Below are 72,089 nucleotides of genomic sequence, written 5' to 3'. Positions count from 1 at the left end.
GGTTGTCACACCTAGAGTGTTCACACCAAGTTGGCAATAAACCTAATGACCAGATGCACGTATCCCCAATGTCACATGGTATTTTGGTGTATTTCTAAGAAATACTCCATAGCCACAAACATATATAAACATGGAAATTATGTAATAATCTTGAAGAGAACAAGACAAGCAAGAAGGGAGGAGCTCCTAAGCTTGAGCTCAATAGTAGATTATATTATGAAAAGTGACCTTGCATACCCTCATAAGTCATATACTTGTGGGCTTTGTTTGATCGTGTCGATAATTATGGGGTGCCCAAATTATGTTCTCTTTACATATATAAATCTTATATGGCCGGCTTCATTACAAAGGTGGGCCTTTAGCTATATACAATGTGAAATATCTAATAGGGTAGGGACTATAAAAAGTGTATAGAAAAGGAGTAACAAAGCCCTTGCCTAGTCTAGCGTCCATCCTCTCAGAAGTGTTACTGTATGTTAATCCCATTTTAGATTAACAAATATGCTCCTTGCATGAGGACATTAATAAATGTTATGTAAAGGCACTATAAAGATTGTACATTATGAGATACTGGCTAGCCAAGGCTTTAGTTAGTTTTGGGCACCCAAGTATGAATAAGGACTAGTTGCATAAAAGGACCAGTTGCATAAAAGGAATTTTCTCATAATGGAAACAACAATCCCCTTTTGTGCTATAATCAAAGCTCTTGCTTTGTCTTGTGTGTGTGTGTGTGTGTGTGTGTGTGTGTGTGTGTGTGTGTGTGAGAGAGAGAGAGAGAGAGAGAGAGAGAGAGAGAGAGAGAGAAAGAGAGAGTTTACTCTAGTGCATGTTCCTCTTCCATGCATGTGTGTGGGAGAGTGAGAGGAAGATTGCCTTGCATTGTGGTGTGAGTGACTCCGTGGTGACAGTGTGGAGGTTAAGATTGGAAGAGTGGAGCTTCCAAAAGCGAGCTTGGAGAGCCTCAAGGGACGTGAGCTCGAAGCATTGGTAAGTACCCAAAGATAGTTGTTGTATATTGCTTCTTTTGACTGTGGATGTGTGGAGTTCCCTCTTGGGAGATCCGGTAGCCCATAACATTTTTGGCACCGCTGCCGCCGCCGCAGAAACAACCATTTGTCTTCCATTCTCTTACAGCTCTAAATCCCATTATCAAAGATTCACTATTGCCTTTGCATTTTGAAGGTGCGTTGTGAAAAACTATGTAGATAAGGTTTGTGTGGAAGAGAAGAAATTAGAGTAGTTGAGGAAAATTGTGTATTTGGAAGTGTGGGTGAGGAGTACTTGGTATTGCCTAGAGGAAAGCTACATTGGGATTTCCTTTCAATTTTGTTGTTTTCGTCACCAATTTCGCTACTGTGAGCTAGTAGTGGTGATACACTTTGTTCTATTTTTTCCAAAAAATCACAAAAATTATACAAACAAGGAGCCATTGGTTGTGTTGGTGACTTGCATTGCATTCCAATTGCTAGGCACAACCTTTTTGGATCTTGAGGGCAAAGAAATCACACTCTAATTCAATGAAAACATCATCCTATTAACTCGAGTGTTAAACACATGAAAGTGTAGGAATGTGTTTCACGGCGTGAAACACAGTTCACGACATGAAACACTATCCATCAACATGCCAAAAATTTTGGGATTACCTTACTAAAGTTAAGGCGTCCTATCCTTGCACATCTGACACAAAGAAATAGAAAATCTTATCTCGTAAAAGCACAGTGAAACTGTTCACACTGTGAACCATATTCTAGTTCACGACGTGAAACACAGACTGCTACTTCACGACGTGAAACGCAGACTGCTACTTCACGATGTGAATTGTAGTCTGCTATCTCACGGAGACCTGCTCATTCACGGATTAAGGATTGTCATACTAGAGTTAAGAGAGGACCATATTTGCACTATAGGAGTCTCCACGACTCGGATTGATGCAATTCTAAACTAAAATTTTGAAGCGTGAAACACAATTCACGACATGAAACATAGACTGCTACTTCACGCCGTGAACTGTAGTCTCCTATTTCACTGAGATCTGCCAATTCACGAGACGACGAGAAGAGTCAGTTTGATAGAAAAACAAGCGTAATGGCTAGAGTAGTGATTTAGCATGTTGAATCATATTCTCATGCACTTGAGGTCAAGGAAACTCATTGGAGATGACCTTGCCCCCAACGATAATTCATCAAATCATCCAGGTTCTTCCTACCAAAGAAGTGTTGGTTCAGGCCACTCGGTGTGAGAGCACTCAATTGAGTGTTATAGCTTGGAAAAATTTGACCAACATAGAAATCAATAGTGAAAAAGCCATGGAAGAAGGGCTAAGATTCTTTGGCTTTGGAGAAGAAAAACTAGCTTCTCTTGTGCGAAGTCCAATGGAATCTTTGATATGGCCAGGGGATTTTTTGGTCTCCAACATGCACAGAAGATAAAGTGCAATATGTTCACCTTATTATCCACAAGCAGATGGCCAAGTTGAGAGCACTAAAACAAGATTTTATGTGCTATCTTGACCAAGACCCTAGAAGACAGTCAAACAGATTGGGAACATAAGCTCACTGCAGCAATATAGGCCTATCGTACATCGTATAAGGTGGCGACGTGATACACTCCCTTTCCTCTACCTTATGGCATTGATGCGGTAATGCCTATGGAATTCTTAGTTCCGATCCTGCATATCGCGGTACAAGAAAGGCTTACAGAAAACGCGTTAGCCGAGAGGCTGATTGACTTAGAAAACTTGATAAAACCTGACTAATTTCACCGCATGGGCTTATGGTCGAGAAATTGTGGAGAAAACATTGGTTTGACCATAACCTAAAACACAAAGAATTGGAAACGAGGGACCTTGTCCTCATGTATGGGGTTGGAAGCATCAAGAAAAAGAAATTGAAATACAAAGGGTTCGGACCTTTTAGAGTGTCTAAAATCACCCCTCAAGGGTTAGTCCAAATTGAAACCATCGATCGGCCGGGTAGAAATGGAGGGATACATCAATGCAAGTAAGCGCAAAAAATATCATAAACCCCTGACCCAAGAAATGCTTGAACAAGAGAATATCTAAAACACAAGAAAGAGCTAGTCAAGGAAACAATCAGACAAGTTCAAGAGGAAGCTAAGGCAAGGAAAGCTAAAGCAAAATAGAGACTCCAAAAGGGAGAACACTACATATAAACATGGCTTCACTCACCCTGCTTGAAGAGGATGACCTAGATACGCCTTAGTGTAAATGTCTCTACAAAGGGTAGTCACGCAAAAATCATATACGGGATAAAGTCATAACTTGATTTCCTATGAAACATGGGTAGCTCTAAACAAACCCCACCTAGAACCAACTAGTGCACAAGTTCGTAGTGTGCATTTATCAGTTACACAAATAATGGGATTTTTTAATGTTAACATCTCCATCAGAGATAATCCCTTGGTTGGAAAGGTATTTGGTATGCCTGTAGGAACCGTAGAAGAGGAGATGATTCTTGGATAATCCTAGATTTGCGCACAAGTGTCACATCCAATGGGAAAGTTGGGCAGTACAACTTAACGATGGCAATGACACCATCAGCATCCCATTATGGAGTCCCTTGAATAAGGGAAAGCAAGCGGTTACATGTTATATGGAGCGACCCATGCCAAGAAAAATAGAAAAATCAATAGATTAGGCGTCCACCTCAACCTAACATCGCCATTCAAGAGGACCACAGAAAAGGCAGCGAATCTATCCAATCAGACAATAGTGGGTTCCCAAATCCCAACTTCAAGTCCAAGGATACTATGATAGTGACAAAACCTCGTGGGTATCAGAGCAATGACACAAAGCCAAATGAAAGAGCCAAAGGGATCAAACTAGGGAGAGGAAGCTGCAACCCAAGCACGCCCAAGCACCAATTGGCATTCAAAAGAGATGGGAAAGAAAAGACTTACTAACAGCACAGGGCTACTATCAAGGAAATGCAAAAGTATGGCTACCAAAAACTAACACAAGATCCAATGCGGCATTTACCTCCAAAGGAACAGAGGAGAGCCATAGGCATAAGTAGAATAAAGGCCGAGATAGATCAAGTGTCAAGGCAGCACCAAAATGGGTTTGGAAGAAGAAAACTGATCAACCAAGTAAACAAAGGAGTGTGACACCTCCAATGTCACCTACCAAAGAGATCGAGTTGAGCTAAGTTATGGACCAGGGTAATGCAGATGTACACCCACATGTACATGAAACAAAACAAGTTCACCAGGATTCAATAGATGTACTCCTCCACTAGATGGAAGGAAAAATCAGAAGATCTCACTCAGAACTACATCGGCTACACAACACATACCCACCTGCTCCCAAGTGCAAACTTGGTTTCTGTGGCAATAAAAGAAAGGAGGGTGACAAAGAGTACCTAGCTCCAAGCAATAAATCCAAATGGGTATAAGGTAAAGGGGTATGCATTTCATGCTATGAAAACATGCTCATACATTTCACATGTACAATTTTGATATTCTAAATACATATCGTGTGGCCTTGGAATGTTTGACCATATAGGATTCCATAAGGTATCAACATTTGCATGCATAAGGGAACATAGTTGTTTCACGTCGTGAGCTGCTTCAAGCTGTTTCACGTCGTCAAACACTTCGGGCTATTTCACGTCGTGAACTGCCTCATTACAGCTCATGCCATGAAACGATAAAAAACCTTCCACAAATTGTCTGCAGACATGTGGCATGCCCAATAAAGATGGTCGTCAGTGCTAACAGCTATAACATAAATACCACGTATTTCCTCTTTTGTGCATCATTTTTTGAGTCGTCTTCTTCGCCCCCTGCTCGTTTGCGATCATCATGTGCACTCCGTCCGCCCAGCTTTTCGCCTACTGCTCGTTTGCGATCATCACTCCATTGCACCACAATTGTCTTAGGTAGGAGCTCGATGCTTTGTGATTACTTCAATCATCTATGATTTGAGTTTCTACTAGAAATGCTTGTTCTAAAAGAACATGTAATTGCATCTACTTCAGTCCTTTCTCTTTTTTTATATACTTTTATCTTCCCATGTGCTTCATTTCTTCCACTCACACTAACAAAAATGTGGGATTTCCACACGTGAAATAGTATTCTGCTATTTCACGATGTAGAAAAACCTCGGCTACACTTTCACGCAAAACAAACTGATGTTCTACATCCTCCTCCTCCTGATAAATCACTCACGCACAATAGAGCAAATCACTAACATGCATCACAAATTGTAAGCTGTGAAAGATACCCTGCTAGATCACAAAATTGCTATTTCATGGGTTAACCTTTCATGTCTTAACCTTTCACGGGTTACCCTAACACGTCTTAACCTTTTCGGGTTACCCTTTCACATCTTAACCTTTCATGGGTTAACCTTCATGTCAACCTTTCATGTCTTAACCTTTCATGGGTTAACCTTTCAACGGGATAACCTTTCACGTCTTCACCTTTCAATCACACGAGTTAACCTTTCACGTCGTAAACTACAGTCTGTTGTTTCACGAAACAAACTAATTCACGTAGTTACCCTGCTAATTCACCACATCATTGTTGTTATTGCTCACCTTACTAACACTCTTCCCCTCATACGTCACCTATTAACGCACCACTCACGCACGAGCTCCTACCAGTTAAAACTGACTGATGCTCTATTGATAATGTTATAGATGGCATCCTCAGAAAACTCCGACGACTCGATGTTTGAAGGGAACTCAACCGTGACTCAAGCCAGTGCTACAGGATCTCCGATCGCAAGAAGCGAGCACCATGAGGTACCATGCTGACATATCTTGGACCTTATGCATAGGATTTAAAGGGGACAATGCTCTAGGTAGACTTCCAAACAAATCAAGGAATATCCTCTTCCAATACCACAGCCCCTGAGTGCCTCCAGATTCTAGAGTACACATATATGCAATATAAGCTGGAAAAGGTGGGGCTAGGCAAGATGGCAGAGGTAGTACCCTGCACATTCAACCAATCACTCTGTGCTGAATTCCTCAAAACAGACAACAGGAATACAAAAAGGGAACAATAACAAAGCCAGATGGATCTACATAACAGGTACTCATCACCAAGGGGATGATACTAGAGGCATTGCAATTGCCACCCCCCCTCAATCCAATCACATGTTCATCTCATAGATCAAATGCCAATGGAAGACATGCTAAAGAAGATTGCATATAATTCAAATGGGGCTAAATATGAAAACATCATGGAAGAAGCGGATGAACGAGCCTGTCGCACCATGTCGATGATCTTATGCAGGTAAAGCTAGTGCACAGGTACAACAGAGTACCTCTTCACAGAATTGCCAAGGTACATGAGGAGAAAGAGGAGGATTGGGCATGTTTATCCATAGGGAGATGGAAAACTACCTCAAGTACCACTAGTTAAAGGTGTGCAACCCTTACCTTCTCACCAAAATACTTAGCCATGCAGGCAACATTCCACTAACCCAAGGAACTCAGGAACAGGAAGCATCACAAGCCCAGACACAACAAGAGGTCATGGCGGATCCGACACACCTCCTCACAGCAGATTTGCAGGAAGGACAAGTTATTACAGGACCTTTTCTCCAAAATTGGGCTTTTACAAAATTGAACCTTAGTCTAATGCTTTTAAAGCATCTCATCAAAAATAATTCTTGCCCAACATATGTACAATGGAACAAACCATACAAAATTAAATATTTAGCACATGTGCTTAACTAGATAATCTCGTCCAATGTCCACCTTGGCTATCTCGAACTCATGATCTATACTCAACATAGCCCACAATGTTAGATCAAATTACTTTGGAATCACTCACAAAAATAATTCTAACAAATAGAAATCATTCATAGCACATGAATCTTGCATCACACAATTATTTGGATTCACTCCCATGATAAAAAATTCTGAAAAATCTCACTCCTGTGATAGTCCTCCCATTTGAGAAGACAACCGTCTCCTCGGTTGTAACTATCAACACACACGAGTGATTAAACATATTAATTGTTCGCACATTAGATTCACTCACAATGTTTTCATACACGTCACACGTATTCACAAAGGATACCACACGTCTCACACGTGTCACAGCTGGTTGGACTCACTCACAACCAACTAGGGTCACCCTCATCAAGAATTATTTCAAAAGAGTTGATCGGACTCACTCACAATCAAATTCACAGAATTTTTACACGCATCACACGTGTCTTAGAGTTGATCAGACTCACTCACAATCAAACTCTCACACATTGGATTCACTCACAATGTTTTCGTACGCGTCACATGTATTCACATGACCTTTTCTCCAAGTACAAGATTTCAACAAATTTTACAAATTACTTTAAATAAGTTCACTACAAGTTAATACATCAACCTTAGAAGAAGAATTAAATGGAAAACTTAAATGAAAAAATATTTATGAACACAAGACAAAAGCATTGGGTCTAATCTGCCTCCCCATATGTAAGACCTGTAGTCTCACACATATGAGTATTTCAATTATTTATTAAGGTATGAAGTAATTTGATACAATCATACATCTTCTCATTAGAGGATAAAAGAGAACATAGAAAGAAAAGAGAGAGCTTCATCCAAGGAGCCTACAATTCTTACAAACCATGTTTAATCTCTCTCTCACTCTTACAAACCATGTTTAATCTCTCTCTCTCTCACTCTTACAAACCATGTTTAATCTCTCTCTCTCTCACTCACTCACTCACTCATGACATAATTAAACCATATAAGGAAAATAATAAGAGAACTAATACGCCCGATAGACGTTTGCCTATCTCAGTCTGTCTTGGCTCCCTGTATACAAGTACAAACCATGGTTTGCAATTCTTACAAACCATGTTTAATCTCTCTCTCTCTCTCACTCGCTCATGAAATAATTAAACCATATAAGGAAAACAATAAGAGAACTAATACGCCCGATAGACATTTGCCTATCTCAGCCTGTCTTGGCTCCCTGTATACAAGTACAAGCCTGCAACTTGCAGCCATTGTATCTCTCTGGTTTTTTGTTAGAATATAATCGAGTTGGCACTTAACATTACGGGAATAGTCCTGATCTACAACTCCACCTGAGCCATTTTGCTAAATTCAATCGTATACAAAAACCAACCTACTTTTTAAGGATCTTTATCATAAATATGCTATTTTTATCATAAATTTATTTTTTATATTTCTCTAATTGTTTAGAGATATTCATATACTCTCATCTCTAACTATAATTTTTATTGAATAAATACAATTAAATTCTCAAGAAAGTTCACTCACATAACAGTCCTCCCGGTTAAGAAAGCAAATGTCCTTAGTTGTGTAGCTTACAAAACCTGGCCTAGATATTTGACAAAAGAAAAGTCCAACAAACTAGTATAGTTGTACACATGGTACATTAGATCATACATTACCAATAAAATGTGTTTGGCAAGTCCTACCAAAACCATCAATAACAAAGTATGCATGTTGTTAAATATATTTCTTTTCTTCTTCAAAAAAATAATAACATTTGATAAGAAACATACCCGTCATACCAAAAGCCCGATATTGTTGTTACGATATCAACCATCTCGATCCATTGTCTTATATTCATGCCATATTCACCCTGGCTAATAAGCAACACATGCTCACACTCTCTCCAACTATACTAGTTATCCACACCATCACACAATGTTAGCAGCTCACATGTACTAACACCGACAGCAATCATGAGTACTAACCCATACTCAAGTCCAGTTTTCTCTAAGCCATGGGTATCCCCAATGACCCTAGAGTGTGATCAAACACATCAGATCAGTGCCTCTTTCTCGAGAAAACAACTGTCATCTAGTGTGTGGCTGAGAAAACCCTTCTCGGTAATTACTCAAAACCCTTCTTGGTAATTACTCCAACCATATCACCACCATCACATCCCATCCATTTTGACTTATGAGCACAAAGCCCGTCAATCTCACCAACCTACAAAAACACTAAAAGTTAGCAACACATGCTAAAAGTCCACGATAACACATAAGTATAAATCCAATACTTAGTTCCAGCTATCCCTAATTTCATATGTCCTACACATGGAATATTCGGAATCACCCAAGTGCCATGTTACGAACATAGTGGTAATTAGGTGTCCTCAATTAACCACATGAAGATGGATGGACAAACCGTGACATCCCTCCTTCCTAGGATAGCAACAACTGTCCTCGGTTGTTGCATCATATCAACTGGCCCGTGTTTGAAAGTAAGATTGGGTAAGGTTGGGATAGGTGGAACAAAACCGTTCAGGTATCCATTTAAGAATTAACAAGTAGAGTATAACTATTCTCCATTGTTGTGGTGTGATTGAAATTATTTGTCCAAAACAACTTAACACTCCAAGAGATGTGAATCGTTATGGTTTCTATGAATAAGCAATATAAAATTCTTGAACATAATTCGTTATGGTTTCTATGAATAAGCAATATAAAATTCTTGAACATAATTCGTGAGAAACTTAACATCATAACAATGAAAGATAAATTGATTATGGATACAAGATAATAGATACTAACCTTGAGTGTTGAAAAGTTATCTGAGAGGATGTGAGATTATAAATAAACAATAGATAGAAATGACTTTTCAATACATTGAAAGTTTAAATACAAATATAAATATGAATGACTAGCAACAATTCTAACAATGAAAACTTGAATTTAACTATTTAATAATAACTCATTCTTATGAATGAAAAATAACAAAGTTCAAGACATAAAAGAAAGATAGGTCAAATTAAGCCGAACAAAATAAACTTGTACAAAATGTAAGGCATAATTTCAATGAGGCTTGTATAAATACCTTTATAAGATATTTATAGCATGTCAAAGGAGATTATGATGGAAAGATTAATTCCTATTTGAAGTTGAAATAAACTTGAATAATAAATATAAAACTTGGCAATCATAAGATTGAGTTAAGAGTAGGAAGGTAGCACCTTACATAGATTCGATGCAATGATGTTCTGCAAAATAGCAAAAGCACTATAGCCCAATTATTAATAGATTAGTCCTCCATAACCCACATCTTTGATTTTCTTTCCCTAAGCATGTGAAAAGATCTTGCACTTGGCCTGTAGCTCTGAGCTCGAGACAACCAAGGTGGACATTGGACAAGATTATCTAGCTAGCTAAATATTTAATTTTGTATGGTTTGGCCCATTGTACATATGTTGGGCAAGAATTATTTTTGATGAGATGCTTTAAAAGCATTGGACTAAGGTTCAATTTTGTAAAAGCCAAATTTTGGAAACAGCTATGCTATTTATGGCTCCAAGGGCTAAATTTATTAATATGATTTAAATACTGCGTGTGGGAGTGGAGCCACACACGTCGGGGGGGAGATTGCACCCAGTCTTGTGTTCTTTGATTCTTATGTTCTTTTGATTTATGCTCTTGATTTATGCTATGATGTTATGGTTAATTTCTTTTATTATTTAATTTATGGAATAATCTAATCTCCATATACCATGGTCCTGTAACAGTGGTATCAGAGCATGGCAAATTCAAGAATTGAATTTGGGTCATGGAGAGTTGAAGAAAAATCAAGAAATTGATTTTTTCTCAAAGGCTATTGGCTTGGAGCAAATTTGAAGGCTTTTCAACAAATTCAAAAATACTTGCACGAGAAGAGTAGAATCTGTTAGCAAGAGTACAAGACTTTGGACAAGGACACAATTTATCCGAAAATCCAAGAGGTAAAGAAGAGAAGATATGGAAAACCTTTGGACAAAAGAAGCTATGATTATGTGAATTTTGTAAACTATTAGATCAAAATTTGGATCAAGGGCTAGGAAGAAAGCCACCCTTTTAAGGAACACCGCCCTTCTTCTTCCAAAACCACCTTTCTCAACTCAAATCATTTCCCTAATCCAATCATATGGATGAAATCAGCAAGAGAAGGAACATTAGAACCCACAACCGGATTGCTAAACCAGTAAGAGTGTCTGAATTCCATAATCAAGGGTGGGAGGTGATGAATTTTTCTTATTTTCTTTCAAATAATAAAAGTGCTAAACTATAAGAAGAAGCAAAAGCCATATATATATATATATATTTATTTATTTAATTCCAATTGATTTTACTTTCTTCCTCTCTCTCTAATTGAAGGTGAGGGCAACTTCATCCTCCTCTCCCTCCACTCGGCGGCTTCTTTTCCCCTCTCACCTCTCCAAATTCAGTGGCGGCAGTTCGTGTTGGCTGGGTGGCCGATTGTTGCAGGCTGAGAAATGCTTGCAAAGGCTTTTATTATAAACCTTTAATAAGATTTTTTTTAATAATCTTTGTGTAATATAAGCTTTTATATATATATATATATATATATATATATATATATATATATATATATATATATATATATATATAGTGACATATCAACCATAATCTCCCCAACCATGCCCTAGCATAAGTGTAAATGTTGATCACCCAAGCGAGTCATCAATGTTCATAACAATAGTTGATCTTGATATTTTAACACTCCCCCTCGAGCTCAACTCCATGGCACACTATACTCCAAGAAAGCTCCTAAACCTATGAAGCTTCTCTATACCAAGTGCCTTCATGAAGATATCAAACATCTGATCCTATGTGCTAGCATATACTAGATCTAAATCATGTCCTAGAACCTTCTCCCTTACAAAGTTATAATGCATCTCAATGTGCTTCGTTCTAGCATGGTATACTAGGTTACTAGTATTAGCCAACTATGTTGTCACAATAAATGACAACGGCCCTATCCATGGGCTCACCCATATCACCAAGTAGCTTCTCAAACTAAACTACCTCACAAGCTACCACCATAGTAGAACCCCTATACTCAACAAGACAACTATCGCCTATTTCTTACTACTCCAGCTCACATCAGCACACCCAAAAGAAAACATAAAGTTGCTAGTAGATCTCTTGTCTCCAACACTATTATCCCAATTAACATATGTGTATCCATGTAGCTGTACCTCTATACTAGCCTCATGGAAAAGTCCAATCAATTGTGGACTTTATGTACCTGAGAATCTGTCTAGCCACATCAAAGTGTGGCTTCCTGGGGGCCTATATAAAGTGGCTCACAAGTCCAACAACATAGCTTAAGTTTAGCCTAGTAATGGTCGTGTAGATCAAGCTGCCCACTATGCACCTATACGTAGTGGGGGTCTATATAAAACTGGCTCACAAGTCCAACAACATAGCTTAAGTTTAGCCTAGTAATGGTCATATAGATCAAGCTGCCTACTATGCACCTATACGTAGTGGGGTCTAAAATCTCACATGCATCAAGCTTTGTGTTCTGCTCCAATGGCACTAAAATAGGCTTATAGCATGTCATACCATACTTAGACAACATGTCTAAGCCACACTGCCTTTGTAACAACAAAATGCCATGAGCTGATCTCCCCACCTCTATACCCAAAAAATACCGTAGCTCACCCAAATCCTTTAACATAGCATGATTCCTCTATCTTTTTTGTATAAAGTGAAAAATCTACATTGGATATTTGAAATCCAATGGTAACTCCTTGATCTTGTTTAACCATGCTTTGTGTACCTACTTCAAGCTGCCATACAAGGCTTTGCATAACCTACACACAAAATCTGTGTATGCATCACTGTCATACCTAGTGTCATGTATACTTCTTCTTGTAAATCACCATGTAAGAAATCATTATTTACATCCATCTCATGTAGTGACCAACCCTTTGTTGCAACCATAGCAATGACATCTCTTACGGTTATCATTCTTGTAAGCGAGTCGAATGTCTCCTTAGTCAATGCCATAGGAATGTGCATACCCTTGGCAACTAATCTTGCCTTATACATGCTCACACTAATCCATCTAAGTTATGGTTGACCTTAAACACCCACTTATATCTAATTGCCTTCTTTTCCTTGGCAAAGACACTAACTCCCATGGTGCATTTGCATCCAATGCTGCCATCTTCCCATTTTTTATTTTCAAGTTCTTGCTCAAAACAAGTAGGCTCCAACTCTTATATTTCTTTAACAATGTAGGTATAATGATGGGTTGTATATCCATCCTATCTCAACCTATCAATAGGGTATCTAACCGTGGTATAGCTGTTGCGTACACCTAGATCACCTGCTAGATGTTCTCAATATAACCTTGGTTCTCCTTGCACCAAGAGTAACCATTGATGGAATTCCAAGATCCTTATCAAGACTCTGCTCGGAGCCACTAGAATCACCATCCTACATATAAGTGACCTGCTAACAGATCATGCACAAAATTTTGATCTACCTTTTCCTTCCATTTGCATTATACATGTGTATCTACATATGTCTTCAACCTGCCTGACCATGGACTAACACTAGATCCACCATGGTCTACTGAGCACCTGTGACTACTACCCTACATGTCACGGAAGCATGATTACTTCTTACATTTGCATCTTATATTGCCTTCATTTGGCACATACCAGCTACTCTAAAGCATAACCAATGAAGATGTATTTCTCTACCTTTGGATTCAACTTTTTTCTCACTTCATTGGGAACATGCACATATGCAATACACCCAAACACTTTCAAGTGAGACACATCTGGTTTTATGCTTGTGAACTTTTGTTCAAGTGTCATACCATTAATAATTACAGTGGGAGTTCTGTTCATAATGTAAACAACAATGCTATTATAGCCCAAAAATAATATGGGATATTCTTTTCAGACATCATGCCACTTGCCACTGCTCCAATGTGCCTAACTTTTTCTTTTTACAACACCATTTTGTTTCGGAGTGCACCTGCATGTGAACTATCTCTTGATTCCCTTCTTTCTCAAGAAATCACTGAACTCATTGTTTGCAGAAATACTCTCCCCCACTATCTGATCTCACGCATTTTATTTACATGCCTTTTTCCTTCTTGACCAAGGCTTTAAATCTTTGAAAATGAGTAAAAACCTATGAACTCACACTTTCCTAGTGTGATTATCAATGAATATAACATAATACCTATAATCTGCAATTATTGTAGTCTTGGTCGGTCCCCCCATACATCCGAATGTATAACATCCAATGGCCTTACACTAACATCCTTTTCATGCGGCTTCATTCTCCTTGCCTTTATTGCATGCAAAGTGATAATCCCAATTCAGGCATATGACTATTCAGTAGTCCCCAAAATCACATATGGATCAATTGATTCCCTTTTTCTCCTCACATTCTTGCGCTTTGCTACGACACCTCTTTGTGTCTTTGTTGTTGTAATCCCGGCCTCTTTAACATTTGCATCAATGACGTCAACTAACTTTTTCTTTAACAAAGTGGTTACATCCCTAACATGAAATGGTCACAAAGATGGTCTAGTCCCAATGTATTTACCAATAAGGTATGCATTGTAATGAGCGTGCCATGGCCAAGTCATCAGCAGATGATGCATCATAATTTGCTAAGAGCACCCCCCGTAGAAGCATTGTAGTGATCACTCTACAAAAATACAAGTCACCACAGATGCCTCATACAAGGAAACATGCTAAAGAGCCCCCATAGAGTCACGCATGGAAGAATATTTATTTTCTTGAAAGATTTATAGTTTCCACAAATGGATCACCAACACTTTGTTAAAGGATACATTTACCCCATGGAACCATGCAAGCCAAGTCTCCAAAGCTAAAGGCTCATTTTTGTGTGCATGTCCTGAGTGCCACCAATATGCCAAAGAAGATTTCAAGGCATCTCTATGAAATTTTATTGCAATATCCTGTTGGTGAATCCCCTTAGGCATAAAAAAGAAAGTTGCACACCCCTTTTTCATACCTATGGAGACCCTCATAAAGATGGGTACTTGGACATATTTTTTGAATAATCCTATAAGGAATTCATGGTCTTGAAAGCAAGACATTAAGTAAATAAATACATAGGTTTTTTTTTTTGAAATAATGTGAGAGAGACCACAAGGATAGATTTTCAAACTCATTTCCATCTTTTCAAAACCCCTTGAAGCATCCTTTAATAAGGGTCTCCATGTTCATGACTAAATTGTATGTAATAATTTTTTCCAATGCCTTTTCAATTAATGAGGGTCATGACTAACTTGTATATAATAATGTTTTTTGTAATGTTGTGATGAAGTTATTTTCTAAGAACCCTCATGTATGTTTTAGATTTTGTGCATGGGTCCCTTGCAAAGAAGAAAATTGCAAGAGGAAAAGTGTTAGTGAGAAGTTAATAAAGAGACTCATCTCCCTAATGTTGAATTTGTTGGAGATTGAAAGACCCATCATCTTATTGGGGGCAGAGCGATAATATAAATGCTATGGGTATTGTTAAAGGAGGAAGTGTTATCTGTAGGTGAAAGAGTTCAAAGTGTCCAAGGATCCCACTTTACAGATTGTTTCTATTTTCTAGGGTGAGGGAACTCAGAGAGAATGTTACCTCTTTAAAAGAAGCTATTCTTAGTATATGAAGGAAGTGTTTATTGTGTCCACCTGCACATATGATAGGAAAGAGATACCAATTTCCCAAGAAGTGGGGTCAAAGTGGTGTTGGACACAAGTTGAAAGAGACTTTAAAGAGGGAATTGGAAAGAATCTTGAGTTTGAATTTATGAAGAGAAAAACATATTATGTTTAGGAAGGGAACCAAAGGAGGACAGTGGCACAGATAACAGTGATCTCAAAAGGATATAAAGTGATAAAAGAGATGCACATAAAGGTGGTATGCATCTTGATAGATCCAAGAAGAGCAAGTGAAATATCTTCACTTTCTAGATTGCAAATAATGAATTGAGTAAGTGGCACTAATTTTGAGAAAGGGTTTTTTGTGTGGTGTCATGTTCTTGGGTGTTGTGTTCTTGGTTGTTCAAAATTGTGTTTCCTTTTGGATATGTGTATTCTTTTGGTATGATTGAGTTTCCTTTTGGTATATGTGTAGCCGTAACAACCATGGTGTCAACTTATCCAACTTAAAGGGTGTCATTGTGAATGCACCAAATATTTACAAGTGTGATTCAATTTGATATTTAAAAAAGATGCCTCCAGATGATGCAAAGACTTTGGAGTCAACGAGGATGAAAATATAGTCAAAGTCATCTACGACTTCGTATCCAAGAGATGGCCTTGCAAAGTTGGTGTAGGTGGTTTTCATATAGCAATGGGGATTATGTATTGATATATACAAAAATGAGTTACCCAATGGGATTGTTTGCTTGTTACCCTTAATGACGTTAGTTAGCATTACATTAACAATAGACCGCATGACTAAACTTTGATTTTCTATACATAAGAGAAGAGTAAGTTTAAAGTAGGCATTGCCATTTGTAAGTATATGTTTTGTGGTTTAGTTTTTTTGTGGTCCAATTGTGTTTATGTAATTTACATGGTTTTGTGTCTTGATTTCTTTTAGATCTTGAACATCATTAGTCAAACAAAATTGTTTTCCCTTTCATTTGAGGGAGAAGGCTCCTTTGTGAGATTTTTTGTGATTCAATTTATTGTTTATGTATTGTTTAGATCTTGAACTTCATTAATCGAACAAAGTTGTTTTCCCTTTCATTTGAGGGAGAAGGCTCCTCTAAGTGATTGGAGAAATTGAAGTTGATTACAATTCATTCAGTGCGCCCATTAAAAAGAATATCATTTGGTTGAATTTTCTTGTTGGGCTCTAAACCAAATGTATGGCATACCACAAGGGAATGGTGAATTCAGAATGTAAGTTGCTTCACACTGTTTATGATATACACTTAAATTTTTCGTTTTTAATAGTCAAGAATGTGAGGAGAAAAATGTTTTTATGTAGGTGGCTTTCAAGGCTTGAGATACAAGTTGTTTAACACAAGTTGTTCGTGATATTATACACTTATATTTTTGGCTCATAATTATGTAGTCAAGATTGCAGGTCTCTTTTGCTTTTGAAGCAAGAGGGAGTAATTGAAGAGAGATGGCCTTCCATTGTTGCAAAGCATGGATAAAGATCACAAACAAGAAAAGCTTGCATGTATCCTAATGTCATGAAGAGGGAGCAATTGATGAGTTGCCATTCCATTGCAAGGCATGGATAGAGATCACAAACAAGCAAGCTTGCATGTATCCTAATCCCATGGAAAAGCTTTCTTCTTATGAGCTAGTAAATTGTCCTTACTAGGTTAACATGCCCAAGGGACAAGTTCTTGTGAGAAAGAGAGAGGGGGATAGATATGCAACATGTCTAGCCGCCAATGATCATGTGACCCATGTGGATACAAGTGAGGATGGAGGTGGAGGTAGTGGCTTGAATGGCTAGTTTATATTTGCTTTGCATTAACAAGTTGGTAATCTTGATGGCTGTGTTCAAATAACCATTATTATGCCAAGTGTCAACATTACTATAGAGATTGAATCTATGGTAGATTGTCGAGCATTTTGGTTACTTTGTGGTGGGTGACTACATTTCCATGGACTGTGACTTCACAATTTGGCAAGAAGAATGGAGACTTTGCAAAGATACATGAGTTCTTTCTTGCCTATGCGTTTTAGTGTAAGCATTACTTATGCCCCATGTTATTGGCCATGGTGTTATCATACTTGCTAGAGTACAGTGGACTATGGTTATGCAAGAGGGACAAAAGCTGGGTATGCTAAATATCTATGCACCTAATCTGCGAGGAGAGGGTGGCCCTCAAGTGGGCGACAGATTATGTGCTACTGGACTTGCCCATGGGTGTGTGTAGTCTTGTTTGTATTGTGGGATTGGTGTGCACTACATTTGTTTATGTAGGTGGTACACGCATCGAAAAAGATATTTCTGCTGATAGTTAAACCAGCATAAGTGTGTGGTATATGCTTGAGCACGTGCATGCAATGTTGCTACTTGTTTGAACTATTAGGTTTCGTCCCAAGGAGCCAAGGATGCCCAAAACTATGTAACCCCAAGACTTGTGGAGTGCTTGCTTTGTTTGTTGACATGTTTATGTATTTGGCTTTGAGTAAGGGAAAATCCACTAGACTTGTGTAGGTGTCATGGGGGGCATTTTCATAGGAAAGGTCTCCTAACTCTACATAAGTCTCTTGTATGCTTTGTAGTGTAGGATAAAAACTTTTATTTATCAAAAGAAAATATCATGTAAACTTTTTTTCCACCCCATAAAAAGCATCAAATATTAATATACAAGCTCATCAAGCACACCATCAACATCCATGCGAACACACACTATCATACAGTCAGATTGCTATTGGATTGTACTAATTGCTCCATCCAAGAAGCTACTTTCTAGTGGCCTAAGGATTGTCAAGTTTGTAAGCCAATTTTCTCGGTATATTTGGCCTTCGTCCCGACAGCTATGTTGGAGAACTCTCAGGAGTATTGGAGCATGTTGGAAATCGTTGGATTCTAGAGACCCGTATCGGCCCATTGGTTCTAGGTAATTAGAACCCCCTCTTGATTGAATGCACTATAATCACCATGGCTTTTTGAAACTTCTTAGGCCTCTAAAGGCATCTATAACGATCGGGGACACAAAACAAAAGATATACACTTCAAATATAAAAATAAGGTATAAACTCAATAGGAAGCCACAAAAATATAAAGACACACTGAGTCGGAACGGTTGGCCCACTTCTCTATTCAGTAGAAGCTTTACAAAAACTCAAGGTGAGGGTGCACATAGAACCAGATTTTTCACTACTATACTGTGCAACCTTCCACAAATCATAAACAAGATTCAAATCAAGCGCTCTCTCTCTCTCTCTAAGGACAAAACAATCCCAATAGCTGTCCAAAAATTTGTCCCAAAATCAGCCCGTTGCACGACCAAGACAAAGAGAGGAAACACAACTGCTACTGTCACACGTGTCGGAGCACGATTACTGTACGACTGTGTATGACTGCAGCACGGCCAACAATCAGCCAAATAGGAGGCAGCCAGAACTGAGAGGGGGAAAGAACACCAATCTCGTTGCCCTTTTCAGCATAGAGGGCAGCCTGCAGAAAGAGAGGATTATGCTGCTATTGTGCTGTGCACAGCCAGTCGAAAGAGGGAGGAAAGAAAACAACTGTTGTAGTCGACTAGCTCAAGAAAAAAGAAGCTGCTGCAAAAAGGATAACAGCTCCACGATTAGTGCAAAAGAGAAAAGCAACAGCCACAGAGAAAAAAATCCAAAAGCTACCGACCCTGTAATTGTACGCATACAAGAGAGAGAGAGGGAGGGAGAGTCAATGAATTGCAGTTTGCCTGAGAGCTTGAGCGCTTATCTTCATAAAGAACAAAACCTCTTCATGCACATGCTGATTTTTTTCTTTTCCTTTACTTAAGGGCACTTTGCCTTTAAGTGAGAGGTTGTTGGGGTAAAGGCATAATCCCACCCTATAGTGTGTACAAGCCCATAAGTTATAGTACATAGTACACTTAGTACTTTTAATGTACTAAGTGCACTATGTGCATTTTCACAATTCAATCCCCTCCTCTTACGATGGGGCTTATTAGAATAGGCTTCCTACTTTTCCCTTTTTGCCAAAAGTGGCCCTAGCTGCTTAAAATTTCTTCTTTGCACACTTTTCCCAACTTGTTGCGGAAGCTTGGCCCTAGGTGCCTCCTTTTGACCAAGGATCGATGCCTAGTTAATGACCTGTCCGGCCAAGCTTTAATAACGTGTGGAGACATTGACTTATAATCATTTTTTTTTAAGTCACAAATCCCATGATACTCATGTTGTGTGGCCATCTTTCATGCCGATCCTTGCTACTGAATGCGTCAGCTTCCTTCTGTAGAAAACCCCTCTTCTCACCTTGATTCTATTCTGAGTGTCAGCTTGCCCCAAAACACTGATCAAAACTCGTGCAAAGACCAAATGGTGGCAATATCTATATTTTACTATTCCTTGAAATTGTTCATGCTTGTATTTCTTTCCATTCCATTTCACCAATAACAAGACGACCATAGGAAGAATAGGAGAATGCCTTGGACCCTTTTCCTAGCACAAGAAGCGAAGGTGAAAAAATTTAGACTATATTCAATGAATAATCACAACACTCATCTCCATGAGGAAATTTAACGTCTCTAGGAACCTTTTTTCTTATGGAAGGATCCCCAAAAGAAATGGCCAACATCATGCCAAATTCGAAATCATCTCCATGTTCACCATGAAGAAATTGAGGATCTCTAGGTACTCTTTGCTAGTAATGGCCTGATGTGTTGTGCGTCTAGTAACCCTTTGCACCAAAAAAAAGCTTTGTTTTTAATATTCTTTTCATGAAAGAAGTGTGCAATTTTTTTGTGAAAGTGACATTTTTAAAAGCTTGACTTAAACAAGCACTTCTTAAAGAAAGTGGTATTTGTAACCGTAATTTTAAGAAAGAAGTGTCGTTTTGGAGCTCTAACAACTACACACCAAGCAAGTGTTTGGCCTAGAAAATGGTTAGCCCCCAACCAAATCTATTATAAGACAACCACATGCACGCACCTAATTGCACCTCCTCAAACTAATATACCACTGGAGGACCTTTGTTATCTACCTATAGGCCTATGAGGAGGACTACATAACGAACCAGGTCTTGAGCACCAACCCTACTCACAAGTGTAGGTCTTATACAGCTCGATAAAGGAAGAAGCTGAGCCACCCTCTTATTCCAATCATTTCCACCATGTCAACAAATGTCACACTTGCAAAACCACCCACTCATTCAACATGGTCACCTTGCTTTCAGCCCATATTATCCAGCCCTAGTCTCTTCCTCCACCTTCTCTTACCACTCTTACAGCATCCAACCTTTGCTGCTGGCTGGCTGGCTTGCAATTGCATGTGCCTTGTTCTTAACACCAAAAACCACCCCTATATTCCCTCTCCCTTTACTGTCACTTCCTACATTCATTCCACACCTCAATCCACATTAACCCATCAATCCAATCTCTACAAACAAGATGGTCTCTTTTTGCTTTGAGGGAATCAGGTCTGATTATCAACTTTCCTTGATCTAGTTATCAAAATCTTCGTTCCACATCAACCAGGTTAAAAGTACAATTACTCTACTTTTCATACTGACAGAACTTCCTAAGTTTCGGCCCTTACTTGGCTTAGTTAATTGCAACTTTTTCTCGACTCAATTCCATTAAATCTAAGTTTTCGTTCACTTTTAGATCCTCGATCCTTTCAAGCATTCCAGATTCCTTTCCCAGGGAATCTGTCTAGTGTTTGCAATTTAATACAGTGATGCAACCTACCAGGTTGACAAACATTTCCAGCTACACTGCACTTATGCCACTCCTATATTCCCTCTACCTTTACTGTCACAGTCTAGTGTTTGCAATTTAATACATTGATGCAACCTACCAGGTTGACAAACATTTGCAGCTACACTGCACTTATGGTGAAATGGGTAGAGCAAGATGGACACACTACTCCCACCGTTCCAGGTGTGCCATTCTAATAGCCCTTGACATAAAAAGAAATAGGTCGGGCACGGCACTCAAGCCCTTTGTCAAAATGGATATCGGAGTGGCCCTCACCTTGGAGGCATGAAAAGTGGATTCTACTGAAAACTTTATGATTTTCTTTTCACCAGGAGGAGGAATTTCCACATGCGTACCCTAAGCCATGAAGACCACTCGCACTCAAAAGCACCAGCAAAATCAGGTGTTAAGTACGCATAACATATGAAAGCAGCTGCAGAAAAAAACCATATACTGACATAGAATAGTTTCATGATGACACTGCAACACTGCTAAAATAATTTACGATTAACTTTTGAAGGCACTGAATGCAGGGGAGGGACAGAGTGCCAACTACAAGAACAATCGAACAGACCCCAAAGTTTTAATAACCAAAATCATAACCATAACACGAGGTGTAAAAGTGTAGTTATAGCCCTTTCATTGTGTGAGATCAAATTTTTGTACCCATCTATAGAAACACTCCATCCAAACCACAATCTAATAATCCCAGGCTCCTGCTCATACAGCTGCTCTACACCAAGATGCCACAATCTAATAATCCCAGGCTCCTGCTCATACAGCTGCTCTACACCAAGATGCCACACCAAACCTATCCATCCGGCATAGACAATAGCTAGCTCAACATGTTCTTTTAGTAAAAAAAACACATTTTTTATAATAAAAAACTGAAAGGGAAATTTTTCTCGGAGTCTCACTATATAGATTCAGAGAAAAAGGCAAGGCAAAAATTGCTGCAACAGCAACATTTCTTTCAAAGCTCTTAATAGCAGGAAAGCTACACCAACTTAATGAAAAGTGAGGACATGAGCTTAAGAAGCTTCTGCATCATCAGCACCTTCCATTGCGGCTTCTGGCATCTCCTCTTGACCATCACCTTTTTTACCTGCATGAATCAGGTACAAAATACCTCAAGACTGACTAGATTGAAAGATTTAAAGAGGGCTATGGCAAGGAGTAACAGCTACACATTAGGAAGCTGTAGTGGCTTAAAAACAGTAAAAGCCCAAAATCAATGGCAGCTAGCAAGCAGACTGGTAATTACCTTTCTTCTTTTTTCCTCCACCTTTTTTCTTTGCCTTAGTCCCCAGAGCCAACCACGCCTTGATTTCAGGGTCCTCCAGTACCTTCCCAGGGTTGATCTCCTGTAAAGGATGGCCAGTGACTCTGTCTGAACCATTCGGCATTAGCAGCACCGTGAACTTCAAGTGAGCCACGTAATCACCTGGACACAACACAGGTCCACCAATTTTAGCAAAAATGTAGAACAAATTATCAGCTCCTTGTATTGAGAGAGTGCAATTTCTAGACCTGGCTTTTCATGAAGAACAGGATAGGGCTCGAGAAGCTCATGATTTACACACTCAACCAGCCCCAGTCGGGCACGCTTCTCTTCTAAAGCTCTGCCATAAATAAGCATTGACAAAACATCTTCTGGCTTTACTTAAAGAAATACAGCGACATACACTGAAAAATGTGTCCTTCAAGAAGAGACTTTTCATTAGGTGGCACCTGGCTGTAAATGGCATGATAGGAAACTTTTGATTGATTTCACTGAATATGAATCTGGATGATTTCATCTTGAGATGGTAGTTCTTATCAACAGCTCGCTTATAGATTGTTGTTTGCTTTTCATCAAGCAGTTTTGGCTGTGCTCCATTCGTGAGGCCCCAGAGAACAACAAAAGTATATCAGTAGAATGGCGTGTGTGCAGGCATCCGAGTCCGTGCATGTGGGTGTGGGTGTGGGTGTGGGTGTGGGTGTGGGTGCACGCACTTGCGCACATGCACGTGCATCTGCATGCACATTGCACACACATGCGTGCGTGCGAGAGAGAGAGAGAGAGAGAGAGAGAGAGACATATAAAGGTTACATATATATGTACATGTTCAGGTATATAGGCATATAAATATAGTTATACATACCGACAACATATATATATATATATATATATATATATAAAGGTTACATATATATGTACATGTTCAGGTATATAGGCATATAAATATAGTTGTACATACCGACAACATAAATGTTTGCCCTTAGCGTTTACTCAGCTATTAAACAGTTATGACTAGATTCCCCGCAGTATCAGTGGCTGATGAGCTAGACACAGATATAAAACTTAGCAAAGCTAAATAAGGCCATAGATTTCTTACCTTACCCTCACCACTGCTCATGACAATGTCTATGGCATAGACTTCATTCTCCTCAAATTCAGCATCATCAACTCTTGTTTCCGGATTGCTCACACTAAGTATCACTTTATTCGCATCGATCACAAATTGCTTCATTTGATGACTCAGGACTCCCTCTGCAACCTTGCAATCGTAGGCGGCAGCAACCTTATGGAGAGCTTCTGTCACATCCTTGTTCTGCACATATATCACTTTCAATAAGAAAATTGGGTTAAAACTCAGTGCCACATATGGTTATATTTAATGAGGGGTGAGATAGGAATACTTGAAGCAGTCCCTTAACTCCCAACCAGCTCCTGCAAGACTGATCACATTTACAAACCAACATAGAAATGGTGCCTGCAGCTCACCTCCAGGTAATGAGACTAGACCAACACCACGACCATACTGTACGCCTAAAATCCAGTGTCCCATACTGCCAAAGCCACCCATATACATGTGTGACTAGAGCCATGGCCAAGGCATCACTTGGTTCTTGATCCCTAGGGAATCAATCAATAACTGATTTACTAGATTCTCATTGATGAGTTTGGATGGACTCTGACAGGCACCCATGGGACCAGATGCCCATGCCTCAGTCCAATGATGAATGTACAAGCTTATGAGAGTGGGAGGTTGTCCAATACAACTTACTACATTATTTATCATGTTGGTAAATGGAAATGTCTTGTAATGTATGCATTGTGTTGAATGGTGTAGCCAAGAGGATCCGGGGACGCTTGGAACTAAACCTGTGGATACGTGTGTTTACATTGCCTGAATGCTACTTCAATTTGTCCATGTGAAAATATGGTAAATACGCTTTAATCTTTCCTGGAAAGATGAGCTTGTTTAGTGTGTGAACTTTAAGGTACAGGTTCAATGTCCCATGATGTGCATGTGGATACTCTTGCTCAAGAGAGGCTCAATTTTCTTGCTGAATTTAACAATTATTTTGCCGATGCATTGCCAAGGGAGCTACATCCTCAAAGACCCAAGGATATGTTGGGGTTGAGGAGAGCTTGCCTGTACACCACCACACACACACACAGCTTGAACCACACCTGTGTCAAAATCCCATAGGATCTCCTCGTAGAACGCTCCTGGTACAAGACTCGAAACCTGCAAACAAAACAAACAAACAAAAAGGGGGTGCAAGCCTGACTAACCTCCCAACCATGACAGCCATGGGTAAGCCCACACGACCTGGCTGTCCCCACCAAGCCCAAACTGAGCTAACTAGATGGACGTACCGACCAATCTCTACCTCGCAACGTCCCATACCGCCACGAAGCTACCCTCGCGGGCCTTGAGACTGCTGCCGGCCTCGGCTGCATAAAGCAGGTGCACGTCTGCACTAGATCCACGCTCCATACCATAGAGCTCTCACAAATCACGCGAGACTCTATATAACTAATGACTAACCTTGGCCACCCTTTTATAGGCTCTTGGCCGGTCATCGAGCGTCCACACTTGGGTGCCCGCCCGTTAGTCTATCCCTAACTCAACTCGCCAATCAGCTTGCCTAGCTCCAAGCTTCCCCAAACCTCAAAGCTAGTCTTGTGTGCGTGTAGCACACGGTAGATACACACTTGCACATGACATACTCCCCTTCCTCTAAGAGCTCATTCCTGAGCTCACTAAAAAGCCAGGGTAATCAATCTGAAGAGTAGTTAATGTCTCCCATATAGCGTCCTCCTCAACATGATCCTTCCACTTAATCTTGTATTCCGTGATAAGCGTATTACGCAATCTTCTTTCACGAAATCCAAGAATCTTTTCAAGTTCGTGTGGAACAAATGTCATGTCCTCAACATCTATGATTTCTTGAGGAGTAACTAACTGGTCTGTTCCACCCAGTACTTCCTTAAGTCTACTGACATGAAATACAGGATGAACTTTCACATGAGAAGGCAAATCCAATTCATATGCAACTGAACCAATCCGTCGTGTAATACGAAATGGTCCACAGTATCTAGGGGATAATTTTGGAGATCGACCTGTCCGTAAAGTCTCGAAATCTTTCGGAACTCGCAAATACACCATCGTTCCTTCAGAGAACTCTCTAGGTGAACGATGTCTATTAGAATAAAATCTGTCTCGGTCTTGAGCACTTCTAATAGATTCCTTTGCAACTTGTAACATTTCTTGCATATCTTGCAAAAAATTACGTGCTGCATCATGCTAAAGTCCTGAGAATCCCACTGTAACAGGTGATCTAGGTTGGAAACCATACATAAGCATGAAAGGACTAAAACCTGTACTCGTATGCTTAGTACTGTTATATGCAAATTCTAACATAGGAAGATAATCCTCCCATGAACTCTGTCTTTTGGATACATATGCTCGAAGCATATCCTCCAAAATTTGATTCACTCTTTTTGACTGGCCATCAGATTAAGGATGATTTGAGGAACTCAAATTCAAAGTTGTTTTCAACTTCTCAAAAACAAGTTTCCAAAAATCACTCGTAAACTTAGAGTCCCTATCACTGACTATAACTTGCGGTAACCCGTACAGTCTAAACAATTGCTCGATAAACTGTCGTGCTAATTGCGTAGCTGTAATGGTCTTCTGGGTCGGTAAAAATCTAGCCATTTTTGTCAAGCGATCTACCACAACCCAAATAAAATCGTGGCCTTGATGTGTTCTTGGCAATCCGGTAACATGGAAATACTTTTCCATTTATTACCTGGGATTTGCAAAGGATGCAACAACCCAGCCTCTCTAAAGCGTTCAGCTTTATTTGCTTGACAAACTTGACACTTGAGAACATAATCTTCTACATACCCTTTTGTACTATGTACTATAACTTATGGGCTTGTACACACTATAAGGGTGGGCATTATGCCTTTACCCCAACAACCTCCCACTTAAAGGCAAAGTGCCCTTAAGTAAAGGAAAAGAAAAAACAGCATGTACATGATAATATACAAGGCCATATCAAGGCTGAAAATGGCCTCATCCAATGCCCATCAAGTGTCTGCAATGAGCAAACCGCTCCGGAGGCAAACTCTTTGTCAACAGATCAGCAGGGTTGTCATCCGTGTGAATCTTAACAAGCTGAATTTGCTTGTTCTCTATCACCTCTCTGATGAAGTGATACTTCACATCCACATGCTTCGTCTTTGCATGAAAGACAGGGTTCTTTGCCAACTGGATGGCACTCTGACTGTCACAATGCAACAATGGAATATCCCCTGTATAACCCAAATCAACCACTAACCGAGATAGCCATAATGCCTCCTTGCAAGCCTCTGTGGCTGCAATATACTCGGCCTCTGTAGTAGATAAGGCTGTGCACTTCTGCATCCTGGATATCCATGACACAGCACCTCCTGTGAATGTAAACACATAACCGGTAGTAGACTTCCGGTTATCTGGATGACCGGCATAATCCGAATCCGTGTAACCATGCACTAATGCATCCTGTTTGCCAAAGCAAATGCACAAATCCTGTGTGCCCTTCAGGTATCTCATGACACCTTTCACTGCTTCCCAATGCTTCTTGCCAGGGTTGGCCATGTATCTAGAAACCACTCCCACTGCAAATGCAATGTCCGACCTAGTAGCAACCATGGCATACATGAGACTGCCACAAGCTGAAGCATACGGAATCTTGGCCATATCAGCCCTGTCACTATCTGACTGTGGGCTGTCCATAGCACTGAGTTTCACATATGGAGGCAAAGGAGTTCTAGTCTTCTTCCCCCCGTCCATATTGAACCTCTGCAAGACTTTGCCAATGTATTCCTTCTGAGACAAATACAACACATGCTGATTTCTGTCCCGAAGTATCCGCATACCCAAGATGTGATTAGCATCACCCAAATCCTTCATATCAAAGGTTTGATGCAGCCTCTGCTTCAAGGCATCCATCTCCTTACGAGATTTCCCGGCAATCAACATATCATCAACATACAAGATGAGGATCAATAGACTGCCATCCAAAGCTTTCTTGGTGTACAAGCAGTGATCTATGTCACTTCTCCTGAATTTCTGTGATTTCATGAATGTATCAAATTTATGATACCATTCTCTTGGTGCCTGTTTGAGCCCATAAAGACTCTTTTTCAGCTTGCATACAAGCTTCTCCTTTCCACTTACTGCATAACCTTCTGGCTGCTGCATATATATCTCCTCATGGAGATCACCGTGAAGAAAAGCAGTCTTCACATCCATCTGAATCAAGTCCAGATCATCATGTGCAACCAAAGCCAACACAGCTCTAAGTGTGGTCATTTTGACCACTGGAGAGAAGATCTCATCAAAGTCCACACCATATTCCTGCTTGAAGCCCTTAGCCACTAACCTGGCTTTGCATCTGGTGCAACTTTGAGCCTGTAAACCCACTTGCATGGCAAAACCTTCTTGCCTGCAGGCAAAGGCACCAACTTCCAAGTTCCATTTTTGTGCAGAGAATCCATCTCTGACTTCATGGCACGCTCCCATAGAGCTTTGTCTGCCCTCTGTAAAGCCTCTTTATAACATGAGGGCTCCCCACAGTCAGTGAGCATCAAGTAGTCAACCCCTGGAACAAACCTGTCAGGGGCTCTGGAGGGTCTAGTGGACCTCCGTACCCAATGACCATCATTTGCAGGTTGCTGTCCAGCCTGCATATCACCCATTGGTGGTTCCTGTTCCATGCCATAAGGCTGAAAAATCATGCCCGGTATCTCCTCTAACTGTGGTATATCCATAGGGATATCTTCTGCCATCTCTGGCTGTCCATTTGGACCATTTTCAGCACCATGTAAGGGCTGGTTTTCCTGCTGTAATGGCTGATTTACAGCCCTTTGTTGTTGTCCATGATGTCCATCATCATCAAAGATGACTCTGCCAGGCTCCTGTTGCCTTGCAGGCTCCTTATACATGCATGTTTCATCAAAAATGACATCATTGCTGCGTATGATCTTTCTATTCACGAATGCTAAAAAGTAATGAGTCTGACACAGACAACATGATAGTAGATCTTGCCAGCTCATCCATATCTTCCCACTCTTCAGCAGTAAGAGAAGCGGGCATCACACCCCTTTCTTTGATAGGCTTGTGCTGCTTTTTCTGGAGCAACACATTGTAGCACTGGGTTTGCCAAATATCATAATTATGCGAGCCTTCAAGCTTCTTGATATGAAGCAATGAAGAGCTCTCACCTGTGGTTGCCATAGCAAAATGCAACCTGTCAATGCCTGACTCCCTGCAAATGTGCAAACACTGCACCAAAAGCACACAAAGTGCTCACAGTTTTTCTCCCAAAGTTTATCTCCCACTGCGGAAGCACAAATGCAACTTTTCTCCCACTTTATGTGATGAAAACACCAAAATCTGGTTGCTGCAAATTTTGGACAGCACCTCAAATGTGCTCTTTTGCCCTTCCAAGGTACTGTACAGCAATACCAAGTGCTCACCAATGATGTACCAAACCTGTCCCGGCAAGTACAGCAGCTGAAATTGAACCTTTTGGTCACTCAAAACAGTGTACAGCCATGCCAAAACATGCACAAAGCTGTGCCAAATCTGTACCAGCAGGTACAATAGCAATAAATGCTCTCCTGGCTGTCCAAATGAGTGAAAATCAGACTTTTACAGTCCTGTACACTGCATACAACAGTCCCGAATAGAAATTGGGCAAAAGCCCCTTGACTGCAAGCTGATTTTTGAGGATTCAAGGCATAAATGTCTTGTTTGCTGCTTTGCCAAGCTCAACAAGCATACGAACTTGAAAAGCCCCTTGATTTAAGATCAATTTCTGATCATACATGGTACATTGACGCACATGAAGGCATCCAGAGTGTTCACGATGCTTCCCCTTGGCCACATATACATCAAATACATGAAAGCCCCTTGATTTACAGGCACATTGAGTGCTTGTAAGGCATCAACACATTATCCACAGCATCAAATGCGATTGCCTGCATGCAAATCGACCAAATCGGCACAAAAACCCCTTGATTTGCACTGCAATTTGCTGCAATTTTGCCCAAATGTGCGATTTTGCCCATAAGTTATAGTACATAGTACACTTAGTACTTTTAATGTACTAAGTGCACTATGTGTACTAGTGCAATATACATGTGTGATAGGGGAGTCACACACTCATGCCTTATGAGTTGACTTATCCCCACAACTCTCTCTCTCTCTCTCTCTCTCTCCCTTGCTTCTCTGTGTATGTCTCCCATGAATGAACTCTAACCCTAATTCTCTCCCATCACCTTTTATCTTTGGCCAATAAAAAGTGTGTTTCACTAACGATAATGTCTTGTGTACCCCAGGGTGTCCAGCAGAAGGGGTGTCGTGACACTCCTTAAGAATCTTGGACCTAATGTCCGGGATCTGTGGTACACAAATTTTGTCATTACGAAATAGTAAACCATTCCGAATCATCCACTGGCCTCTTGCTGCCTGAACGGTAGGCTGTTTAGTCATCCAGTCTTGGTCAATCAATGAGCTCCCGTCCTAGCTCTTCTCCCAAAATGGACCAAAATAACTATCAGTCCTGCAAAGCCCTCTCAATGACTGAAATAAGTCAGTAGAAATCTCGGTGAGCGACAAAGTATTCACCTCTCTAATTCGACTAAGCACATCTGCAACACTATTCATGAACCCTTTTCGATAACGAATCTCAAAATCAAAATCTTGCATTGCATTAACTCAGCCCAACGAGCTTTCCTTCCTCTCAAATCATCCGCATCACACACATACTTAATTGACTGATGATCAGTCAAGACCACAAACTTGGAGCCATATAAATAGTGTCTCCAAACCTTGAGAGCATGAATCACAGCATAAAGCTCCTTCTCAAGGGTTGGCCAACGAGATTGAGTGTCGTCTAGCTTTTTACTTTCAAAAGCAACAGGTCTACCATCTTGGAATAGTGCAGCCCCGATGGCATAGTCACTGGCATCAGTTTCAAGAACATAAGGCCGACTAGGATCGGGTAATGCTAAGATAGGCGTTTCCTTGACTTTATCTTTCAAAAGTCTGAAGGTCATATCCAAATCGTTATTCCAAGTGATAGGCTGATGTCCATGACCTTTCAACAAGTCGGTCATCGGTAGTGTGAGTTGAGAGTACTCCCGCACAGATTTCCGAAGAAAAACAACAAAACCGAGAAAAGAACGAAGTTGTTTCACTATTCGTGGTATAGGCCAATCCAGAACCTTCTGAACTCGGTTTTAGTCAATGCTCAATCCATCTCTAGTGAACTTGTGTCCCAAGTAAATGATGTGTATCATAAAAAACTCACATTTACTTAACTTAGCATATACTCGATTCTGTCTTAAAATAGATAAGACAATCGTGAGGTGTCTAACATGATCCTCAAAAGTACAACTATATATCAAAATATCATCCAGGAACACAACCACAAATTTTCCCAAATGTTCACGAAAAAGATCGTTCATCATTTGCTAGAAAGTGACTAGAGCATTGGTTAACCCAAAAGGTAATACAAGAAACTCGTCATGGCCATACCTAGTCCGAAAGGCGGTTCGCTCGACATGCCTTTCATGAATACGTATCTGGTGATAGCCAGTACGTAAATCTATCTTCGTGAAATATTTCGCTCTTGCTAATCGGTCAATCAGGTCATCTGATCTAGTAAGAGGATAACAGTTCTTAATTGTCAACTTGTTCAATCTCTTGTAATCTATACACATTCTCCAGGTGTTGTCCTTCTTTCTCCTAAGCAACACAGGTGCACCCCAAGGTGATTTACTTGGACGAATCTGGCTCATCCTCAGATAATCTTCGAGTTGTTTAGCCAACTCATCTTCCTCAGCTTGGCTCATCCTCTGTCAAATCCCCACGGATCTCCTCGTGATCGGTGGTTCGAAACTCGAATCCTGCAAACAAACGAACAAACAAACAAGCAAGGGGGTGCAGGCCTGACTCACCTCCCAACCATGATAGCCGTGGGCGAGCCCACAGTCTTGGCTGTCCCCACCCAGCCACGAGCTGAGCTAACTAGGATGACGTACCGACCAATCTCCTCCTCGCGACGTCCCATACCGCCACGAAGCTGCCCTCGTGGGCCTCGAGACTGCTGCCGGCCTCGGCTGCATAAAGCAGGTGCACGTCTGCACTAGATCCAGGCTCCAAGACCATAGAGCTCTCACAAACTCGCGAGACTCTCTATAATACAATAACTAACCTTGGCCACCCTTTTATAGGCTCTTGGCCGGTCATCGGGCGTCCACACTTGGCCGCCCGCCCGTCCAAACTTGGGTGCCCGCCCGTTAGTATATCCCTAACTCAGCTCGTCAATCAACCTGCCTAGTTCCAAGCTTCCCCAAGCCTCGAAACTAGTCTTACATGCGTATAGCACACGGTAGATACCCACTGTGCACATGACATACTCCCCTTTCTCTAAGAGCTCACTCCTGAGCTCACTAAAAAGCCAGGGTAATCTCTCTGAAGAGAAGTCAATGTCTCCCATGTAGCGTCCTCCTCAACACGATCCTTCCACTTGATCTTGTATTCCATGATAAGCGTATGACGCAATCTTCGTTCACGAAATCCAAGAATCTTTTCAGGTTCGTGCGGAACAAATGTCATGTCCTCAACATCTATGATTTCTTGAGGAGTAACTAACTGATCTGCTCCACCCAGTACTTCCTTAAGTCTACCGACATGAAATACAGGATGAACTTTCACATGAGAAGGCAAATCCAATTCATATGCAACTGAACCAATCCGTCGTGAAACACGAAATGGTCCACAGTATCTAGGGGATAATTTCGGAGATCTACCTGTTCGTAAAGTCTCAGAATCTTTCGGAACTCGCAAATACACCATTGTTCCTTCAAAGAACTCTCTGGGTGAACGATGTCTATTAGAATAAAACCTGTCTCGGTCTTGAGCACTTCTAATAGATTCCTTCGCAACTTGTAACATTTCTTGCATATCTTGCAAAAAATTACGTGCTGCATCATGCTGAAGTCCTGAGAATCCTACTGTAACAGGTGATCTAGGTTGAAAACCGTACATAAGCATAAAAGGACTAAACCCTGTACTCGTATGCTTAGTACTGTTGTATGCAAATTCTAACATAGGAAGATAATCCTCCCATGAACTTTGTCTTTTGGATACATATGCCCGAAGCATATCCTCCAAAATCTGATTCACTCTTTCAGTCTGGCCATCAGATTGAGGATGATCAGAGGAACTCAAATTCAAAGTTGTTTCCAACTTCTCAAAAACAAGTTTCCAAAATTCACTTGTAAACTTAGAGTCCCTATCACTGACTATAACTTGCGGTAACCCGTACAGTCTAAACAATTGCTCGATAAACTGCCGAGCTAATTGCGTAGCTGTAATAGTCTTCCGGGTCGGTAAAAATCTAGCCATTTTTGTCAAGCGATCTACCACAACCCAAATAGAATCATGGCCTTGATGTGTTCTTGGCAATCCGGTAATAAAATCCATGGAAATACTTTCCTATTTATTACCTGGGATTTGCAAAGGATGCAACAACCCAGCCTGTCTAAAGCGTTCAGCTTTATTTGCCTGACAAATCTGACACTTGAGAACATAATCTTCTACATCTTCGGCCAATAAAAAGTGTGTTTCACTAAAGATAGTGTACCCCACGGTGTCCAGCAGAAGGGGTGTCGTGACACTCCTTCAGAATCTTGGACCTAATGTCCGAGATCTGTGGTATATAAATTTTGTCATTACGGAATAGTAAACCATTCCGAATCATCCACTGACCTCCTGCAGCCTGAATGGTAGACTGCACAGTCACCGAGTCTTGGTCAATCAATGAGCTCCCGTCCTGGATCTTCTGCCAAAATGGACCAAAATAACTATCAGTCCTGCAAAGCCCTCTCAATGACTGAAATAAGTCAGTAGAAATCTCGGTGAACGACAAAGTATTCACCTCTCTAATCCGACTAAGCGCATCTACAATATTATTCATGGACCCTTTCCGATAACGGATCTCAAAATCAAAATCAAGCATTAACTCTGCCCAACGAGCTTTCCTGCCTCTCAAATCATCCGCATCACACACATACTTGATTGACTGCTGATCAGTCAATACCACAAACTTGGAGCCATATAAATAATGTCTCCAAACCTTGAGAGCATGAATCACAGCATAAAGCTCCTTCTCAAGGGTTGGCCAACGAGATTGAGTGTCGTCTAGCTTTTTACTTTCAAAAGCAACCGGTCTACCATCTTGAAATAAAGCAGCCCCGATAGCATAGTCACTGGCATCAGTTTCAAGAACATAAGGCCGACTAGGATCAGGCAATGCTAAGATAGGTGCTTCCTTGACTTTATCTTTCAAAAGTCTGAAGGCCATATCCAAATCGTTATTCCAAGTGATAGGCTGATTGGACTTACGTCCACGACCTTTCAATAAGTCGGTCATCGGTAGTGTGAGCTGAGAGTACTCCCGTACAGATTTCCGAAGAAAGACAACAAAACCGAGAAAAGAACGAAGTTGTTTCACTGTTCGTGGTATAGGCCAGTCTAAAACCTTCTGAACTCGGTCATAGTCAATGCTCAATCCATCTCTAGTGATCTTGTGTCCCAAGTAAATGATGTCGGTCATAAAGAACTCACATTTACTTAACTTAGCATATAGTCGATTCTGTCTCAAAATAGATAAGACAATCGTGAGGTGTCTGACATGATCCTCAAGAGTACGGCTATATATCAAAATATCATCCAGGAACACCACCACAAATTTCCCCAAATATTCACGAAAAAGATCGTTCATCATTTATTGGAAAGTGGCTAGAGCATTGGTTAACCCAAAAGGTAATACGAGAAACTCGTAATGGCCATACCTAGTCCGAAAGGCGGTTCTTTCGACATGCCTTTCATGAATACGTATCTGGTGGTAGCCAGTACGCAAATCTATCTTCGTGAAATATTTCGCTCCTGCTAACCGATCAATCAGGTCATCAGATCTAGGGAGAGGATAACGGTTCTTAATAGTCAGCTTGTTCAATCTTTTGTAATCTATACACATTCTCCAAGTATTGTCCTTCTTTCTCCTAAGCAACACAGGTGCACCCCAAGGTGATTTACTTGGACGGATCTGGCCCATCCTCAAATAATCTTCGAGTTGTTTAGCCAACTCTTCTTCCTCAGCTTGGCTCATCCTATAAGGTGGAATACTCACAGGATGAGCACCAGGGATCAAGTCAATACGATGATCTACTGCCCGTTCAGGTGGTAAACCCGATGGCAATTCCTTAGGAAATACATCTTGAAACGAATCAAGTATCTTCTGTAATTCTTTGCTTTCAAACACACTTAATTCATTCACATCCATGGAAGGGATGAGAAAAGAAGAAAGTGGAATCAAGACACAATGGAAAGCGGTGTACAAAGAAGAATCCATTATATTTCCAAAATCAATTGTATTTACAAGAGGTCCCTGAGAGGGATGGATACAATCACCTAAAATACTATACTTGGTGTCCCTATGCTGAAAAGAAAAAATATGACTAGACCAATCTATCTGGACATCAAGAGTCTTAAACCACTCAATCCCTAATAACAAGTCTACATTTTCCAGATGCATAACATAGCATTCCAGAGTATCTTTGTAGTCCTGAATCTGGATTGGAAGCAGCTCCACCTTGCGATCCCAAACTTGTCTGCCCACAGGTAGACGTACCTCATAGGTATGGTCGCTGAGTGTCGTATCAAGACTCAATTTCTGCACAAGTTTGTAGTTAACAAAGTTATGCGAACTGCAAGGGTCTAAAAGAATGTGAATTTTATGGCCATTCACTTCTCCATAAACTCGGAGAAGATCATGCATGCCAAATACCTTCGAATTTAACAGACAATCAGAACAAGTACTAGGACGAGAAAGTACAGTAATTGACGTACCTGTCAAAGACAACTGGTTAGCTGCCTTTGGCTTGGGTCCTGCGTTTGACTTGGTACCCTTTTGCTTTGGGCACTCATTACACATGTGTCCTTTTTCTTCGCAGATAAAACAACGTCCTTCCTTCTTGAGCTTTAAAGCCCTAAGAAGTCGTTTCTTCTTCGCTGGTGCCGAACTTGTATTCTTCGAAGGTTGGTCCGAAGACTTGCCTTCTGTCTTGTTAGCCATAGGTGCGGAGAACTTTCTTTTATGCTTGTTCCCCTGCTCGGTAACGGGTTTCGACTTGGAAGAGACCATCGTATCATCATAAATACGAGCTGAATGAATGGCCTCGTCCAATGTTTTACATTTGTTATTTTTAACCTGTAATCGGTACGAGTCTGGTAAACCAGCTACGAAAAACCCCAAAAGAGTAGTGGGATCCATCTTTGTAGCTTTCATCTGCAAGTCACGAAATTTCTGGAGGTAGACCTCATAAGTGAGGTGCTGCGAGGTCATGGTCAAAGCTGAAAACCGGGCAACAACAAGGAATTCTTTCTTGAAAATATCTTCAAATTGTGCCCAAGTCGTTGGCTTAGGGTTCAGTTCCTTCCACCAAAGCAAAGCTTTGCCGGACAGGAAATCTGCTGCTAACTGGATCTTCTTTCCATCATCATATGGATGAAACTGAAAGTGAACTTGCCACTTATGTAGCCAAGTGTCCACGATCTCCTTGGTTCTCTACTTTTGCTCGCCCCCGAACGGTTCCGAAGTAATGTTGGGGCCTAAAGCAGAAGCCAAGGTATCCATTCCCGAGAAAGTAGAGAGGGTAGTGGTCAATAGAGCGATGGAGTTCTGCAAAGCCTGCATCTGGGCTGCGATTTGTGCCTGACGTTCCGTCGAAGAAGCTTCGAGAGCTGCTTTGAACTCTGAGAAATCTGATTTTGACACAAACTCGTCAAAAAGATCGGCATCAGTGCCTTCCGTAGCCGCAAGCCTTCGCGTTCCACGAGGGGCTCCAACTCTGATTCTTGGGTCGACATCGTGAAGAGGATACATGGAGAGAAAATTCGATCTTTGCACAACAAAAGTGCGAGCGAACTTGAGAGCTTGAGAGCTTGAAAACTTGAGAACTCGAGAACTCGAGAGATGTGTGGCAAGAAGCCCACGTGAGGGGTTTATAAAGGTTTCCCAAAAGCCCAAAAAAAACTCGAAAAGCTAGGCTTAGCTTTTGCTTTAGCTTTTGTGTTTTTTTTTTGAATACATATATATATATATATATATATATATATATATATATATATATATATATATATATATATATATATGAATATATATGAATATATACATATATATGGATATATATATTCTATTGTCTTTTTAAAAAAAATAAACATCTTGAAACCTTTGAGAGAGGGGGGGTTCTTTTAAAACTTTTGTAAAAAAGTTTTAAGCTCCAAAAAACTGAAAGCTAAAAAAAAAACGAAAGCTTTCCTTAGTGTTTTTTTTTTCTCTCTCTCCCTGGATTCGCCCGTCGCGGTGAGCTGCCGGCGCATGCTTTTCGTCTGGCGCCTGCGTGTCCTGTGTGCGGCTGTACCCGTGCCAACTCGCCAGCCTGCGCACCAGCCGGATGCGTTACTTGCGCTGGCCGCCTACAGGGCGTGGCTGGCGTAAGCGCTGGCCTGCCTGCGCCGCTAGGCTACGTAGGCCTGGCTGGGGCGCCTGCGTAGGCCTGGGCGCTGCCCGCCTGGCCTGTGCGCCGGCCTGGCCTGGGCACCAGCCCGCCTGGCCTAGGCACTACGTAAACTTGCTGGCCGCCTGGGTAGACATGGCCGCCTGGCTACGTGGCTGGCTGCCCTTGCACACTGAGCCGCCTGCCAACTTTATCGCCTGGACAGACTCGACCAAACGCCTGCACACCAGCGTTCGACCAACATGCCTCAATCGCTTCTTTCTCTCTCTCTCTCTCTCTCTCTCGTTCAATCAACGAAAAGCAAACTTGCTTTTTCGTTTTTCTGTTTCTCTCCCTGCAGTTTATGCGACTGCACACACAAACATGCTTCTTCTTTGCAAAAGCAATCAACCCTATTACACTATCATCTCCCATCAACATGGGGTTCTTTGATGAAGAAAAAACACATACAAAATCTGAAAACTGCAATATACACAGAAAAAACAGCAAGTTTTTTTTTTAACACATACCGTTCTTCGACCTCTTCTTCTCTACCTACCGACTTGCTCGTTCACGAGGTATGCTCTGATACCACTGTCAAATCCCCACGGATCCCCTCGTGATCGATCTTGGTTCGAAACTCGAATCCTGCAAACAAACGAACAAACAAACAAGCAAGGGGGTGCAGGCCTGACTCACCTCCCAACCATGACAGCCGTGGGCGAGCCCACAGTCTTGGCTGTCCCCACCGAGCCTCGAGCTAAGCTAACTAGAATGACATACCGACCAATCTCCTCCTCGCGACGTCCCATACCGCCACGAAGCTGCCCTCGCGGGCCTCGAGACTGCTGCCGGCCTCGGCTGCATAAAGCAGGTGCACGTCTGCACTAGATCCAGGCTCCAAGACCATAGAGCTCTCACAAACTCGCGAGACTCTCTATAATACAATAACTAACCTTGGCCACCCTTTTATAGGCTCTTGGCCGGTCATCGGGCGTCCACACTTGGCCGCCCGCCCGTCCAAACTTGGATGTCCGCCCGTTAGTATATCCCTAACTCAGCTCGTCAATCAGCCTGCCTAGTTCCAAGCTTCCCCAAGCCTCGAAACTAGTCTTGCATGCGTATAGCACACGGTAGATACCCACTGTGCACATGAGTCAATACGATGATCTACTGCCCTTTCAGGTGGTAAGCCCGATGGCAGTTTCTTAGGAAATACATCTTGAAATGCATCAAGTATCTTCTGTAATTCTTTGCTTTCAAATACACTTAATTCATTGACATCCATAGAAGATATGAGAAATGAAGAAAGTGGAATCAATACACAATGGAAAGCGGTATACAAAGAAGAATCCATTATATTTCCAAAATCAACTGTATTTACAAGAGGTCCCTCAGAGGGATATATACAATCACCTAAAATACTATACTGGGTGTTCCTATGCTGAAAAGAAAAAATATGACTAGATCAATCTATCTGGACTTGAAGAGTCTTAAACCACTCAATCCCTAATAACAAGTCTACATGTTCTAGGTGCATAATAAAGCATTCCAGAGTATCTTTGTAGTCCTGAATCTGAATTGGTAGTATCTCCACCCTGCACAAGTTTATAGTTAACAAAGTTCTGTGAGCTGCCAGGGTCTAGAAGAATGTGGACTATATGGCCATTCACTTCTCCATAGACTCGAAGAAGATCATTCAAGCCAAAAACTTTAGAGTTGAACAAACAATCAGAACATGTACTAGGGCGAGAAAGTACAGTACCTGACGTACCTGTCAAAGATAACTGGTTAGCTGCCTTTGGCTTGGATCCTATGCTGGTCTTTGCATCCTTTTGCTTCGGGCACTCGTTACACATGTGTCCTTTTTCTTCGCAGATAAAACAACGTCCCTCCTCCTTGAGCTTCAAAGCCTTAAGGAGTCGTTTCTTCTTCGCTGGTGTCGAACTTGAATTCTTCGAAGGTTGGTCCGAAGACTTTCTTTCAGTTGTGTTAGCCATTCGTGCGGAGAACTTTCTTTGGTGCTTGTTCCCCTGTTCGGTAACGGGTTTAGACTTGGAAGAGACCATTGTATCATCATAGATATAAGCGGAATGAATGGCCTAGTCCAAAGTTTTGGATTTGTTATTTTTAACCTGTAAACGGTATGAGTCGGGTAAACCGGCTACAAAGAACCCCAAAAGAGTAGTGCGATCCATCTTTGTAGCTTTCATATGCAAGTCCCTAAACTTCTGGAGGTAGACCTCATAAGTGAGGTGCTACCAGGTCATGGTCAAAGCGATAAACCGGGCAACAACATCATAATCATCCTCTTTCTTTAGGAATTCCTTCTTGAAGACGTCTTCGAATTGTGCCCAAGTCATTGGCTTAGAGTTGAGTTCCTTCCACCAAAGCAAAGCTTTGCCTAAGAGGAAACCTGCTGCTAACTAGATCTTTTTTCCATCATCATATGGATGAAACTGAAAATGGACTTGCCACTTATGTAGCCAAGTGTCCACTATCTCCTTGGTACGTTGCTTTTGCTCACCCCCGAACTGTTCCGGAGTAATGTTGGGGCCTAAAGCAGAGGCCAAGGTATCCATACCCGAGAAAGTAGATAGGGTAGTGGTCAAAAGAGAGATGGAGTTCTGCAAAGCTTGCATCTGCGCGGCGATTTGTGCCTGGCGTTCTGAAGAAGAAGCTTCGAGAGCAACTTTGAACTCTTGGAAATCTGATTTGGACACATAATCGTCAAAAAGATCGGCATCGGTATCTTCCGTAGCCGACAAGCCTTCACGTTCGATAAGGCACTCCAACTCGTATTCTTGGGTCGACATCGTGAAGAGGGCAAGTGGAGAGAATTTGATCTTGCACAAGAAAGTGCTAGAGAACTTGAGAGCTTGAGAGCTTAAAAACTTGAGAGATGTGTGGCAAGAAGCCCGCTTAAGGAGAATATATAGGCTTCCCCAAAAGCAATCTTGAGCTTTTGCTTTTGTGTTTATATATATATATATATATACATATATATATATATATACATATATATATATTCTATTTTCTAAAAAAAACACCTTTAAACCTTAGGGAGACCTTTAAACTCTTTTTTAAAAAAAGTTTAAACTTAAAAAAAAAACGAAAGCAACCCAAATCAGCGTGAATGCTTTTACTATTTTTTTTTACCTTCTGGAATTAGCGCCGCCGGCCTGTCTGCTGCCATCGCTTGACTTGCTATCGCCGGATGCCTTGCTACCGGGTGTCCATGGCTGCCTGCGAGCCTGCGCCAGGGCTTGGCCGCCTACGCACGGCAGCTTGCGTAGGCCTGGGCGCCTGCCAGCCTGGCCTGGGCGCCTATACGCCTGACCGCCTACGCCTCCAACAGCAGGTAGCTCGTGACCAGCACGCGACTACGCATAACCGACAGTCACTTCTCTCTCTCTCTCTCTCTCTCTCTCTCTCTCTCTCACAAAAGCGAACATGCTTTTTTTTTCTCACACAACTGTTCATGCGACCGCACAAACACAACCAGCCTTCTTCTTGCAAAGCAAACAACCCTGCTAAACCACCTACTCCCTCATCACGGGTTTCTTTGATGAAAAAGCAACATACTATCTGAAAAAAACAGCAAGCTTCTTGAACACATACCTTTCTTCGACCTCATCTTCTCTACCTACCGACTTGCTCGTTCACGAGGCACGCTCTGATACCACTGTCAAAATCCCATAGGATCTCCTCATAGAACGCTCTTGGTACAAGACTCGAAACCTGCAAACAAAACAAACAAACAAAAAGGGGGTGCAAGCCTGACTCACCTCCCAACCATGACAGCCGTGGGCAAGCCCACGCGACCTGGCTGTCCCCACCGAGCCGCGAGCTGAGCTAACTAGATGGACGTACCGACCAATCTCTACCTCGCGACGTCCCATACCGCCACGAAGCTACCCTCGCGGGCCTTGAGACTGCTGCCGGCCTCGGCTGCATAAAGCATGTGCACGTCTGCACTAGATCCAAGCTCTAGACCATAGAGCTCTCACAAATCACGCGAGACTCTATATAACTAATGACTAACCTTGGCCACCCTTTTATAGGCTTTTGGCCGGTCATCGTGCGTCCACACTTGGGTGCCCTTCCGTCCATACTTGGGTGCCCGCCCGTTAGTCTATCCCTAACTCAGCTCGCCAATCAGCCTGCCTAGCTCCAAGCTTCCCCAAACCTCAAAGCTAGTCTTGTGTGCGTGTAGCACACCGTAGATACACACTGTGCACATGACAACGTGAGAGAGAGCTAGTTGCATGAAAATACTCTAATGATAATAATAGTACAAAAGTACTATGAGTACAAGATATAGCCTGGGACAAAGTGCCCCACACACATAAGTGTGTTCACACAGGGAAAAAACCTATGTCCAGCCACAGGAAAAAAGCGCCCATGAGTAAGCTGTGTTCACACCTGAACTAGCCAGGAGTGGTCATGACCAACAAACCCCCCTCAAGTGAATGGTGTGAACGAAGACAGGGTGTAGCACTACCCTGGTAGAGGCTGTAAGCTCAAAGCTTTGCGGAAAGCTTCAAACTTTTCTCTCAAAAGAGGCTTTGTAAATCCATCTGCTATATTGGCATGTGTAGAAACATAAGCCAAGTCAATCTCTCCTACATGGAGCCTTTGCCTGACATAATGATAGTGAACCTCAATATGCTTTGTGCGGGCATGAAATACTAGGTTTCGTGCAACTGCAAAAGCACTCTAACTGTCAGTGTAAATGGTGGTAGGGGACTGTTGTCCAACACCAAGCTCGGCTAAAAGGCGTCGTAGCCAAACACATTCCACAGTAGCTGTAAAGGCTGCCCTGTATTCAGCTTCACAGCTAGAAGTGGCCACTGTAGGTTGCTTCTTACTGAGCCATGAGATGCATGAGTCACCAAGAAGGAAACAGTTACCACTGGTTGACACTCGCATGTCATAGCATATGCCCAATCACTGTCTGTAAATGCAAGCAAGCATAGTGTAGAAGAACTGCCATAAAACAAGGCAAAGTTTGCAGTGCCTTTAAGATAGCGAAAGACGCGCTTACACGCTTGCCAATGCATAGTGCTCGGACAATGCATGAATCTGCTCAACTGAGAAACAGCATACTGTATGTCCAAACGAGTAGAGCATAAATAAGGCATCCCACAGCCTCCTGATAGGTGGCAACATCAAAAGGCTCACCAGCATATTCAAGTGACAGTTTTAAACCTGGTTCCATAGGAGTAGAAACAGGTTTACAATCTATCATGTGAAAATGCTCAAGGAGCTGCTCAACATATCTACACTAAGATAACATGATACCCCCCTCAAAAGGTATAAACTGTATGCCCAAATAGTAATGTAAATGCCCCATGTATGTGACATCAAATGCGTGCTGCAAATCAGCTTTAAAAGCTGAAATATCACCCTCTTCAGGGCCAGTGATGAGCATGTCATCCACATAAAGAATAAGGATGAGAACATTGTTCCCAATGTGGCGTACATAAAGTGTACTCTCAGCTGAACTATTCTGAAATCCTTTGGCAGTCAAGTATGCATGAATTTTGTGGTACCAAGCATGAGGACCCTATTTAAGACGCTTTATGTAAACGGCATACTTTACTTTCTGCACCTTTTTGAACAAAGCCAAGAGGCTGAGAGTGCCATTCAAAAAGGCAGTTTTGACATCCAACTGATGTACATGCCATTGTTTGTGTGCAACCACTGCAATAACAGTATGTATTGTAGTCATACGTGAAGTGGGAGCAAAGGTCTCCTCATAGTCAATGCCCTCACGTTGGGCATATCCTTTGGCGACCAAGCGAGCCTTATGGCGATCAACTGAACCATCAGGCTTACGCTTTAGCTTGAAAACCCATTTTGTGCCAGGAGGCAAGTCACATAACTCCCAAGTACCATTTTTGTCAATGGAGTCCAACTCCGAACGCATGGCTGCCACCCAATTGTCATCCTCCAATGCATCAACATGAGAAATAGGTTCCTCATTACAAGCGGTGGAAACGAGCTGTATCCACATAATGTGAAGATGCATGGCGAGAAGCAGCACGTGTACGACCTGGCATAAATGTAGATTGTTTGCTATCACGCAAAGTCTCAACCAGCCATCTAGGAACAGTTTTTGACTTCCTAGTATCTGCATCTTCTTTTGCCAATGCATCACCCAAGGAATCCTGATCAATTGGAGGCATTTCCGGATCAATTTGGGGCAAGATTAGCTGCTGATTTTGCTGATTGTCAACTGGCATAGGTGGTTATAAATGAGATGAAACTGGCTCTACATTATCTTTATTGGAATTGAATAAAGGCAACAAAGTATCAAACACATCTTTTGGCCCAATAGATGGTTGTCTAGTACATGAGACAAGTGGTTGAGATGCATATTCATCAAAGATAACATCTCTTGACACAATAATCTTGCATGTATTAGGCACATAGAGTCTGTATCCCTTACTCTCAGTACTATAACCAATGAAAATGCATTTGATTGCCTTTGCATCAAGCTTATGTCTTTGTTGTGTGGGCACATGCATATATGCCAAAGACCCAAAGACTCTCATATGAGTCACCACTGGAATCCTGCCATTCCATGCCTCATAGAGGCAATCATAGATTTCAAGGCTTTAATGGGGCAACGGTTAAGCACATAATTGGCACACACAACCGCCTCAAGCCAAAACTTACTGGGCAGATCCTTGCTCTTGAGCATGCAACGTGCCATCTCCATAAGTGTACAATTACGTCTCTCTGCAACTCCATTTTGTTGAGGAGTATAGGGGGTAGTACACTGATGGGAAATACCATGTAACTACATGTAAGCTATGAACTCATTTGACAAATATTCCCCCCCTCGATCTGCACGCAATGTGACAAGCTTGTGTCCACAAGCATTTTCAGCCATGGGACGGAAGTCTCTGAAAACTGCAAAGGCATCTGACTTCATTTTTAAACCACACACCCAACAAAATCGAGTGTAGTCATCCATGAACGTGATGAAGTACAAGTGTCCTCCAAAAGATGGAGCCCTCATGGGGCCACAAAGATCACTATGAATGAGCTGTAATGGACGGACAGCCCTCATAGCACCATCTTTAGGAAAGAAATTCATGTGCATCTTTCCAAGGATGCATCCCTCACATACATGCTTGAAGGGAACCTGCATAGGAGAAAGCTCATGCACCGAAACTCAAGTGACCAAACCGAGCATGCCATAACTCAGTGTCACTCAACACACGGGAGGTGGATGCAAGCATAGCATCATGAGAATAAGTAGTCCTGTCATACATGTCAAGCTTATATAAGCCACTGCATAATGTCCCAAAAAGCATAAGAGAAGCTGAATCTCTACTGTCATACACTGAGCAACAATGGTCAGAAAACTGAACCTTAAACCCAGATAATGCAAGGACTGAAACAGAAATGAGATTCTTCTTAATGCCTGGTACATATAAAGTGTCACAAAGAGTAAAACTATGCTCTTGAATCTTGAAATTGGATCAAGAGATAAGACCCCCTTCACATCATCATGAGTACAGCACAAGAGCCAAATTTAATGGGGAGCAGTTTTATACATGGCAAACAAAAACCATGTATTTGCTCATGAGAAAAAATCTGTGGGGACTAGTTGAAGGAAGAGATGAATGCCCAGAGGTGAGTGGGAAAAATGAGTGGAAGAGCAAGAATGAGAAAGCATTAGAACTTATCGCACTCAGTTTAAATAATGAAATCATTCATCACATCACAGGGATACAATGGGCAAAAGATGCATGGGATGAACTCAATAAATTATTTGGCACTCAAGCAAAAAATTCAAAGATAAATCTGTTAATGCAATTCTACAAACTGGATATGAAGGAAAGTGAACCTTTAATCACACACTTGAACAAATATAAAAGCATTAAGCAACAACTGGCAGCCATTGGCAAAAAGGTAGAAGATAATGAGGCACTAGCAGTGCTTCTGAAGAGTGTGGACAAAGGTGAATATGAAAACATTGTAGCAACCTTAAAGAATGTACCTGAATTGAAGCTGCACGAGATAGAAAAAGCTCTACTAAAGCAAGAGACCAGAGTCAAAGAGAAGAAATGACTGGACTCAACAGCTGGAGAAGAAAAAGCATTCTTCACCCGAGGAGGATTCTCTCAAGGACGAGGACGAGGAAGAGGCAAAGTAGGAGAAAGGACCTTCACTTGCCACAACTGTGGAAAGCCAGGACACATGGCAAGAGACTGCTACAGCAAACCCATTGGAGAAGGAACGACATTGGCAAACTTCATGGAGGCTCCTAAGGAAGTGGAGTCAGATCATCTTTTCTGAGAGAGAGAGAGAGAGAGAGAGAGAGAAACCCCACAACCCAATGTAACCTGCCCCAACAGAGTAAAACCACCTCTGAGCCACCGATGATGTAAGCCATGTGGTAGATGTATGTGTGAGCACTTTAGTCAAGGTCACGGGCACTTGTAGTAGCCTTGGACACAGAGAGAGAGTGTCAAGGACTATGAGTTTAGAGACTTGAGGCACTGGTCGCGGACTACCAAGTAAGAGGGAAACTTGGTATAGGGTCCAGGTGTGCTAGGAGTATTCACTTGAGGGGAGGTGTTTGGAGAGAATAAAGGATAGCATGAGAAGATTTAAGAGGTGTGGGAGATATTCTGGGAAGAGGTGGAGAGAATCAACAAGAGATCAGTGGAATTAGATGTTTGGATGTAAACTCTATAAATTGAGACATTGGCCTAATGAGAATTTGCTGGTTTTTTATTATCCATGCCTACATTAAGCTATCAATTAATTGCTCACTAATCACGTCTTAATTATCGTCTAATCTCTTTTCTAATGATGTTGATTCTAGCATTTGATCCACCATAGCTCATCACATTGCTGCAAATTTAACAGACCCTTCACTGGGTAATTGGGACCCAATACTGTGTCATCTGCTTCACTTCTATTCTCTTCTCTCTCTCTCTCTCTACTCTATGAAATTGGATGCTAAAAAATCTCACCACATAAAGATATAAAGAAGGCCTTGTTGTGCACTACCAGATCAACCTCAATGCGTGTGTAACACTTAGATGTTGAGACGTTAAGTGTGCCATGTGTCACTTGTCTGGTAGGTGTGTGTGATTCCCTTGAGTCAAAAGATAAGGGTTACAACCTACAAAAGCATGTACCTCTCTCTCTCTCTCTCTCTCTCTCTCTCTCTCCGCACCATGGAGATCTTCCATCCACATAGCCTTGGCTCTCCTCGGATGTCTTGATTTACAACATGGTATCAGAACCATGTTTTCGCCTACTGCTCTTGCTCCCCCCCGCTTGTCAAACTTCATTCATCCATTACCCTCAAACTACTGTTGTAATGACAATACATTGTCCAATTACCTTACCAGTCTTCATAGAAGTTGTTGCAAGCGGAAGCCTTCGCGTTGGAAGCTTTAGAAGTGTTGATATCTTCGATTTGCCGCAATCCTTCGCGACAAAAGTCTTCAAGAGGATGAAGGGAACCTTGGGAAAGCTTCCCCTATGGTTCAACTTGAGAAAGGAAGGCTGAAATTAGGGTTTTCAGCAAAAAGACCAGAAATTACAGCAAAAATGAGAGCTGTTTTGCTGAATTTCAGTCATTGGGAGTGAGTAGGAGAGTGATTAGCACTTGGAAACACTCTTGGAAGCTTGGAAAACACCCTAGCAAGTTGGGTATGGCTATGGAGAGCTTGGAAATGGAGAGAAATGGTGGAAAAACAGAGTTTTCAGCCTCCAAAAATCCTCATGAAGAGAAAACACGAATTTCTCTTAATAAGTAAGTGAATTGGGGTCCAATCAGGTGAAGGGACATGGGGAGATGCCCATTTATGAGTAAAAGGGGAGGATCAGGTCCTGGACATTGAGTCTTGTCCGCCTCGGGACTTCAGTGAGTGTGAACTTGGAAGAGGTCATAATTTATAAGTGACTTTTGGGCGCCCAAACTTTAATGAAGTGGGAATGCACTCACTTATAAATATTGGCTAAGTCCTAAGGGCTATTTGAGCCTAGATTGGGTAATACTTACCACCTGTTCACATGCCACACAACCATGTCAGCAGACAGTTTCACACGCACGGTTCACGGGCGGGCGTCCCCTAGCCCGGAACTACACATAGGTCATGCAGGCATGAAAGCAGCATGCAATTTCATTTGCAGGCAAGCACATAAAGATGCTATGCAATGCAGCATTGGCATGAGCAATTTTCCGTTCATGAAACCATATAAGACCAGGCGTTTCCAGGCAAGTATACGCAATACCAGACCCAGTGGAAAGCCAATCCTCCAAGCGTTTCCGGGCATGTACACAAAGGCACAAGTCCCAGCGGAAAGCCAAGTCCTCCAGGCGTTTCCGGGCATGTACACAAAGGCACAAGTCCCAGCGGAAAGCCAGGTCCTCCAGATATTCCGGGCATGATAACATCAAGTCCCAGCGGAATATCATATCCAACTATACAGCATGACACGTGTCAATTACCTGCATAGGCATATTCCACAAGCCATGGACACCAATCCAATATGTACATAGTGTGAAAGCAAGAGTGAACCATTTGGGTGGCCAAATGGTGACATTCCCCCCCGCTTCTAAACAGTTGTCCGCAACTGAAATGCATCCAAATATGTCTGAAGCACATGCGGGCAATCTTTGAAGAACTCTTCATCTACCCATTTAGCATCAATGGGAAGATAGTTCTTAAACTTCACAAGGTAACGCCTCACAACTTTGCCTGCACCAAGCTTGCGTTCCTTGTGATACACAATCTACTCTGGCTGCAAGATCTCCTCAAGCTCATCCACTTCTGGTGGATCCTCAATGACCATTTCACTGGGCTCCGGCCCTACATACTTGCGAAGGAGACTCACATGAAAAGCATTGTGTATGTGCCAATGACTAGGTAATGCCAATCTGAAAGCCACTTCATTGATCTTCTCAATCACTCGAAAAGGTCCATAGTACCTAGTTGCAAGCTTAGGATATGCACCCTCTTTGCCAGGCCTCTTTGCAAGTCTTGCTTTCTCAAATTTCAGCAATACCCAATCATTCTCTTTAACATCCAATTGCCTTCTATGCTTGTCGGCAGCCTTTTTATGCTTGTCTTGTGACCTTGCAATGGCTGTCCGCACCTGAGCAAAAGCAATATCCAAGTCTCTTACATACTCATCAGCTGCAAATATCTCATCCTTTGTGCGAAGGATGGGTGGCAAAACCACCTTACCATAAACAATCTCAAACGGGGCCTTTCCCGTAGATGCATGCACCGTGTTGTTGTATGCAAATTCCACAAGCGGTAAGTACTTCTCCCAAGAAGACTTCTGATCCGCCACATAACATTTCAAGAGATCCAACACGGCTGAATTTGCAGCCTCACTTTGCCCATCCGTTTGAGGGTGATAAGCTGATGAGAAGTCCAATTTGGTGCCCATATTATCAAATAAGGCCCGCCAAAAGAGACTTGTAGTCCTGGGATCTCTATCCCCCACAATGGACTTCGGCATTCCATGATGTTTGAACACTTGTGCAAGATATATTTTAACCATATGCTCAGCTTTGATGGTCTTTTTGACCGGCAAGAAATGAGCTTGCTTGCTAAACCTGTCCACAATTGTCCAAATTGCATCATTACCCTGTTGGGTACGTGGCAAGTCCATAATGAAATCCATTGTAATACTTTCCCATGGCTGCGTGGGAATAGGCAATGGCTGAAGCAAACCTGGTGCCTTTTGCCTATCAAATTTGACCTTTTGACAGGTGATACATGCACGTACATGTGCCTCTATGTCCTTCCGCATACCTGGCCAAAAGAAATACCGCTCAATCATGTGCGTAGTAGGCATTATGCCTCTATGACCAGCATATGGAGGAGCATGGCACTCATCCAAAACCTTTTGCCTCATGTCAAACACCACACATAGGCAATTATCTTTCATGAGATAACCCTCTTTGATCACATATGAGGCATGTGCATGACCAGCCATCAAATCAGCCCAAATAGTGGCAAAATCAGCATCCATATGATACAAATCACGCATGGTAGACAAGTCCCCATGAGAGGCAACTGAGATAGCTGCTACATACGGCTTTCGTGACAATGCATCGGCCACTACATTCTTCTTTCCCGGGGTGTGCAAGATCTGAAAATGAAACATAGAGAGGAAATTGGCCATCCTCATATGCTTCTCTGACAATTTAGTTTGAGTAAGAAAATATCTCAAACTCTGGTGATCTGTCTTCACAGTGAAATCAGCCCCAAGAAGGTAATGTTTCCATATAGTAAGTGCATGAATTACAGCCAAGAGCTCTTTCTCATAAATGCCAAGAGATAGCTCTGCATCATGCAATCTACGACTCTCATAAGCCACGGCATGTCCCTCTTGATTAAGGACAGACCCTATGCAATTTCCAGATGCATCACATTCCACACAAAAAGGCTTTTGCAAATCCGGAACGATCAACACTGGACCATGAGTAGTTGCATCTTTCAATGCGAGGAATGCATCTCTCTCTACATTAGTCCATTTGAACACGGCCTTCTTCTTTGTCAAATCATGTAAAGGAGAAGCAATCCATGCAAAGTGCTGAATGAACCTGCGGTAGTAAGAGCATAATCCAAGAAAACTACGGATCTCATGCACCGAACTCAATTCGGGCCAATTCCGAATTGCATCAATCTTTGCAGGATCCATCCGCACTCCATCTTTGGACACAATATGCCCAAGATAATGTATCTCTGACAAGAAGAACTCACTCTTCTTTGCATTTATGAAGAGTTTATGCTTATGGAGCTCTTCAAAAACAATAGCCAAATGAGCTTTATGCTCTTCTTCGGTCTTCGAGAAGACTAGTATGTCATCAAAGAAGACACCTGTAAATTTCCTGAACCCACGGAATATGCGATCCATCATTCTATTGAATGTAGCCGGGGCATTTGTAAGACCAAAAGGCATAACAAGATACTCATAAAGCCCAAATGCTGTCCTGAAAGCAGTTTTGTGTACATCCTCAGGCACTACACGCACTTGATGATATCCACTCTTGAGATCAATTCGGCTAAAGCATGCCGATCCATCCAACTTGTCAAGGATGTCGTCTATGCGTGGAATCGGAAACCGATTCTTGATGGTAAGCTTATTCAAAGCTCTATAATCCACACACATACGAAAGGATCCATCCTTCTTTTGAACCAAGAGAACGGGTGAACAATATGGGGAAGAGCTTGGCTGAACCAAACCCTTCTCAAGAAGCTCATTTACTTGCTTCATGATCTCCTCTTTTTGGGATGCACTTACACGATAGGCTGGCCTATTAGGTGGTGAGCTACCCGGCACAAGATCAATGCGATGATCTTCCGGTCGTACAGGTGGTAACTCATTTGGTAACTCATCAGCAAAACAATCATTGTGCTCTTGCAAAAATTTCAGCCTATCATTACTAAGAGTGTTTACATGTACATTATTTTTCTCAACATGATCTCGTACAAAAATCAAGTACGCAAAAACACTCTTTTTCATTACTTTCTTAATTTGTACATGAGATACAAGGGGAATGGTATCACCCTCTTCACCAGCATCAATTACATGTTCTCGGCCTTTATGCATGAAGGTGATCCTGTTAGTCTTGTAAGCCTTGCACGGATCAATACGTGTATGCCAAGGCTTTCCAAGCAATACATCACAGCCATTCAAAGGCGCCACAAGAAAATCCTCATGATCCACATAGCCTTGAATGTGTATGCGCAACTTGCCAAAAATAGGCATGACCTGCACTTCTCTACCAACAAAGGCAGCCCCTGCTTCAATTTGAGGACCCATGTCCTCCACTTCAATACCCAAAGCAGCTGCCATCTGAGTGGATATGAAATTCTCCGATGCACAATCATCAAACATGAACAAAGCGGGTTGATCTTTGAGCTGTCCCCAAGCTTTACATACAACCCTATCTTTGCTATCATGTGAAGTGTTGCCCTGCACATCCGGAACCATATGCACATTAGGCTTCGGTACATTAGCATTTTCAGCTTTGTTCTTCTTATTTGGGCATGCTTTTGCCATGTGCTCAGTGCTGCCACAAGTAAAGCATTTGCCTTCACGCATATATTGCTCCTTCTTCTCAGCACTAAGACCAAAGTTTGCCGGCTTATAAGAGCGCTTTTTAGCAAACTTATTTTCAGCTTTTGGACCTGATTTGGCTTGGTTTTGGTCCCTTTTAGGTGGCTGTCCATCATTTTGCAAGTTTTGGACAGCCCTCTCTTTGCCTTGAAATGAGGGTTTAGCCTTATTGGATCGACTCAATTTGAGTTCCAATTGCTCGGTGGCGGTGGCGGCTGCGATTAATTGGTGTAAGGTATGACCAGGATACATTTGTAATCCCGCTTTGTACACGGGTTGCAATCCCGATTGAAACCTTCTCTTCCTTTCCGCCTCGGTGACATGCATAAATGGAGACACCTCCAAAAGCACTTTCCAAAACTTTTGTACATATGCATTTACCGATTCCCCCTCATTTTGCTTTACCCAATCCCACTTCATTGTTATCTCATTCAATGCATTGGGAGGCAAGAATTGAGCATAGAACCTCTCCTTGAACTCTTTCCATGATCTAACAGGATTCGGTGAGAGCTTCTCCGTGAGCCACCAATGGGCAGCAGTGCCTTTCATGAACATGCTTACATGCCGGATCATGGATTTCTGAGTGAAATCCTCATCACTGAAAGCAATATCAAACTGGGCAATAAAAGCAAGTGCCTTTGATGCATCATATTCTCCATGATATGTGTCAAACTTCACAGATTTGTCTCCGGCTTTGAAGTCACGAGACTTTGATGCATGTGTGTGCATCTCAACATGTTTTCCCCCATGTTTGTCCATTGGGACAGTCCTTGTAATTGGCATCATTTTTGGACCAAAAGGTGATGCATAAGGCATAGATACATGTGCCCTGTAAGCATGAGGCATGGCTGGCCCCTCAACATGCATTGATACATTTTCAGCCATAGCTTCTCCCTCACGAGCACACTCGAAGGCATGAGTGGCATGAGAGATACGCGGAATACCTGCACCAACAGAAAATTGCAGCCCATGTTGCATGTGTTGTGCATGTACATTTTCAGCCGGCAATGGCATTTGACATACATTTTGACCACTGCCATAAACATTGTATCCTTCACGGGCTACATGAGATATTCCTGCATGGCGTGAAGTCACTGATTGTTCCTCTCCCATAGCATGGAGATTCATCCTCTTAGACATAACTTCTTGTTCGGGCACTTGTGGGGATTCCAAGACATGTGGGATGGTTGCCTTTTCTGCATAGGCATCCTCGGTACGAGCCAAGTATGCACGTGCTGCATCCCTTGGTTGCATGTGCAACTCTTGAGCAATCATTGCCATTGCATGATCCATATAAGATTCAGCTTTCTTGGCCTTCAAACGATCATGTACCAATGGATCCTCGCGGCGATAGAGATTCAATTCTTCTTGTTGTGCATGGAGAAGAGCCTGCATACGAGTAAGTTCAGCTCTCAAGACTATGGACTCTTCTTCTTGCATCTTCTCTTTGCCACGAGACGGCTGTCCCACATATTCATGTTCCCTATTGTGCACCACATGAGTTTGCTCATCCTGTAAAGCATTGGAGGCATGCATTTCATTGTCCCTGCCACTTGTATTAGCATCTCCAACATTCATTGTATGGCTGTCCATAATGTTCTAAGTGTAGAGATAGCTAGTGTTCACGGTGATCGTCTCTCACGATAGAAGTGAAAGAGAACCGTATGCTCTGATACCAATGTAACTTGGTTGAACACAATGCTAATCAATACACTTAAATACACTAAGATTTGAAGGACACTTGCTCAAATACAAGAAGTAAATTGCTGAATTTGACAAGAGGCACACAATGAGCCGGAACGGCCGACCCCTCCCTTGAGTAAATTGTATTACTATTGGAGAAATTCAATACATAGCTTCACGGGCATCCATTGCCAAATCCTCCATGCCAATGCATATGAAATTCAGCATTTAGAAAACAATGGTATGTCGATGTAGATCACCAAGGAGCTGCCTTGATGCCCGGCCCGACTTCAGTGCCCATATTCTCTACCATTGGCTCTATGTTCTACCAAGCAAGGTAGCAACATCTTCAAGAGCACATAGGACAAGAGAAATACTACACATGGCGGCTAAACACCCTTCTACTGAGTAAGTAATGACAATACATTGTCCAATTACCTTACCAGTCTTCATAGAAGTTGTTGCAAGCGGAAGCCTTCGCGTTGGAAGCTTTAGAAGTGTTGATATCTTCGATTTGCCGCAATCCTTCGCGACAAAAGTCTTCAAGAGGATGAAGGGAACCTTGGGAAAGCTTCCCCTATGGTTCAACTTGAGAAAGGAAGGCTGAAATTAGGGTTTTCAGCAAAAAGACCAGAAATTACAGCAAAAATGAGAGCTGTTTTGCTGAATTTCAGTCATTGGGAGTGAGTAGGAGAGTGATTAGCACTTGGAAACACTCTTGGAAGCTTGGAAAACACCCTAGCAAGTTGGGTATGGCTATGGAGAGCTTGGAAATGGAGAGAAATGGTGGAAAAACAGAGTTTTCAGCCTCCAAAAATCCTCATGAAGAGAAAACACGAATTTCTCTTAATAAGTAAGTGAATTGGGGTCCAATCAGGTGAAGGGACATGGGGAGATGCCCATTTATGAGTAAAAGGGGAGGATCAGGTCCTGGACATTGAGTCTTGTCCGCCTCGGGACTTCAGTGAGTGTGAACTTGGAAGAGGTCATAATTTATAAGTGACTTTTGGGCGCCCAAACTTTAATGAAGTGGGAATGCACTCACTTATAAATATTGGCTAAGTCCTAAGGGCTATTTGAGCCTAGATTGGGTAATACTTACCACCTGTTCACATGCCACACAACCATGTCAGCAGACAGTTTCACACGCACGGTTCACGGGCGGGCGTCCCCTAGCCCGGAACTACACATAGGTCATGCAGGCATGAAAGCAGCATGCAATTTCATTTGCAGGCAAGCACATAAAGATGCTATGCAATGCAGCATTGGCATGAGCAATTTTCCGTTCATGAAACCATATAAGACCAGGCGTTTCCAGGCAAGTATACGCAATACCAGACCCAGTGGAAAGCCAATCCTCCAAGCGTTTCCGGGCATGTACACAAAGGCACAAGTCCCAGCGGAAAGCCAAGTCCTCCAGGCGTTTCCGGGCATGTACACAAAGGCACAAGTCCCAGCGGAAAGCCAGGTCCTCCAGATATTCCGGGCATGATAACATCAAGTCCCAGCGGAATATCATATCCAACTATACAGCATGACACGTGTCAATTACCTGCATAGGCATATTCCACAAGCCATGGACACCAATCCAATATGTACATAGTGTGAAAGCAAGAGTGAACCATTTGGGTGGCCAAATGGTGACAGCAAATACTCTCTAAGAGCCTTGTTCTCTCTCTCTCTCTCTCCATACAACACAATGCACACCATGGAGATCTTCCATCCCCCATAGCTCATGGCTCTCCTCAGATGTCTTGATTTACAAGAGTGACATGCAAAGCTCTTAGTGATTATGACGTGCAAAGCTCTTAGTGATTATTGCAAGTGTCACCATGCATGGGTTGTGTGGATTAAAGATCTACCCCATGTAATTTCTCCTCCACTTCGTGACTTGTCCTCCAACTCGTACATGCTTTCTTTGACTCTTTTTTTGCTTTCCTCAACATTTGTTCACTTTACTTGAGATAAGATTGAGGAGCTTATAGTTGAAGAGGTGGCCCTTGAAGGAGGTGATTGCTACCAAGGTTGGGTTATCAAATAGAATGGAAATGACCTCATTGATGACAACCCGATGTGCTTGCACCTGTCAAGGGAATCCACGCAATGGGTCGTACCATGGACCAAGCTTTCGCCCACCACGGCCCCCCATCCACAGATGTACATGGAAGGATGTCGATGATGGCGAGCATTGGTGCATGCACACTTTGTCATACTTTGCAATACAACTAGCAACTACATTCAAGCTCATCTTTAAGTCTGTGGAGGTGTGTTTCCGTAGCTTCTCCAGAGAAAAAAGAGTAACTAATAACGCACTTTCAAACCAAGTGCCAAACACGTTTCTCCTATTTCCTGTCACGTGCTACGGATTGTCACAAGCGTGGCAGTTTTCCACCACCTTTCTAAGTCAACTATGAACTGGTCCCACTCGTAGTGCCAACTCCATCTTTTGTGGGTTTGGAACCAAGATTGCCTTTTCCCCACGTGCCTTTCACAAGGCCTTTGGTTGTCGGGACACCCAATCCACCATTGCTCCTGTGTGGGTGACCAATGGAATGTCCTATGGCCCAAATGGGTGGCATTTACCCATTGCACCATAAATGTGGTATTGCTAGTAACTTGCAAAAAAGTTCAAACACATTGGCGTTTGCGTATTTGACCTTGACTTAATGACAGACACCCAGCCAATGGCCAATGAGTGCCCGAGATGACACGATGCATTACATCATACAAGAGGGTTACAAATGAGTGCAGAATGGACACAACACTAACATCTGCAAGACGTGACGACTCTGGCTACCCCTGGGCAGTACACGACAACTCATCCCTAGACAAGGGCTCACAAAATGCCTGGTCTTTGATCTTAGGGCCTTGCACTTATGTTGGTGTAGTATGTCCATATCGTCTTCCACAACGTCTAAGTGTGGGATGCACATGACAAGTTAATTAAGTCTTAATCATATGAATAATTAATTGGTTCTAAGACATGTGCTCTTTATTGCAAAATCCCCCGTGAGAGATGTACACCTTTTTTCCCCCCTTTTTCCTTGTTTTTTCCCGATTGGTCTTAGGCCCAAGATCCTCCGTAGTTAGCTTGTAGGCACTTTTTATCTACCCTTGTAGGGTTTTGAACTCGGGACCTTCTTGTCCCAGACAAACACCTTTACCACTTGAGCTCTCACCTCATTGGCACCTTAAATGTGCACCTTATGGCCACTTAAAGTTATATAGGCTTCGGCTAATAATAAAGCAAGAAAGCACAATTATTAAAGATATAACTATTAATAGCTTTTCGCATAACCGATGCCAATAAAAGCTCATAAGCCACTTATTCCCTATGCATCAATCATGGGCTACCAAAGGTATGAGCCTGGACCCAAAATATACACCAACCACATTATGACCTTTGGGTCATAAAAATATTTGATCTCCATATAAAGACACTAGAAGAGAGAAAGCTAACAAAAAGGAGACTATTATTTAGAGATGCACAAATAGGACAATTACGTTTTTATTTTGCATGTTCAAGTTCTTCCAATAGCTCTACGCCTGCATCTCCCATCTCCAAATCACCATGCCTACAACCTCATAGGCTGCGCACATCCATGCCTAGTATGGATAACGCGAGTCAAGACTCCAACGGTTTCTGGACAACACTTCCACTCTACAACCTCATGATGGTTTGAACCCCCGCATGAAAAGTGGTCCTTCAACATGGCACAAAGAACGACCAGCTGGTCAGAAGAAGCAAAAATTTGTGGCTGCATTTGCCAAGATATGGCTGTTTATGACCACTTTTTACTGCTGTGGGGCAGTTTAAACCAGAGCTCGCCAGCATTGACCAAAATCTGACTCGATGGGGCCAAAATTTGACTAGGGTTCCCTGACTATGAAAGTGGCTTCTATCAGGTTTTTACCGAAGTTTGACCGTCACAGACTTTTTTTGGGCAAATTAAGACCCGTGTTGCCCATTCCTCTTAACCTTTGACCAGAAATTGAAGACGGTACTATCAGCCTTTTACATATGTTTAACCATCAAGGACATGTTTTGGCCTATTCATGGGTCAAGCGTAAAAACATAACTAGATTGAATGGACAAAGCATCCCTTGAGCTAAGAAGTGCCTGTTTGCTGTACGATAATCACAAGAAGCTTCTTCACATAACCACATGGTTTGAAATGGCATTTTTGTGGAGAATAGTGTTTGGTGCAGTCTAGCCAGTGTTGATGACCTTTACACATGTCACATATAGCCCATCCGTTCTCGCTGTCACAGAAACTGACAAGAAGCAGGGGACTGCAGCTCATGGACAGGCAACAGAACCCATCTGCAGCCTGCCTGTCACCAAAATATAGGTTGTACGTGAGAGGGTCCAAAGTACATTTGCAGTGCCAAAATTAGTTACTTCAGCATGTAGTGGCTACTCACATTCTTTCCGGGTCTCACAAGCCTAAGGGCAACCTCTGCTGCAGTATTGCCAGCTGCAAGGACATCTGCAGCTCTTCCAGTCACCGGGCCTTCTTGGATAACGTGTGTATGAGCAACGACTGCTACAAATCCATCAATGTGACAGCCAAGATCACTGATATCCAATGCAATTAAAAAACGTAAGCGTGGTAGTAAAGATAAATCAAGTGCAAAAATTGAGATAATATTACGAAGCTTGAGCCCCTGGATGGATATGATATAGTATGATCATATCAGAGGGCATACATCTAATATGAAGTCTAGCTAAATTTAGAATCATGCTCACATTTTCACCATGTCGTTATTTGAGACTGTAGTATCATCGCTCGCAAGAGGGGAGAAGTGGCAAACTACACTGTTGAGTGAGACACATGTGGGAAAAGCAACCCCCTTTTCGATCTTCTTCTTGGCATTCTTGTAAACATTTCCAGTTTGCCTGCAGAGAAGAGGTGCAAAATGGTGAGCATGAGCTGAAAAAACAAAGCAAAGTTGAACAAAGATGTATCACGACAATAAGCTCACAATCATAAACACGGGACAATAGTTGGTGCAAAAATAAGTGCACGACTCACTCCAGGCAAGCACCTCCATGAGGGATGGGCTGCCTGGGACGGAAGCGGATACAGGCAAGGCAAGGCAAAGAGAATTATTAGGCTGAAGACATTTGCATCATCTCGAAGAGAATCTCTCCAGTGGTGAGAGTCAGCAAGTACATCCTTAGAGCAGGGGGGATGCTCAAGCTTGATGCAACCAATACCGGCAAATTCCAGCTTTCCAACTTCTTAATCATAATCAAGGATGATAAGATGGGCACACATGCCATGCTTTAGAAGCTAAAACACTTTAAGCAGAACTTCCTGACTAGGTAATGTTTGAGCGACAGTTTTATGCATAAAATCAAAATTGATGAAAATAACTATTTTGAATTAAAAATAAAACTCTTTATGCAGAGGTGGAGGTCCAGTTTTGACCTGGTCACCAGCTGGTTGCAGCTGTAAAACGACTATAACACAGTAACAGCAGACTATGATATGGCCATTACAAGGCTATTTAAAGTTTAAACATCCCATTTTCAAGCATCCAGTCCTTCAGCAATCTCAGCAATCAGTAAAAACTCTCTCTTTCCTCTCTTTTGAGAGTGAATTTTAGCAACTATTTCAAAGGGCGAACAAATAATCAGCCAAAATATAAGCTGCAATCAGAAACTTAATACATGTAGCCCATGTAAGTTAGTGCATGTCTTACTCTCTGATGAAAGAATCGCCCTTCTCACAAAGGTCCACTACCTTCGCTCCTGGTTTGCATTCAGCAAGAACAACCTGCAAAGCCTCTGAAAATCGCCAGGAAGAAAAAAACATTTTGTAAGTGTGTCAAACCCAAACCGGTCAATCCGTGCCAAACCCTGACCACAAAGGGGCCCATAAGTGCAAACCACTAACCCTGATCCTCAACCAAATGGGGTTAGGATCATGCTAAACCCTCACCCTTAGCCAAAATAGGCAGTGCAAAGCTACACTAAACTAAAACATGGTTAAGCAAAAAACTAACCATAAAACAGAGCGAGGGGGATGTGTCATCGATGAAAAACTCGTGCAGAATTATATCATCCCGTGTAGAACCCCAACCCAAGAGCATCCCTTCACACCCCTAACCATCCTAAACCTAACAGGGTTGTGGCAAAATCGTAACCCTAATCAAAAACTTAATTGATGCATCCTTTCAAAGCCGTCTTTACATTACCAGGGTTACGAAAAGAACCCTAACCGTAATCCAAAAACACAAGTTAGAGCACCCCTGAGAAAATCCAGCCTCGAGCCCTAATTAAAAACAGAGAATCTGCGGAAAACGAACTCACTGTTTGCGATTTCTGCAGCGAGCTTGTATTTGGTGACGATGTCCGGAGTGGAGAGATCAAGCTCCTTCTCGTCCTTCGATTCTTCGTCCGACATGCTGGCTGGTGTCAACAAGAAAACGCTTCCCTGCGCAGCAGACAACCATCTGAGCTAAAAGAAAGCTTTCAAGGACAGCTTTGCAGTGACCCCAAACAGGGAGAAGGGATGGCTCTGGAAAGCCAAACTTACTTGAAAATTTTACAGAAACCCTCGCCTGTGTGACAGGAAGCTGTTTCGAATTTTTGCAGCTCCAAATCGATAAGGTTGCGAGAAAGAATCTTTTGAGAGAGATTGTTAATTGGCCATGGCAATGAATCCTCTCTATATATCTTGTCTTTAAAACCTTAGGTATTTTATGTGCTCCGCGTGACAAAAATGGGGCGTATCCATTAAGGCGGGAATATTCTATTCCAATTTTTTCAAAAGGCTATGGTTTTTTTCCCTTGCAAGGATAATGGGGACTTGGGAGTCATCTTGCTAATCAAACGGTGTGGTTTTTATATGCTTTTCAATATTTTTCATTTTAAGCTATAAAATGTGTTGAAGGCTAACTACCTTTAAGCTTAAGGCTATCTATCTTTTCTTTTTAGCAGCGAGCGACGTGGTAAGTTAGCATACATTTAATTTTTAAATTACTTTCGCAAACCTCTACGTTTTCAATGTGGTCAAATTGCTTCACTAGTCAATTTTATTAATTATTATGATTATGGTTACTAAAAAGAGAATTTGCTAAGTGGCTTGGTGCAATAACAGAAATAGGTTTCCACTAGCTTGTTTTACTGGTTTCATTTTCTCTCTCGAAATTTTATGGATTAGTTCCCATATTTACAATTTCTTTCCCTTTATTTCGCTCTCAAGTTATTTATTCTCTCATCCTTCCAACTATAAACCACCCTTTTTGAATTAGAAGAATGGGTAACAGAAGGATTAGATCTCTCATAAGGTATTCAAAAAAATTTTAAAAATTCACATCTTCTTTATAAAGCACTCACGTCTCTCTCTCTCTCTCTCTCTCTCTCTCTCTCTCTCTCTCTATTAATAACCGCTCCATTGGTTAACATGGTTTTGACCGTGTAAGGCACTTTACCATCTTACTTGCACAAACGAACACTTAACTTTTGTAAGACGATTCTAAAACATATAAAGCGCCCTTATTGTAAAATAGGGAAAGTCTAAGGACTTAGTAGCCTAGTGTGAAAACTACTCATTTGTATATAAGTCAATTTTGACAATAAGCACAATCATTCCCTTGCAATATTTTTCTTGTGAGCTCTCCTTCTTCCCGCTTCTTACTTGCTTGTATGCCATTGAATCTTGCTTGCTTAAGGATGCATGCTAGATAGGTTTTCTTCAACTTCTTCTTCTTCCCTCATCTTTTGTGAGAGAGAACCACCGCGAAGATATATCTCTTCTTACCTCCACCTAGGCATTGAGAGCTCTCCCTTCACCAATTTAGCAAGGAGTATTCCGTTGTGACCAACGAAGTGAGGACGTGACAAATGAGCTAGCACACCCATAATCAAAAGTTGCATTTGTGGTTCAAAGGAAAGACCCAATGACACATGCTTCAAATAGCAACAAGGCTAAGGTAAGCTCTTAACTTAAACACCACTTCCGGGGACTAACCTAGGGCTTAGCTCCATTTTTTCCTCCATTCCAAGCTATTGGGATTACCCAATATTGTTCAATGTCAATTAGGAGGTCACACTATAAAAAACATTCGATTTTGGAGTCTTGGATGTGTTTAGTTATTGTTTTTTATTTTGATTTAAAGTCTATTTACATATTAGGGCATTATATTTCCATTTATTGGTAGGATAAAACCCTAGTTTTATGGTGATTTACATGAAAGTGGAGTTAGGTTTAATTAGAGTGGGATGGTCAATTTTTGTTCATTTTTTCATAAATATTCATGCATTATTGGAATTGGTAACTTAGAGGCATGCTAAATCATCTAAAAATCATCAAAAAAAATACTTAATTACTTGTATCATAATCATTAATTAAAAATAGGACCATTAATCACATCCCATTAAGTCACCATAAAAAACTAGGCCAAACTAGCTCTCGGATAGGGGACGTGAGTCCATAGTCCGATGCAAAAAGACGTTGCTCGATACGTGAACCTGGACATGTGAGCCATGAGTCTAGACACATGAGCCATAACCTTGGATACGTGAACTTGCAAACGTGAGTCTAGAGGTTGGTATACCTAATATAGTATAGACCAATTATTATAGCCATAAAGACTCGTACAAACACACCTATCCAGACCAAAAACATGAGTCTCGATACGTGAGCATGTAGACGTAAGCTTGGATACGTGAGCTATGAGTTTAGACACATGAGCCATGACCTTGGATACGTGAGTCTATGGACCAAATATTATAGCCATAAAGACTCGTACACAGACACACCTACCCATGTCTTTGGAAGATTTTCTTATCATACAATCCATATCAGCTATACAAATTCCAAGGAAATTATTATTCTTTACAATTATTGGGGGGAATAGTACATGTATTATCCACAATAATCACACACCAACTCTATCGTAGGCCCTGTACTTAGATTTTAGGCTTATTTCATACAAGGGAAGTACATGAGTCGAGTTCATACAAAAAAGGCATGAGCTTGTAGACTTGAGTTTAGAGACATAAACCTGCATGCGTGAACCTATAAATTGCCTGCATACATAAACCTAGAGACTTGAACTTGGACACGTGAGCCTAGAGATGCGAACAACATACGTGAAATTGGACACGTGAATCTATAGACATGAGTCCGGACATGAGTCTAGAGGCGTGAAGCTAGACACGTGAGCCTAGTAGCAAACAGCAGCCCAAAAAAAATCTCCCTTTGAAGACCTGCACTAGAAACCTTTGATGTAAACCCGATCCGAACTAATGATTGGAAACGACAATATACTCACACTTCCTTAAACACACCAAGCCTTCAATCTAAGCAAACGACCAATACTCAATATAGTGCTCTCCCATTAACAAGGCTAGACTCCTTCGGACCCACCTCTAATAACAAGGCTAGACTCCTTCAGACCCACCTCCCTATAAAGAAGGCTAGACTCCTTCAGACCCACCTCCCTATAAAGAAGGCTAGACTCATTTAGACCCACCTCCATAGTGAAAATCTTTGTGAAGAAATGAGCCAACAAAACACAAATGTAAGTGGAGAAATAACAAAACCCTTGGAAACAGGAGCCGCCTCCATGGGCCTTCAAGTCCCAGATTTACCAATTGACTCTGTTAACAAAGCCTTGAATTTTATGAAGAAGACATTCCACCACTCTATCTTTGGGCATGTAGGTCCAGTGAAGGGGAGCGAGGGTAGGACCAGGAACCTCCATGACCAACAAGTAGCCCAACAACCATAGCTATAGTAATTAGGATATATCTCTTTTGTTGTACCATAAAGGATAAATGTGCCACATTATATACGCAACAGTAAGCGTACACAACATAAGCAAGAGTCTCTCTTTCTACAAGAGCTATTCAAGTTAAGAGCTTACCTTAGCCTTGTGGAACCATGTGCCCTTGGGTCTTGCCTTCGAGTCACAAATGCAACTTCCCATGATAGGTGTTCTAGCTGATCCGTCGCATCCTCACTCCTTTGTCACACTTGGAAATAGGAATTGCCCCCATGGGCCTCTGAGCTCCGGATTCACCAACTCGCTCTACTAATAGTATCTTAAATTTTATGAAGAAGGCATTCCACTACCCTACGTAACTCTAGTGAAGAAGCGGGAGCAAGACCAAGAACCTCAAGGTTTGCTCCCATAAGAAGCGGTCAACCATGCCAAATACTACAATGCTTCAAACATTGGTGTCGATCTTGAGCTAGGTTTATACCAAGCAAACTATGACGGATAGGTAGTTGGCAATTGGGACATGTCTCTTTTGTTATACTACTTGTTGTACTACCAGGGGATAAATGTTCCATAGTACACACAATAGTAAGCGCGCATAGTGCAAAAGCTGGAGCTTCGCTCTCCACATGAGTTGTTCAAGTCAAGAGCTTACCTTGCCTTGCCAAAGTATGTGTCGTTGGATCTTACCTTCGAGCCACAAATTCAACTTTCCATTATGGGACATTGTCTCATCCGTTGTGCCTCACTCCGCTGTCACACCGGAATACTCCTTGCCCAAAGGGTGAAGTGAGAGCTCTCAATGCCTAGATGGAGGCAAGAAGAGATTCGTCTTCACGATGGTTCTCTCTTACAAAAGGCGAGGAAAGAAGAATAAGCTATTATAAGAAGAGAACCTACAATCAAACCTATCTAACATGAATCCATCGAGCAAGCAAGATTCAATAGCATGGAAGCAAGCAAGAAGAGAGCTCACAAGAAAGTTCATGCAAGAGAATGATTGTCTTGCTTATTATAAAAAATGACATATATATAAAATGACTAGTTTTCACACTAGGTTGGCTGAAGTTAAAAATGGTCAAGTCTCTATTACTAGTCTTAAGCAACTATGTATAATAAGTTCATAGACTTTTCCTATTTTACATTAAGCAAGGCCACTTTATATGTTCCAGCATTGCATTATAAAATTGAGGTGCCCATTTGAGCGGGTGACATGGCAAAGCACCTTACGGTATGTTGGGTTAGAAAAACGATGTTAACCTATGGAGTGGTTAACCCTTCTTAATGGACCACGTCCTCCAGTCACATCGGTGGTGAAGCTTCCAAGGTGGAAGGTGTTACACCATGAAGTTAGCATTGATGGTTAAGTGGTATGGTTTGGGACCGATCTGTAGTAGCCGGTGAGCCAAGTGATGGGAAGCTTTGGGTAGCACAGATGGCAGCAGGTAGCTTACTTAGGCAGCATGGAAAGTGATAAGTGATGTAGGGGTTCTTCATGCTAGGCCTGTTGGTTGTGAAAGTGGCCTTAACCCTTCAAACATGAGGTAGGGGTTCTTCATGCTAGGCCTGTTGGTTGTGAAAGTGGCCTTAACCCTTCAAACATGAGGTAGGTGGTAGAAGCAGTGTTGATCCTTCAACATAAGATAGTTGATATAAGCGGTAAACACCCTATGATTTGCGGAATGAGCACCAAGACCATTGTTGAAGCTGTGGCTTCAACCAAATTCCCACAAACACACACAAGGGACTCTCATTGGAGCATTACTCAGAGACAGAGGGAGACGAAACTGAAAACTGAAACTGATAACTGATTCGATCTCTTGCCTGGCATGTCCCCTTCGGACAACTCCATCCTTGCAAAAAGTCACCCGTTTGAATCTGCATCCAAAAGCTCCTCCTGATGTCAACACCTTGAGAGACCTGAATCTCATCGGCTCTTTGTATCCAATCAGCATCCTCGACTTCCTTATAGATATGCACTTCCGTGCATGAATGCCCCCTTGAATTACTGAAATAAAAACAACCATACATAATTCTAAAAAGATTAATGGCTTCTCTGATTCGCCCTTCTGCAACAAGATCTTCCCCCTCTGCACCAACGCCTTCAACCTTACTGGAATAACAACAATGATTAATTCTGCAAATAATCATGTTTCCCTCCATTGACGTTTTTGCAACAGGGCGGCAACCATTTTCGATAACCACTTGTTCTAGCGCTTCCCTCACCATGTCTCCTGCAACCACTTTGCATAGTCGGTCTTGCAACCTTGCCATAGCAGCGTTAACCTCCTCAAGTTTAATAGCAATACGTTGCTTAAGAGCATGCGATCCTTCTGTCCTTGCTATTCCAGCCAAACTGCGCACGGCGACAGATGATATGCTTATTGAAATTCGCATGAATGCCTTCATGCCATGATGTGCTTCCCTTGCTTGGCTTCGTTCACGCCAGCCTTCATCTGCACTTTGCCCGGCTACAACACCTAACTGCATTTGACAGCTGATTTCGTTTGCTGCTCTGCCAACTTGCTTTATTCAGCACACACCTCTGCTAGTAGGAGAAAATAGGACACCCGCCGTTGATCGCCAAGTGTTGAAGCTGTGGCTTCAACCAGATTCCCACAAACACACACAAGGGACTCTCATTGGAGCATTACTCAGAGACAAAAGGAGACGAAACTGATAACTGATTCTTGATTTCTCACACACCACCACTCTCACTTACACTTACAAGAAGGCTATGCCTTTTAAAAAGACTCCCAGGCGACTCTTTCCATAACTGGCTAACCGATTCTTTAGTGACTCTTCATATACCAAATGACCCTTCATATTCCAACCTAATGACACTTCTGACGACAACTTTAATGACACTTCTAATGACAACTTTCTGGACAAATGACACTTCTAATGACACTCTCTACAACCATCATAGAATGAATTGCATGGGTAGATGACGGTGGTATGAAACTTCCTAGCATGATAGGGTATTATGCTCCGATCTCACAGCATGAGATCGGAGCATGAGATTGGGCTTCTTCGTGGGTGAATATGGCTAGGGCAAGGTTGTGGTTGTGTGAAAGTGAAGTTGAATGGGACGTTGCAAATAATGAAGCTCTTTGGAAGGTTGAGGGTCTCTCAAGGCTATGGGTTGTAAATAGGTTCTAGGCCATGGTCCCCCATCTAGAGATGTACTTGGAGGATTGGCGTTGACGAGGTTAGTTGAAGGTGCATGTGTATGTGAATGCTATGAGATGTGAAGTGAAAAAATTTTGTGATGCCCATAGTGAAATGTGCAAGTGATGTGTATGAGTAATGGGTAAAAGGTGTGCCTATGTGTGTACACTTCTCTATCATAAAGATTTATCCAACTTAATTACTTTCTTTGTCTCTCTTTACTGCTTTCTTCGGATATCCCTTTTCATAGATGCAATGGGAGTGGACTATGTGTAAGCATGTGTTCATAGCTACAATGGAGTTGGGTGGCCTCTATGACTCGAGGGATGTGGTGTTGTTGAGCCTATGGGATAGAGGCGATGTGAATCAATGGGTGGCGTGGTCGAAGACGAGGTTCATGGAAGGTTCCAGCTGATTTGGAAAAGGTCCAGGTGATGGGTTAGTCTTCCCCAAAACTGTACCTCGGTGACAAGGCTCAATGCAAGGTTGTGAATGCCTATGTGTCTACTTGTGGATAGATGCACATGGCATGGGCAAAAGGTGGGCCTGTGTAAAAGCTTCTTATGGTGAAAACTCCAACACTTTGCTTTCTCATTTATCTGCTTTCTTCCACTTTTACTATTTGTCTGTTTTCTTTGACTCTTACACATGGTTTAGTAGCCCTTGTGTGAGTGGACAGGCACTCGAATTATAATTCAAGGATGGGAAGAGGGCTGGACTAAGGAAGATAATTGGATTGAAGGCAATCACGCAAAGTGTTGGCATGCGGCATGGATGTTGCATGCAAGAATGGGATCCAGTGTGTCAAAAAGCCTGTAGTTTAGACGATTAGGTATGAAAGGCATAGATGCATGGATGGGTGTTGGATATATCCCTAGGTAGGAAGGACTGTCTAGGACTATATTATGCCTAAGTGCCAATGGTGAAAGGATGTGAGTGAAGGGGGTTGAATGCACACTAAAAAGGATGTGAGTGAAGGGGGTTGAATGCACACTAATGAATGCACACTAAAAACTTGCGAGGGTCGGGTTAAATTAATGGGGTGTTCTTTTGAGTGTGCGGTTGGTTTGGCAATTGGACTATCTAAACAAGTACCTACAAGCTATCCTATTGTACCATTTATGTCCCTTCGTGGTGGGGAGCCCAAAATAAGCAGTAAAAAGAGGGTGAAGCGTTTTACCTACACTTATTGGATTGTCACAATGTTATGTTGACTGTCGTTTCTCAGAATGTCGATAGAGTAGTTGGATGAGGGTGGCTTCACTAGTTGCTTCATGTTAGCGGCACGGTAATTCTTAACCCCTTTCCATATACCATAGCTTAGCACTAGCTATCCCTCTCCATGATGGTGCACATGCACATGTATATGCATCACTTTGGTGCATATATCCTATATCTTGCCATGGGATATTTGGAGAACATTGAGCTTCATGTGTATCTTTTATGGACTCACCTATGCTCACCATGTGTATCTTTTATGGACTCACCTATGCTCACCATGTGGCACTTACATATGGGATGGCCCTATATTTTACTATTTAATTTATAGAGAGCATAGGTGAAGGAGATCTCTGCTGTAAATCTCCCATCTTTGGTACAATCTTTGGTACAAAGGAGCCTGTCACCTGTCACCTGTCGATGGGGTTGTGATTGGTACTGCTATAATACGATGGTGGGAGACCTGAAGGGCTAGTCCTCCCCCATCCTCCCCCACTGACCACACAGAGGGTATGAATGATATCGAGCCATATGCTCTTGATGGTGTCAACCGGTGGAGTGTGGGTACCCTCGATGGCCTCGCTGCATTTAGCATGCTGCAAATCTCCCATCTTTGGTAGGAAAGAGCCTGGTCGCCAGTCACCTTTTTGTTCTTTCCCTTTGAGTAGGATTAAGTCTTGTGCTCCTCTCTCTCATCTTGGAGGTTGAGGTATCTCCTTTTAGGGTTTGCTTATGGTTGAAGGAGATCTTCTTCTTGCTCATGAGAGAACTAGGGTGTGTTGTTTTAGACATGGATTAAGTCTTGTGCTCCTCTCTCTCATCTTGGAGGTCGAGGTATCTCCTATTAGGGTTTGCTTATGGTTGAAGGATATCTTCTTCTTGCTCATGAGAGAACTAGGGTGTGTTGTTTTAGACATGGCTTGCTCACTCCTGAGCACTCCCCATATGTGAGAGGCTTATTGTTGTATCTCAACACTCCCCCTCGAGCTCAACTCCACACACTACACTCCATGTAAGCTCCTAAACCTGTGGAGCTTCGAAAGCCTTGTGAGTGAAGATATAAGTCACCTGATCCTCTGTGCTGACATCACGTATGTCTACATCCCTATCATCAATAATAATCAAGTCATCCACATAGATGACTAATAGCATGATCCCTCTATTTGTCTTTTTCACATATAGTGAAAAATCTGCATTGGATATCTGAAATCCAATGGTAACAAGATACTCCTCGATCTTGTTTGACCATGCTTTGGGTGCCTGCTTCAAGGCTTTATGTAACCTGCACATAAAATCTAGATGTACATCACTCTCATAACCTGGTGGCTGCATCATGTACACTTCTTCTTGCAAATCACCATGCAAGAAAGCATTCTTTACATCCATTTGATGTAAAGACCAACCCTTTGCTACAGCCATAGCAATGACAGCTCTCACGGTTGCCATTCTTGCAACCCGGCTGAATGTCTCCTCATAGTCTATTCCATAAGTCTGCGTATAGCCCTTGGCAACCAATCTTGCCTTGTACCTGCTCACTAAACCATCAGCATTGTGCTTGACTTTATACACCCACTTACATCCAATTGCCTCTTTTCCTTAGGCAAAGGCACTAACTCCCATGTTGCATTTGCATCCAATGCTGCCATCTCCTCATCCATGGCATCTTCCCATTTCTTATTTCCAATTGCCTGCTCAAAGAAAGTGGGCTTAACCTCCTGTATTTATTTTACCATGTAAGCATAATGATGGGCTGTATATCCATCATATCTCAACCTGTCAACAGGTATCTAACCCTCGTAGACCTGCGTACACCAGGAGTCCCCAAAATAGCCCTGGTTCTCCTTACACCAGGAGTAACCACAAACGGAATGCCAAGCGCTCCATATCAAGGCCACTAGAGTCACCATCCACATATGAGTGACCTGCTGACAGATCAGGCACAAAAGGTTGATCTACCTTTTCCTTCAGTTTTCGTGATACATGTGTACCTGCATCATTCCTCAACCTGCCTGACCATGGGCTCTGACCATGGGCTAACATTGGATCCACTGCTCGAGGACTCCCTAGGTCCACTCAGCACCTATGATTGCTGCTCTACATGTGGTGCAACATCAGCACTTCTTACATCTGCATCTTTTGTTGCCTTCACTACTAGTGCATAACAAGCTACTCATCTCATCAACTCATCTCTGCTTACTCGCATCTCACAAGTGGTAGGGTTATAGCATCTATAGCCTTTTTGCTCCATAGCATGACCAAATGAAGATGCATTTCTCTGCCTTTGGATCCAACTTGGTTCTCACTTCATCAGGAACATGTACATATGCAATACACCCAAACACTTTTAAGTGAGAGACATCCGGTCTTATGCTTGTAAACTTATGTTCAGGAGTCATACCATGAACAGCTGCAAGTGAGTGTCCTGTTCATAATGTACACAGCAGTTGCTACTACTACTTCTGCCCAAAAGTAATGTGGCATATTTATTCTTTTCAGCCATCAAGGCATGTGTCACTTCTGCAATGTTCCTATTTTTCCTTTCTGCAACACCATTCTATTGCAGAGTGTACCTGCACGTAGACTGCCTCTAGATTCCCTGCTTTCTCAGGAAATCGCTAAACTCATTATAGAAATATTCTCCCCCATCATCTGATCTTAGGCATTTTATTTGCATGCCTTTTTCCTTCTTGACCAAGGCTTTAAATCTCTGAAAGTGAGCAAACACCTCACTTTTCTCCTTCATGATATAAACCCACACTTTCCTAGTGTGGTCATCAATGAACACGTGGCACCCCGTTGACCCCGGTAGCCGATCATTCGGCTTTGGGACTTAGAAATTTTTCTAAGTCCCAATGCCATGTCCAAACATTGGTCCCATGCAAAATGGTGTGAACATATGTACAGACACATGTATAGACGTCACGTGTATAGACATGTGGGAGATGGGATTCGAATCCAGTACCTCCCTCATCCCAAGCACCAACTCCACTATGGCTCACAAACCCATAATTGCACATGTAGACAGCCCGATGTCTATACATAGGCACCTACACCCGCGAGCGGGCTGGCTGTCATGGAGCGGTGATCTCGAGTTGCGTTCTGGGCGCGAGTTCTCGCTCGGGACTAGAAAATCCAATGCAAAAGTGAAAACAGAGAGTACTTGCTGAATGTTGCACACCAAGACCTATAGCTTATCTTGACAAGGACGACGAGCCAATCGTTTTGAGTACTCGAACTTTGAAATTGGACTCTGTATGAAGGAGTTATGACCAAAAAAGTACAAACGGCAATGCAAAACAGTGTCACCCAAATGCAGGCTTCCAACCCGAAAACTTGTATTGATAAAATGCCGACACGCGACGAGATTACAATGGGATCACAAGAGTGATGAGAGAAAATGACTTGCGGGTATCCGCTGAGGCGCGAGATCCCTTGCCCACCACAAGCCGTCTTGTATCTAAACGAAGGTAGGAGAGGTCAGGCTAGGTCACATTACTCCACCTCAAGGTACTCCCATATAGGTGCAAAGAATTCGGGGCGTCTACGCATACCTTGAGAGCACCATGTGAGGCCAGATAGAAATCCCAAGCCTCACATACACCCCCCTTTTGAAGAGCTTGAAGTCCCTTTCAAGCCATTATTCTGGATGTACATTATCGTCGTCCAACAAGCATTATGTTGTAAAACTGCAAAACCAACGGACGTGCCATTTGAATCATTTTCCCTTCTGGCACCCATGTGCAATCTGTGATGGGCCGATGTTTCCATTTCACATAGAATTCTGGCGTTCCCCGCTGGAACCGTGATTTCAATATCAGTCCTGGTTCAAAAGGCGTAACGACGGGTGTTGCACCATTTGTAAAAAGCATCGGTACATGGCGACCAAACCTGGTATTGGGGACAAACCTCTTGAGTAGGCTTATATGAAATGCATTATATATGTGTACTGTTGTTATGAGCAGATCTATTTTGTAAGTGACTCCATTGTAAGATTTGAGCACTTTGTATGGGCCATAGAAGCGATGGTTGAATTTCGGTGTGAGGTTGGCAGGTAGTGCAATGTTTTGGGCACTAACCCCAGGACCAAGTCTCCCTCATGAAATTCATCATCACGTCTCTTCTTGTTGGCATGTTTGACATATCTGACTTTGCTTTGTTCTAGATTCTGCTGTGCAACCTTCATTCTCTTCTGCCATTTCTGCAAAAAGTCCGCTGCATCTGCATCTTCGGCATGCACATCTCTTGTGGCAATGGTGGCGAGAGGTGTAATGACCTCTTTACCGGTGGCCAACTCAAACGACGTGTACCCAGTAGCACTGTGCATAGAGTTGTTATAATGGAATTCTAAAATTTATAGGTAGTTCGCCCAATCCTTCTGATCGGCACGAACGTAATTGTGAATGTAGTCTTCTATGCCTTGATTGATTCTCTCCGTTTGACCATCTGTTTGTTGGGTAATATGCTGAAGACATGCGCAGCTATGTGTCCATTAACTTGAACAGTTCTCTCCACATGTTGCTCATGAATCTACTGTCCCTATCTGACACAATAGCCGTTGGCAGTCCATGGTATTTGAACACCTCATTAAAATAGAGCTTTGCAGTCTGATACGCCGTGAGAAGTGGTTTTGATGGAATGAAGTGCACCTGCTTCGAAAAATAATCCACTACCACAAATATGGTGTTGTATCCATGGGACTCCGGGAGATCCACAATAAAGTCCATACTGACAATGTCCCATGGCCTTGATGGGACATGCATGGTTTGTAGTAAACCAACCGATTTCTCGCTGTGCCTTCATGAGTTGACAAGTTGGGCATGTACGAACGTATTCGATAACATCCTCAGTCATGCATGGCTAGAAGAAATGACGTCGAAGCTACTCGAGCGAGCGATTCTGCCCGGCCAGCTTACAGTCGTGGGTTTCCCAAAGTAGCATGGCTTTGAGGTCCGGGTCATTGGGCACATACACCTTTTGGTGGGCGTAGAATATTCCATCTTTGAATTCAAATAAACCCACGGTTGAGGTACCATTGTGCAACTCTATGGCCATGCGAATGACTACTGCATCTAACTTCTGAGCATCTCTGATCTTGTCTAATC

General features: G+C 42.1%; 2 protein-coding genes and 1 long non-coding RNA gene across 3 annotated transcripts; 1 reads left to right on the top strand and 2 right to left on the bottom strand.

The window, feature by feature from the left end:
- The first annotated feature begins 21,770 nt into the window (after positions 1 to 21,770).
- LOC147626813 (uncharacterized) lies at positions 21,771 to 21,966 on the top strand. The gene is made up of 2 exons (XR_015268419.1): positions 21,771 to 21,873; positions 21,928 to 21,966. It is a non-coding gene; the product is annotated as an uncharacterized LOC147626813 (long non-coding RNA).
- Positions 21,967 to 21,999: 33 nt separating this feature from the next.
- LOC147626812 (ERBB-3 BINDING PROTEIN 1-like) lies at positions 22,000 to 59,562 on the bottom strand. Its single transcript, XM_086815357.1, has 10 exons — positions 59,406 to 59,562; positions 59,180 to 59,303; positions 58,570 to 58,654; positions 57,611 to 57,760; positions 57,286 to 57,439; positions 23,540 to 23,755; positions 22,893 to 23,029; positions 22,692 to 22,783; positions 22,426 to 22,605; positions 22,000 to 22,266 (listed from the first exon to the last, which is right to left on the bottom strand). Exons 2-10 carry the CDS (start codon positions 59,271 to 59,273, stop codon positions 22,193 to 22,195), a joined length of 1,182 nt encoding a protein of 393 aa, XP_086671483.1. The 5' UTR covers positions 59,274 to 59,303; positions 59,406 to 59,562; the 3' UTR covers positions 22,000 to 22,192.
- Positions 59,563 to 70,640: 11,078 nt separating this feature from the next.
- On the bottom strand, positions 70,641 to 71,711 carry LOC147626811 (uncharacterized). The gene is made up of 3 exons (XM_086816075.1): positions 71,482 to 71,711; positions 71,064 to 71,303; positions 70,641 to 70,875 (listed from the first exon to the last, which is right to left on the bottom strand). The coding sequence occupies exons 1-3, from the start codon at positions 71,709 to 71,711 to the stop codon at positions 70,641 to 70,643; spliced, it is 705 nt and encodes a 234-aa protein (XP_086672201.1).
- Between the last annotated feature and the right edge of the window lie 378 nt (positions 71,712 to 72,089).

The sequence above is a fragment of the Cibotium barometz genome, chromosome 21 (genome assembly GCF_041138505.1).
Source record: "Cibotium barometz isolate CiBa-2024 chromosome 21, ASM4113850v1, whole genome shotgun sequence".
Classification (NCBI taxonomy): Eukaryota; Viridiplantae; Streptophyta; class Polypodiopsida; order Cyatheales; family Cibotiaceae; genus Cibotium; species Cibotium barometz.
Note: the sequence above shows the minus strand (reverse complement) of the source record. Positions and strands in the feature narration are given on the sequence as shown.

Bases quoted from the DNA above. Each gene is read 5' to 3' on its own strand.
- LOC147626812 (XM_086815357.1), bottom strand. From the start codon at position 59,273: ATGTCGGACGAAGAATCGAAGGACGAGAAGGAGCTTGATCTCTCCACT. The intron at 57,761-58,569 runs GTAAGACATGCA...TCTTCTCTGCAG, and splicing joins GGCGATTCTTTCATCAGAGA to GCAAACTGGAAATGTTTACA. The intron at 22,784-22,892 runs GTGCCACCTAAT...TATTTATGGCAG, and splicing joins ATCATGCCATTTACAGCCAG to AGCTTTAGAAGAGAAGCGTG.
- LOC147626811 (XM_086816075.1), bottom strand. From the start codon at position 71,711: ATGGACTTTATTGTGGATCTCCCGGAGTCCCATGGATACAACACCATA. The intron at 71,304-71,481 runs GTTAATGGACAC...CTCTATGCACAG, and splicing joins ATGTGGAGAGAACTGTTCAA to TGCTACTGGGTACACGTCGT. The intron at 70,876-71,063 runs GTTAGTGCCCAA...CCCCAATACCAG, and splicing joins GAGGGAGACTTGGTCCTGGG to GTTTGGTCGCCATGTACCGA.